At 46.7% G+C, this 72,089-nt stretch overlaps 1 protein-coding gene and 1 non-coding gene across 3 annotated transcripts; one reads left to right on the top strand and one right to left on the bottom strand.

The window, feature by feature from the left end:
• Window positions 1–19,821: 19,821 nt before the first annotated feature.
• On the bottom strand, window positions 19,822–19,894 carry TRNAR-UCU (transfer RNA arginine (anticodon UCU)). Its single transcript has one exon. It is a non-coding gene; the product is annotated as a tRNA-Arg (tRNA).
• Window positions 19,895–21,900: 2,006 nt separating this feature from the next.
• LOC141105589 (RRP12-like protein) lies at window positions 21,901–46,532 on the top strand. 2 transcript variants are annotated; one of them, XR_012235614.1, is made up of 14 exons: window positions 21,901–22,273; window positions 25,290–25,504; window positions 26,680–26,763; window positions 28,507–28,583; window positions 28,667–28,772; window positions 30,695–30,811; window positions 30,944–31,082; window positions 33,935–34,062; window positions 34,285–34,383; window positions 36,081–36,172; window positions 37,999–38,110; window positions 38,531–38,631; window positions 41,069–41,125; window positions 46,353–46,434. XR_012235614.1 is itself a non-coding variant. In XM_073595518.1 (13 exons), the coding sequence occupies exons 2-13, from the start codon at window positions 25,388–25,390 to the stop codon at window positions 46,393–46,395; spliced, it is 1,215 nt and encodes a 404-aa protein (XP_073451619.1). In that variant the 5' UTR covers window positions 21,903–22,273; window positions 25,290–25,387; the 3' UTR covers window positions 46,396–46,532. The 2 variants fall into 2 exon arrangements, 1 of the variants encoding a protein (XP_073451619.1); XM_073595518.1 differs by lacking the exon at window positions 41,069–41,125 and having other exon boundaries at window positions 21,903–22,273; window positions 46,353–46,532.
• Window positions 46,533–72,089: the final 25,557 nt, after the last annotated feature.

Here is a 72,089-nt window from a genome sequence, read left to right as displayed (position 1 = left end):
GTACAGAGGCGGCCGTGTACAGGGGGGGTGGTACAGAGGCGGCTGTGTTTGATGATCAGAGACTGCAGACATAGTACAGGATATGGTCAGAGACTGCAGATATGATAAGGGAGATGATCAGAGACTGCAGACATGATACGGGAGATGGTCAGAGACTGCAGACAAACTATAGGAGATGGTCAGAGACTGCAGACATACTACAGGAGACGGTCAGAGACTGCAGACATGATACAGGAGACGGTCAGAGACTGCAGACATGATACAGGAGACGGTCAGAGACTGCAGACATAGTACAGACAGCACAGTGTTTGCTGGAGATCCAGAGCTCTGTGTCTGGAGATCTGCTCTCTGATCTGCTGGGTGCTGCACTAACAACCGATGAATGAGTTGGGGGTCACTATGTAAAGGAAGGACACCCCTATCCTCCTCTTAGCTCAGCAGCACCCTGAAGGTTGTCACCCAGCTCAGCACCTCTCACTGTGGACTATCACAGCCCAGATACCCTGCTGGACTAAACTTCTCCTCTGAGCTCCTCGCCTGCCTTGCAACTTCTTCCGTTGGATTGTATAAGCAGAATCTGGGAACACCAGAATCCAGAGGAAGCATACGAACCTCAAGAATGTACCTGTAAAACACCCCCCCCCCCCCCCCCCCACACTTCTCATCCAAGGGGATAACTTGAGAGAACTTGGATATTCACATTGGACCAGCAAAGGTGACCTTTTGGAATCGAGCTCCTGGGAGGTCTGCAGGACAGAAGCTAGCGGTCCTGATTGATGTGATTTCACCCAACCTGAGGTCCGATCGCTGAGAGATTACCAGCTTTGTGAAGGAGGACAACCGACATGGAGGGTGATAGCTTAAGCTGTGTGAAATACCTCATGTTCATCTTTAACTTTTTTATATTTTAAAGAGGACTTGATCTGGTGTTTTATCTATCTCATCCTGAGACTGTGGCTGGGTTATAAGCTAAAAGGCGTATTTGATCTCCTGACCAGAGATCAAGGGAGCTGGTAAGAGGCAGTTGTTTTAAAGGTGAAGGACTGTCCTATCTTCAACACTAATTTCTGCGGTGATTTTAAGTGTGATGTCACTTTTGCTTGGGATGAAGATTCATGCCTTATGGGGATCTCCTACAGGGTGATAATCGACACCTGTTTGATGTTTCTGATGGACTCAAAAACTATGTGTGCATTCACTTGCTTTTGATCTTATATTTAGCGCAGTTTCTTTTCTGTTATATAGTACAGGAGATGGTCAGAGACTGCAGACATGATACAGGAGATGGTCAGAGACTGCAGACATGATACAGGAGATGGTCAGAGACTGCAGACATGATACAAGAGATGGTCAGAGACTGCAGACATGATACAGGAGATGGTCAGAGACTGCAGACATGATACAGGAGATGGTCAGAGACTGCAGACATGATACAGGAGATGGTCAGAGACTGCAGACATGATACAGGAGATGGTCAGAGACTGCAGACATGATACAAGAGATGGTCAGAGACTGCAGATATGATACAGGAGATGGTCAGAGACTGCAGACATGATACAGGAGATGGTCAGAGACTGCAGACATGATACAAGAGATGGTCAGAGACTGCAGACATGATACAGGAGATGGTCAGAGACTGCAGACATGATACAGGAGATGGTCAGAGACTGCAGGCATGATACAAGAGATGGTCAGAGACTGCAGACATGATACAGGAGATGGTCAGAGACTGCAGACATAGTACAGGAGATGGTCAGAGACTGCAGACATAGTACAGGAGATGTTTAGGAGACATTACACATGGTTTCCAGGTCATTAGCAGGATGGGGAGATTAGCGCACAGACATTAAAGTGGTTGTAAACCTCAGACTTGAAATATGAAGAAAGCACATCCCTCTATAGTGTGTACTTGTCTCAGTCCAGAGCACTAAGTGTCATTTGTGTCTGCTGCCTCCTTCTCTGCTATCTGCATCAGTCACTTCTGACAAGTTTTCCTGACACCAAGAGATAAAAGTTGACAGGGGAGGGACCTCTAGCACACAGCCTGTGATTGACAGCCAGAGCTCTGTTCAAGTGTGCTGTGTGAAAAGAGGTGCATCCCTTCCCTCCAATCAGTTCTCAGGGCTCTCCTCACTGAGCTCTGCAGAGTGTGATCACTGAATAACCATCACCTCCACACCAGAGCACTCACCGGATAACCATCACCTCCACACCAGAGCACTCACCGGATAACCATCACCTCCACACCAGAGCACTCACCGGCTGGGCAGGAGGTCAGATTGGTAGATGGGCAAGAAGTCAGATTAGTAGCTGGGCAGGAGGTCAGATTGGTAGATGGGCAGGAGGTCAGATTAGTAGCTGGGCAGGAGGTCAGATTGGTAGATGGGCAGGAGGTCAGATTAGTAGCTGGGCAGGAGGTCAGATTGGTAGATGGGCAGGAGGTCAGAGTGGTATCTGGGCAGGAGGTCAGATTGGTAGCTGGGCAGGAGGTCAGATTGGTAGCTGGGCAGGAGGTCAGAGTGGTAGCTGGGCAGGAGGTCAAGTGAGGGCAAGATGCCCCCCCCCCCACTTGGCTCTATGCCCTTGGAGGAGCAGAGCGACAACGGATGACACTTCCACCTCTCGGGCTTAACCAGTTTTTGTCCACACTATAGCCCGAAAGACGGCTACAGCGCGGGCTTAAAATGCCGGGAGGGCGCACATGGGCGTCCTCTCGTGCTGCCCGCACGCCCCGGGGGCGCGGCCTGCGATTGCCGAGCACCCCTGCCCCACGGTGCTCAATGCGAACGCATACGTTACTCATATGTAAAAGGCGATTGAACCACACATGTGAGGTATTGTAGCGAACGTCAGAGCGAGAGCAATAATTCCAGCAATTCAGACCTCCCGTGCAACTCTAAACTGGTAACCTGTAAAGGCGTTTAAAGCGCCACCTATGGAGAATTTTAAGCACCGTCGTTTGCTGTCATTCCACGGGCAGACACAATTGTAAAGTGTGACATGTGAGGTATCTATTTGCTCGGCGTAACATCATCTTTCACATTATACAAAAAAATTGGGGTAACTTTAGTGTTTTATTATTTATTTATTTTTTAATTCATGAAAGTGTGTAAATACCGCGTGACATAAAAAATTGCAACACCCACTATTTTATTCTATAGGGTCTGTGCAAAAAAAAAAAAAAAATGAATATATATAATGTTTGAGGGTTCTAACTAGGGTTGTCCCGATACAATAGTTACTTGTACTCGCACAAATGCTCCCGATGCCCAATCCGATACCTGGGAGAGGCGGCGCAACCGGAAGTTAGCGGACGGAAGTGACGGTCCGTCTTGCCTTTGGCGGTTGAACATCACAACGCCCATCTTGGTACACCCTGCACTCGGCCGCAGGAAGCCAGCAGCGACTGGGAACAGCGATCTATGTCATGTTCCTGTCAGCCCACCCCCCCCTACAGTTAGAACATACCTAGGGAACACATTTAACCCCTAGATCGCCCCCTAGTGTTAACCTCTTTCCTGCCAGTGACATTTACACATTGATCAGTGCATTTTTATAGCTCTGATCGCTGTAATAAGGTCACTGCTCCCCCAAAAAGTGTAATTTGGGGTCAGATTTGTCCACCGCAATGTCGCAGTCCCGCTACAAAATCGCAGATCACCGCCATTACCAGCAAAAACAATAAAAAAATAAATAAAAGTCCCTAAATCTATCCCGTAGTTTGCAGACGCAATAACTTTTGTGCAAACCAATCGATATGCGCCTATTGCGATTTTTTTTTTTTTTTACCAAAAATATCTAGAAAAATACATATCGGAATAAACTGACGAATACATTTGTTTTTTTATATTTTTGTTTTTTGGATAAGTATTATAGCAGAAAGTTAAAAAAAAATGTTTTTTTTTTTCTTTTATTAAAATGTTCTTTTTTTTGTTTGTAGCGCAAAAAAATGAAATAAAACGCAGAGGTGATCAAATGCCACCAAAAGAAATCTCTATTTGTGGGGGGAAAAAAAGGTCGTCAGTTTTGTTTGGGTACAACGTCGCACGACCGCGCAATTGTCAGTTAAAGCGACGCAGTGCCGAATCGCAAAAAAAAAATGGCCTGGTCATTAAAGTGGAACCTTCAGTAATTTTTTCATCTTCTCATCTATTAAATTTTCTGCCCTTCTTCTTCTTTTAACTTTGGATAGTAAAACATTTTTTTTTTCCTGCCAGTAAATCCCTTATACAGCCCACTTCCTGTCTCTTGTCTGGTCATTGGCCTAGCCCAGTGATGGTGAACCTTGGCACCCCCAGAGGTTTTGGAACTACATTTCCCATGATGCTCAACTACAATGCAGAGTGCTGGAGCATCATGGGAAATGTAGTTCCAAAAGTTCCAGTAGTGCCAAGGTTCGCCATCACTGGTCTAGGCTTATGACATCACGCACAGCTCTCTCTCTCTCACTCACTCTGGTGAGAGTTTGCCAGGAAGAGGGGGGGGGGGTGAGTAATAAAAAAGGGGCCAATGAGAGCTGCAGAGCTGGAGGTGTGCCTCTGTGGAAATCCGGGAAGTGAACAGGCAGAAGCTTCAGCTGCCCACAGTTAAAATGGCTGCAGCCAGACTCAGTGGAGGGAGATTTCTGCAGCATATTTGGCAGAATCGCAGTATATATAAAATAATATGCAAAGTGGTTGGAGGGAAGCTTCAGAATGGCAAAGATGTTCTTTATTACAGATTATGTGAGCGGACTGCAGTTCCTCATTAACCACTTGCCGCCCGCCCACCATCAAATGACGGCGAGGCGGTGCGGCTCTCGTTCTGGGTGGACGTCACATGACGGCGCACCCGAACGGCCCGCTCCTGCGCGCCCGCGGGGGCGCGTGGCAATCGCAGTCATGCTGTGTTGCTAGGACACGGCGCGGCACCCGATCTCTTTAATCATGTGATCGGCTGTGTCCAATCACAGCTGGTCACATGTAAAGAAGGAAGTGCCGGTCATCGGCTCTCCTCACCTCGCTCTGACAGAGTGTGTGGTGAGGAGAGCCGATCAGCGGCATCTCCTCGCAGGGGACAGTGAGAGGTGTAATCAGGGCACTGATTACATGAGAGCGCCACCAGTGCCAGCAAGATGTGCCCACCAGTGCCAGAAATTGGTGCCCATTAGTGATGCCAGTCAGTGTTTGCTTTCAGTGTCACCTATCAGTGATGCCCATTAGTTCCACCCATCAATGCCCATAAGTGCTGCCTATCAGTGATGTCCATCAGTGCCACCCATCAATGCCCATTAGTGCTGCCTATCAGTGATGTCCATCAGTGCCACCCATCAATGCCCATCAGTAATGCCCATCAGTGCCACCCATAAATGCCCATTAGTGCCGCCCATCAGTGTCCATCAGTGCCGGCTATCAGTGACGCCCATCAGTGTCACCCATCATGGCCCATTAGTGCCGCCCATCAATGCCCATTAGTGCCGCCCATCAGTGATGCCCAGCAGTGCCACCCGTTTTGCCCAATAGTGCTGCCTATCAGTGATGTCCATCAGTGCCACCCATCAATGCCCATTAGTGCTGCCTATCAGTGATGCCCATCAGTGTCCAACAGTGCCACCTATCAGTGATGCCCATCAGTGCCACCCATCATGGCCCATTAGTGCCGCCCATCAGTGCCACCCATCAATGCCCATTAGTGCCGCCCATCAGTGATGCCCACCAGTGCCGCCTATCAGTGATGCCCACCAGTGCCACCCATTAGTGCCCAATAGTGCTGCCTATCAGTGATGTCCATCAGTGCCACCCATCAATGCCCATTAGTGCTGCCTATCAGTGATGTCCATCAGTGCCACTCATCAATGCCCATTAGTGCTGCCTATCAGCGATGTCCATCAGTGCCACCCATCAATGCCCATTAGTGCTGCCTATCAGTGATGCCCATCAGTGTCCAACAGTGCCACCTATCAGTGATGCCCATCAGTGCCACCCATCATGGCCCATTAGTGCCACCCATCAGTGCCACCCATCAATGCCCATTAGTGCCGCCCATCAATGATGCCCACCAGTGCCACCCATTAGTGCCCAATAGTGCTGCCTATCAGTGATGTCCATCAGTGCCACCCATCAATGCCCATTAGTGCTGCCTATCAGCGATGTCCATCAGTGCCACCCATCAATGCCCATGAGTGCTGCCTATCAGTGATGTCCATCAGTGCCACCCATCGATGCCCATCAGTGCCACCCATAAATGCCCATTAGTGCCGCCCATCAGTGTCCATCAGTGCCGGCTATCAGTGATGCCCATCAGTGTCACCCATCATGGCCCATTAGTGCCGCCCATCAATGCCCATTAGTGCCGCCCATCAGTGCCGCCTATCAGTGATGCCCAGCAGTGCCACCCATTTTGCCCAATAGTGCTGCCTATCAGTGATGTCCATCAGTGCCATCCATCAATGCCCATTAGTGCTGCCTATCAGTGATGTCCATCAGTGCCACTCATCAATGCCCATTAGTGCTGCCTATCAGCGATGTCCATCAGTGCCACCCATCAATGCCCATTAGTGCTGCCTCTCAGTGATGCCCATCAGTGCCACCCATCAATGCCCATTAGTGCTGCCTATCAGTGATGTTCATCAGTGCCACCCATCATGGCCCATTAGTGCCGCCCATCAGTGCCACCCATCAATGCCCATTAGTGCCGCCCATCAGTGATGCCCACCAGTGCCACCCATTAGTGCCCAATAGTGCCGCCCATCAGTACTGATAAGTGTCGCCTATCACTGATGCCCATCAGTGCCACCCATCATGGCCCATTAGTGCCGCCTATCAGTGATGCCCATCAGTGCCACCCATCAATGGTCACCAGTGTCACCCATTAGTGCCGCCCATCAGTGTCCATCAATGCCACCAATCACTGATGCCCATCAGTACCACCCATCAGTGGCCATAAGTGCCGCCCATCAGTGTCGCCTATCCATGCCCGCCAGTCAGTGCTCACCAGTGCCACATATAAGTGTCACCTCATCAGTGCCCATCAGTGAAGGAGAAAAATTACTTAAATTTACAAACTGTATTGACAAAAACTAAGATAGGCCTCTTTCACACAGGGGATCCGTATGTCCGTTTTTCATCCTTCCATTTTCGGATGAAAAACGGACATACATTCATCCCTATGGAGCGTCGGATGTCAGCGGTGACATGTCCGCTGACATCCGACCCCGCTCTGATCCGAAAAGTGTAACGGAGGAAAAACCTACTTTTCCATCTGTTTTCGGATCGGATCGGGTGACGACGGACACCACGGTCCGTCATCATCTGATCCCCCATAGGGGAGAGCGGCGCTCTGACAGGTCCGTAGCTGCACAGCGTGCAGCGATGGACCTGTCATCTTCCTGCTCAGCGGGAATCGGCGGAGCGATCCCCGCTGACCAAGCGGGTGTTCACGGGGCGGATCATCACTGATCCGCCCCGTGAGAAAGAGCCCAAAAACTTTTTTTTTTTTGAACATTTTCATTTTTTTATTTGTTTTTTTTTGTAAAAAAAAAATAAATAAAAACAGTGGTGATTAAATACCACCAAAAAAAGTTCTATTTGTGTGAAGAAAATAATAAAAGAAGTCCTCTGTATGCAGTGTTACAGGACGGCGTAATTGTCATTCAAAGTGTGAGAGCGCTGAAAGCTGAGAATTGGCCGTTCCCTGGGCAGGAAGGGGGTGAGAGTGCCCGGGAGGTAAGGGGTTAATATACATTTTATGATGGAATATCGGGACCGGTGATCTCACAACTCTGATTTCGGGAGGAAGTTGGACGTTTTTTAAAAGGTACTTTTCTTTTTTTTTCAGTCTTTCTGGTCAGACGTGTTCTGACGCTGAATACCGTTGTTACGGCAGAAGTGAGCGGCCACAACTCCGGTATTTTCAGAGACGGCGGGCGCTTCTCTTTACCATAAAAGTGGTCTCTGCCGCAGATTTGCCGCAAGATTACTTTTATCGGGGGGGGGGGGCAGGAGAGGTTCCTCCCCCCCTCCCGCCGCGCTGCGGAGCCGTCAGTACCGGCGGAGACGATCCGATGTTCTATTCTCAGAGGCTGGAAGTGGAGGGAGGGAACGATGGCCCCTCCCACTCAGCTCCATCCCATTGGATGATGGAGGCGACGTCAAACGTCACTTCCGCCCAATGGTCCTAAAGGGGACATTTTTTAATTTTTTTTTTTTTTGCAAAAAAAAAAAAAGACATTTATTATTTTATTGCATTTTAGTGTAAATATGAGATTTGGGGTCTTTTTGACCCCCCGGATCTCACATTAAAGAGGACCTGTCATGATTTCTTTCTATTACAAGAGATAGTTACATAGTTACATAGTTAGTCAGGTTGAAAAAAGACACAAGTCCATCCAGTCCAACCATAAAAAAACAAAAAAAAACAAAAAAACAATATACCCAATACTATACCCACAGTTGATCCAGAGGAAGGCAAAAAACCCCAGCAGAGCATGCTCCAATTTGCTACAGCAGGGGAAAAAATTCCTTCCTGATCCCAGAGAGGCAATTGGATTATCCCTGGATCAACTTTACCTATAAATGTCAGTACCCAGTTATATTATGTACATTTAGGAAAGTATCCAGGCCTTTCTTAAAGCAATCTACTGAGCTGGCCAGAACCACCTCTGGAGGGAGTCTATTCCACATTTTCACAGCTCTTACTGTGAAGAAACCTTTCCGTATTTGGAGATGAAATTTCTTTTCCTCCAGTCGTAAAGCGTGCCCCCTTGTCCTCTGTTTTGACCGTAAAGTGAATAACTCAACACCAAGTTCACTATATGGACCCCTTATATATTTAAACATGTTGATCATATCCCCCCTTATTCTCCTCTTCTCAAGAGTGAACAAATTCAGTTCCTCTAATCTTTCCTCATAGCTGAGCTCCTCCATGCCTCTTATGAGTTTGGTTGCCCTTCTCTGCACTTTCTCCAGTTCCCCGATATCCTTTTTGAGAACTGGTGTCCAAAACTGAACGGCATATTCCAGATGACGTCTTACTAATGATTTGAACAGGGGCAAAATGATGTCTCTCTCTCTGGAGTCCATACCTCTCTTAATACAAGAAAGGACTTTGCTCGCTTTGGAAACCGCAGCTTGGCATTGCATGCTATTATTGAGCTTATGATCTACCAAAACCCCCAGATCCTTCTCCACTACAGATTCCCCCAGTTGTACTCCCCCTAGTATGTATGATGCATGCATATTCTTAGCCCCCAAGTGCAGAACTTTACATTTCTCAACATTAAACTTCATCTGCCACATAGTCGCCCAATTAGACAGAGCATTGAGGTCGGCTTGTAAATTGGAGACATCCTGTAAGGACGTTATTCCACTGCATAGCTTGGTGTCATCTGCAAAGACAGAAATGTTACTTTTGATCCCAGACCCGATATAATTTATAAAGATATTAAAGAGTAAGGGTCCCAGCACTGAACCTTGGGGTACACCACTGATAACCTTAGACCAGTCAGAGTAAGAATCATTAACCACTACTCTCTGAATTCTGTCTTTTAGCCAGTTTTCTATCCGTTTACAAACTGATATTTCCAACCCTGTAGACTTTAGCTTACACATGAGCCGTGTGTGCGGAACTGTATTGAACGCTTTTGCAAAATCCAAATAAACCACGTCCACCGCCACCCCTCTGTCCAAGGTTTTACTTACCTCTTCATAAAAAGAAATCAGGTTTGTCTGACAACTTCTGTCTTTCATGAACCCATGCTGTCTGTTGCTTAAAATGTTTTTTTCCAGCAAGAACTCGTCTATGTGGTCTTTTATTAAACTCTCCAGTATCTTCCCGACTATAGAAGTTAAACTAACAGGTCTATAGTTACTTGGTAAAGACTTTGATCCCTTTTTAAATAGATGTTTACATTCCTTCTAATAGGAATAAAAGTGACACCATTTTTTTTTTTTTTTTAAAGACAGTGTCAAAGTAAAATGCTAAATAAATCAGAAAAAAAAAAGTAATGCGCCCCGTCCCGCCGAGCTCGCGCGCAGAAGCGAACGCATGCGTGAGCAGCGCCCGCGTATGAAAACGGCGTTCAAACCACACATGAGGCATCGCCGCGATCGTTAGAGCGAGAGCGATAATTCTATCCCTGGACCTCCTCTGTAACTCCAAACACGCAACCTGTAGAATTTATGTTAAACGTCGCCCTATGGAGATTTTTAAGCGTCAAAGTTTGTCGCCATTCCGCGAGCGGGGCGCAATGTTGAAGCACGACGTGTTGGGTATCAATTTACTTGGCGTAACATCATCTTTCACAATATAAAAAAAATTGGGCTAACTTTATTGTTGTCTTATTTAATTTTTTTTTAAAAAGTGTATTTTTTTCCCTAAAAAAAAATTTACGCTTGTAAGACCGCTGCGCAAATACGGTGTGACATAAAGTATTGCAACGACCGCCATTTTATTCTCTAGGGTGTCTGAAAAAAGAAATATATATATATATAATGTTTTAGGGTTCTAATTCATTTTCTAGCAAAAAACAAACAGATTTTAACTTGTAATTAACAAAGTCTCAATAAAGAGTCTCGGGGGGTGAAGTGGTGAATTGTGTCGGGTGACCCCCATTGGTCATCGGGGGCAGGAAGCGATAGGAAATCCAGATTTTAGTTGTCACGGAAACGGATGGTGACGATCGATCTTTCAATGGAGAAACCTGTTTTGGTGACAACTGATCGGGGATTTCTTCTCGCCTTCCTGTTGTGTCTCTGGGACAGGAAGTGACTGGAGATATCCCATAAAAAGCACACAGTGCGGGGGGATTACACCAGGGGGAGGCAACCAGTCGCACTCCAGCTGTTGTAGAACTACATTTCCCATGAGGCATTGCAAGGCTGGCAGGTACAATGACTCCCAGAGGCATGATGGGACTTGTAGTTCTGCAAAATCTGGAGGGTCCCCGGGTTGCCTCCCCCCCTGCCCTTCACTATCCGCAGCCAAAAAAAAAAAAAACATTTCCCAATAGAGACTTTATCTGCAGTGTGGTGTGCAGGGAGGTTCGGGGCCTTGGTTCACGTATCCACATCCGGGCATTCCTCCTCCTACGCCTGGCTATACTGTGCGGTATTGCTGGGACCTGTAGCTCCTCCCCCTCCGCTCCTGATTGGTCAGTCCTCCTCCCTTGAGCCATCGGGATCTCCAATCACAGCTGCCTCTTGTTATTATCACACCACTTCCTGGTTTCCATGGAGATGTCACATGACAGTGAAGTCTCCGCCCCCTCACTGTCCCCTTGGCGGCCATCTTTGTTAACGTCGTGCCAGTCTGAGCTTCTAAATCTCTCTCCTCATGATGTATAGTAATATAATGTGATCTCATGGAGTCATCCATAGTGTGTGTACCCCGGAGAGCCACCATGGGGGGGGATATTATATTTCCATCACATCTCTACACAACATTAACACAGATCTCTATGAGGAGAGCGGGGCATGCTGGGAGATGTAGTCCTCCATACACACAGAGCCCCCCTGCTGGCCGAACTGGTCCATCGAGGGGAGGGGCTTCTGCAATCTGCTCCCTGATAGGTCCGATTCATCACATGGATGTCATAGAAGTTTTGTGTTCTGTGGAGAAATGTCCCCCATTGAAAAGAAGAGCGGAATTCAGCTAAAAACATTTATTATACTTTTATTATTATTGGTAATATTCTTCTTCTTATTATTATTACTAACTGCCAATACTCTGCAATGCCCTGCCAATACTCTGCAATGCCCCGACAATACTCTGCAATGCCCTGCCAATACTCTGCAATGCCCTGCCAATACTCTGCAATGCCCTGCTGCCACCTCTATGCAGCTGGTCTGTGGATCGGCTTTTATTGTAAAGTTTTTATCCATTTGCGCTACCTAGAGCTGCTATTTTATACTTATATTTTGTGACCATTAAACGGAGTACACTTAGAGTGTTCCCTTTGCCTTTTTTGGAGCGCTGCACACTATGATTTCATCTGCTTCTGGAGGTTCCCCCTGCTTGATTGGATTTCCTTGCTGGACAGGAGTTCCACTCACTGGGATTGAGGACCGCTCTAACCTGGGAGGTTTGCAACATCCCTGAGGGGGAGGATACATGCGCTTTTGACCTTCTGTGGCAGGGAGGTCCACCATTTCTGGTAAGCGTATTTAGGCTTTTTTGGTGAAGGATACTGTCACTGCACATCAGAAGGACTTCTTTCCCCCTATTTTCACACAAGGGATCCTGCCATTCCTTTTGTCGGGTGATTGGAACCTCCATCTTGATTGGACTTTTCTTTTTTTTCTTTTATTTAGTTTTTTGCGCTGCACTTACCTTGATTTTATGGTATAGGTGACAATATTGTCCAGTGATTGAGGTGCCATTGAAAGTAACGGTATCACAAGCGTGTCCCGTGTTTTGCAGCAAATCGGGAATTGCAGTAATTCCAACCGCAAACCAGAAGGCCTAGGTGTGATCGCAGCCTAAGCGTCTTCTTTCAGTTGCTGGGTTCACCTTCTATAGATTCTGGGGGAACATTTTCTTCCTCAAACATTCCACACATTCGCTTCATTCTTTATTCCACCGCTAATATATTCTCCGCATTGACCTTGTATAGCGCTTTTCTCTCTGAGGACTCCAAGTATTGGAGATGGCGTTGGCCAGGAATCGAACCCGGGTCAGCTGCTGGGAAGGCAGCTATGCTCACCACTGCACCACCAACGCAAAGTAGCATGTCTTTGTAGTGTGGGAGGAAACCGGAGAACCCAGAGGAAACCCACGCAAGCACAGGGAGAACATGCAAACTCCATGCAGATAGTGTCCTGGTCAGAATCTCAAACAAGGACCCCAGTGCTGCAAGGCTAACCCCTAAGCCTCTGTGCTGCCCATATGCCAACTGGAGTGCAGAGGCTGTACCAAATGTGACATCTGTGTGGGTGCTGGTGCACGGCCCCGAACGCACCCAGGGTGCATCCGCGCAACTGCACCCACATGGATGTCCTTTTTGGGGTAAACACAGCCCCCACACAGGGTACAGATTCATACACCTCGTGTGAGTGAGGCCTTGGTCTTCTCCATATAGGACCTCACTGGTGGCAAGAGTTCTCATTTCTCCAGCAGAGAAAGCCTAAAGAAAGCCGGAAAGACTCCTCACGCCTCTGAAGACAAAAAGAGTTCCAACCTCCCTCAAAAACATACCTGCCTTCAACCTCCCCTTATAGCCGGTCCAACACACGCCTCAAAAACATACCGGCCTCCAACCTCCCCTTAGCCGGTCCAACACACACCTCAAAAACATACCGGGCTCCAACCTCCCCTCATAGCCGGTCCAACACACGCCCAAGGGGGGGAGTATGGAAGAAGGAGAGAGGGAGGAAAGGAGGGGGGGAGGTTAGGGGTAAGGAAGGGGTGGGGGGTTCCCCCCAACCCTTACTCCCTTCTTTCTCCAACCTTCTCTCCCCCCCCTTTTCCTCCCAGACAATTGGTTGTTCCTAGAAGACTCAACAAAAAGTAGGAGGAACCCTCCTAGGGACCAGGTTAATCAAAAATATCACATTCTAAAGGGAAAGGTAGAACAAGGGGGAGTATGGAAGAGGGAGAGGGAGGAAAGGAGGGGGGGAGGTTAGGAGTAAGGAAGGGGTGTGGGGGTTCCCCCCAACCCTCACCCCCTTCTTTCTTCAACCTTCCCTTCCCCCCCTTTTCCTCCCTCTCCCTCTTCCATACTCCCCCTTGTTCTACCTTTCCCTTTAGAATGTGATATTTTTGATTAACCTGGTCCCTAGGAGGGTTCCTCTGACTTTTTGTTGAGTCTTTTTCTAGGAACAACCAATTGTCTGGTTTGTCCAGCTACATTGATGGTGATTCAGAAGCTCCAAAAACAAAAATGGAGGCCCGATGAGAGGACCCTCCGGTTACTGGAGTGGCAGCCGCCACCAGTGTAGAAATCTGTGTTTCTGGTGGAGACTCCTTGTGAACGTCACCATGCTGGCATAGCTGCCAACTGTCCCGGATTTCCGGATTTGTGGTGTCCCGGGAAATGCCCCGAAAAATCCGGTTCCCGTTTTCGAAACCGCCGCCGCCGCCGCCGCTAGAGGTCGGCGGCCGGCGGAAACATTGTCCACCGGGGACTCCTGATGTGAGGGGGGGCTCCGCCGGGGACTCCTGATTGTGAGGGGGAGCTCCACCGGGGACTCCTGATGTGAGGGGGGGCTCCGCCGGGGACTCCTGATGTGAGGGGGAGCTCCACCGGGGACACCTGATGTGAGGGGAGCTCCGCCGGGGACTCCTGATTGTGAGGGGGAGCTCCACCGGGGACTCCTGATGTGAGGGGGGGCTCCGCCGGGGACTCCTGATGTGAGGGGGAGCTCCACCGGGGACACCTGATGTGAGGGGGGCTCCGCCGGGGACTCCTGATGTGAGGGGGGGCTCCGCCGGGGACTCCTGATGTGAGGGGGAGCTCCGCCGGGGACTCCTGATGTGAGGGGGAGCTCCGCCGGGGATTCCTGATGTGAGGGGGTGCTCCGCCGGGGACTCCTGATGTGAGGGGGGGTCCGCCGGGGACTCCTGATGTGAGGGGGAGCTCCGCCGGGGACTCCTGATGTGAGGGGGGGCTCCGCCGGGGACTCCTGATGTGAGGGGGGCTCCGCCGGGGACTCCTGGTGTGAGGGGGGGCTCCGCCGGGGACTCCTGGTGTGAGGGGGGGCTCCGCCGGGGACTCCTGGTGTGAGGGGGGGCTCCGCCGGGGACTCCTGGTGTGAGGGGGGGCTCCGCCGGGGACATCTGATGCAAGGACGGACTCTGCTCGCGCGCCGCACTTGTCTATTTTTGCTAGGCCACGCCTGCTGACGAATGCCCCGCCCCCTAATTATTGGACAGCTCCGCCTGCAGCCACAAAAGTGTCCCTCATTTTTTTTTCACAATGTTGGCAACTATATGCTGGTGGTATGTCAAAGTCGCTTTCAAATACTATCTTCTTCACTGGGGGAGTACGTTGTACATCTGCAATAAAAAAATAAGAATCGGATTTAGCACCTACATATATATATATATGTATTTGTATACAACATCAAATTATGGAGAGAAAAGTTCAAAATTCCAGTGCAAGGGACAATAAATAATCCCAGCATGACAGGGACACAGGGATGACTAATGGCCTTTATATAAAAATTTTGGTTGCCTGGCAGTTATGCCGACCCACTAAAATGAAAAAGGGGTCTGATTCTTCACTTTCGGGTGCGGTGGAGTAATCTGCAGTGCTTCTGTTTCTTATTATTAAACACCCGTGATGATGAATGCGGACATATTTAATCAATAGCATCCCCCAGGACACCTACAGTGTCCCATCTGATAACACATAGAGATCATGTACCCATCAGCAAGACCAACATACACATAAGAAGGGTGAAGTGGTGAATCTTCAACTGCCATAATGCTGCACATGTGATCCGTTATGACACCAGCCATTGGATGGTTTGACAGTTTGGTTGAGAGCACAACCAATGTGACAGTTAGCATTCCAGACATGCCAGAAATAGAAATGTTTTTTGAAAGTGTTAAATCGATGGGATTCCTTCCTCTTTAATACAACTAGAAAGCGTTTTATTTATAAATAATGCACAGGCACGAGGATGCAGATTTTTATCTGACAGAGGAAATGTTATAAAGATCAGATTGTGGCTTATCAATCACTTTAATATCCCTTCTGTTCTATAATTCTATGAAAACAAATAATCAATAATTTGATTGATGAGTGTAGGTGACTTATCCAGAGTACTTTTTGTATCTATCACTATCCATAACACTTACCAATCCCAGTATCTCGGTTACAGCCGAAACATCCAACGACGGCTCTGAAACAGCCGCGCACAATCCTCTTCATTTTGGGGGGCTTTTTGGTTGGGGGGGTATCTGCAGGCTGGTCACTGATACCTCCTACCATTGCCCCTCCTTTGCTGGCTTTCTCTTTGGTGTTTTTCAGAGAAAGAAGCCAATTACATTTAAATCGGTTCATTATTAGGAATAAAGAAACTCGCTTTAAATGTATGACAATAGAAATCGCAATGAAATTGAATCGAACGAAATCAAATCCAATAAAATCGCAAGAAATATCTCAGGAGAGATAAGAAGCACGTCTTCACTGGTCTGTGATCTCTGAGCTTCTGAGAGCTCACTGACCTGCGTCTGGCTATATAGAGACTCAGCCGATGACATCATAGGCAGAGAATCAAGGGACCAATCAGATCGCAGAGTGCAGTCAGGTGACCTTTTTTTTTTTTTTTTTGAAAAATAACTGACGATTTTTCTTAAAGGGGCCACGTCCTTATTTGTGAGCTTTGTGAATTCAGCCTGTAGGATCAGTATACGGATCTAATAGGGATATACGGCTCCTGGAAGAACATGTTATTGTGAATGAGATTTAACCCTTACAGTCCCATGGCTGAAATAAAGATCTCTATTCTTATGATAACATTGTGAATGGAGCCTTAGAAATCCTCCATCAAATCTTTTCTTTTATTTTATCATTATTACACACCAATTATTTCTCCATTTTTAACCCTTTCACTGCCAAATCAAATGTTTTCCCTTTCATTTATGAAACCAATTCCCCTCCCCCTTTTGTTTTTAACCCTTGCCCTACAAAATCGTATTTTTTTTTCATTTTTAACCCTTTCTATGAATCTTTTTTTTTTATCAAAACACAGATTTTTGTAAGTTTTATATTTTTTTTAACCCTTTTAGCACCAAACCAACTTCTTTTCTTTTTTTATACCCTCCCCCCATTTTTAACCCTTTTACCGACAAAACCAAAATGTGTTTTTCACATTTCTTGCCCAAATGTAAAATTATCACTAAAGGGAAAACTTGTTTATTGTTAGTGTTGGATGGAGTGGAGAGGGATTAGAACCCCTGTCAGGTTTTTATTGCTGTCTGCGCCCCCTTTAGGGAGATTCATTCTCTTCAACTGCCAAATTCTTTCAGTTTTTAACCCTTTCACCACCAAACTATATTGTTCATTTGTTTCAGCCGTTTAACTGTCAAACCAAGTAACCCCTCCCCCTCCCCCTCCCCCACACACACATTTTAACTGCCACTTTCACTGCCAAATAATTTTTTTTTTCATTTCTCCCCCATATGTTACATTATAAATAAAGGGAAATGTTTTTATTGTTAGTGTTAGATGGAGTGGAGAGGGATTAGAACCCCTGTCAGGTTTTTATTGCTGTCTGCGCCCCCTTTAGGGAGATTTATTCTCTTCAACTGCCAAATCTAATTGTTTTTTCTTTCAGTTTTTAACCCTTTCACCACCAAACTATATTGTTCATTTGTTTCAACCCTTTAGCTGTCAAACCAAGTAACCCCTCCCCCTCCCCTCCCCACACACACATTTTAACCCTTTCACTGCAAATTTTTTTTTTTATTTCTCCCTCATATGTTACATTATAAATAAAGGAGAATGTTTTTATTGTTAGCGTTATGAGGGGGATGTGTCTCATATTACAAAGAGAGAAATGAGAGTGTTTGCTATGAGGATAGTGGGGGGAGGGGGGGGGGTCTTGTAAAGCCCCTGGATTGTTTATTATGGGAGAATACAGAGACTGAATCTACTCGTTGCCTGGCTGTCAGTCTGATGCTTTCTGTCCGTTCTCCATCACTGATTGGGAAGAAGTTCTAAATGAACATGCAGTGATGCAGAAAGCATGGAAGCCAGAGCCAGCCAGGAGTTTAGCATTTTCAGAAGGCGATCAGCAATGGCAGCCTACATATTTCTCTCAGTATGGGGTCCCTTGTAACCATTTGGGGGATTTCTATTGGTCCCCGAAAACATTTATCCCTGGAAAGAGGCTCTGCAATCCAAGATGGCCACTGTGTGTAGAGTAGATGCTCCTCCCCTTATTTATTGCTGTGGGAGAGATTCTGCTCACTTCCTGCCTTTCTGACCCCGGAGGAAGTGAGGGCTAAATCTCCACTATGGAGACCCCAGACAGTGATAAAGATCTAAGCCACTCCCACTCTACTACTGTGACCAATCAGATTCTGGGATTACACCATGGAAACAGAAATACATTTATTATCCATTATGATTATATCCTTTTCCATTGAAATCCACTTCCTCAGATGTATCATATCGATTGAATGGGTTGTCGCCTATCGATCGATTATTCCTATTGGAGGAAATCGATCAGAAAAGAAATTGATCGTTTATCAAAGTGATTATCTCCACCATTGGGGTTTAACCTCTTCACCCCCCCTTCATGACCAGGCCGTTTTCTGTGATACGGCGTTCCTATAAGTGACAATTGCGCGGTCGTGCGACGCTCTACACAAATATCATTCATCTCATTTTTTCCACAAATAGAACTTTCTATTGCTGGGATTTTATCGCCTATAAACAAAAAAAAAACAATATTTTTGACTTTCTGTTATAAAACATCCAATAAAAAAAAGTAAAAAATAAAATTTCTTCCTCTAAAAATGCCAATAATCGTATATTGATCGGTTGTGTCTACAAACTATGGGAGAGATTTATGGAATTTTTATTGTTTTTCATTTTTCTTACTAGTAATGGCGGCGATCAGCGATTGTTAGCGGGACCGTGACATTACAGCGGATAATCTGACACTAAGTGACACTTTTTGGGGACCAGTGACTCCAATACAGTGATCAGTGCTAGAAATATGCACTGTCACTGTACTAATGACAATAAGCAATTTCAGGACAGGAAAGGATCCAATACAACTGTGCAAGACTGAAGGGAGGGCTGGAGTGCTGCTTTAAGTCATGGGGTTCACTAGAGACTCATTTACTGCCCAGCAGCTGTGCAGCCCAATATGTCTGTATGGGAGTGCCAAGCAACTGTGCAGCCCAATATCTCTATGGGAGTGCCAAGCAACTGTGCAGCACAATACTTCTGTATAAGAATACCGAGCAACTGTGCAGTAAAATATCTCTATGGGAGTCCCGAGCAACTGTGCAGCACAATACTTCTGTATGGGAGTGTCGAGCAGCTATGCATCACAATACTTCTGTGTGGGAGTGCTGAGCAACTGTGCATCACAATATCTCTTTATGGGAGTGCCAAGCAACTGTGCAGCACAATACTTCTGTTTAAGAATTCCAAGCAACTGCAGCCCAATAACCCTATGGAAGTGCCGAGCAACTGTGCAGCACAATACTTACTGTATGGGAGTCCAAGCAACTGTGCAGTAAAATTTCTCTATGGGAGTGCCGAGCAACTGTGCAGCACAATGCGTCTGTATAGGAGTACCGAGCAACTGTGCAGGCCAATATCTATGGGAGTGCCGAGCAACTGTGCAGCCCAATATCATCTGTATGGGTGTGCCGAGCAACTGTGCAGCACAATACTTCTGTATGGGAGTGCCGATTAACTGTGCAGCCGAATATCTCTGTATGGGAGTGTCGAGCAACTGTGCAGCCCAATATTTCTTAATGGGAGTGCTGAGCAACTGTGTCTCAAAATATCTCTTATGGGAGTGCCGAGCAACTGTGCAGCACAATATCTCTGTTTTTGGAGTGTCTTTGTATGTATGGATTTCATAGATTGTTACTGACATGTGGGGAACATTTCATGTCAATAGGCCCCTATGGTAGGTTCATAGTGATCTCCGACCAGGACATAGCCAGGAAGGGATCACATGGACCCTATGGTAGGTTCATAGTGATCTCTGAGCAGGACATAGCCAGGAAGGGATCACATGGCTTCTATGGTTACAGAATTTGTTCACACCTGGCTAAATCGTTTGCACAGTACTGTAGAGATAACATTGTATATACAGATATGATGGGAAGGGGGGGTTGACACGTACCAGGTGAGGCAGCCATCTTATGAGATGATGTTGGCCGGGAATCGAACCCGGGTCAGCTGCTTAGAAAGCAGCTATGCTCACCACTGCACCACCAACGCGAGGTAGCATGTCTTTGGAGTGTGGGAGGAAAACGGAGTACTCGGAGGAAACCCACGCAAGCACAGGGAGAACATGCGGACTTCATGCAGACAATGTCCTGGTCAGAATATGAACCAAACACCCCAGTGCTGCAAGGCAGAAGTGCTAACTACTAAGCCTTTGTGCTGCCCGATCTTAAAGCAGAACTTTACCTATATAGAGAAGTTCCACTTTTCCTCCTCTTCCTCCTTTGGCTTTAAATTTCTTAAAAGACCTGGAGATTCAGGTCCATATTGTAGAGTTATGACTCTTTCATATTCTGTCTTGTAGGGGGAGTTTGTATGAACTGTTCTCATTCCACCAACCCTACAGATGAACTGTCCATGCCTCTCCCATGTTCATGGAATTCTTCCTCTTCAATATCCTGTCCTGTAGGGGGAGACTCTATGAACGATTCTCATTCCACCCACCCTAGCCACGAGCGTCCATATTTTCCCTTCATTCTCCTTGGGTTACGATATTCTTAGGTGACCTAGAGAGGCAGATCCTTGTTGTAGAGTGACCTGGAGCTAGAGAGTCCTTCAGCCATTGTAGGCCTCAGTGGTCACTACGCCAATATTGGTCATGAGGAATGGGACAAATACGTGTCCTCTGGTCTGCATAGTGTCTCTACTCCATGGATAAGCTCTCTCTTAGAGGACATGAGCTAGCCATGGGTTTGACCTGAAATGTAGACAGGACAACTCAGTTGAATGTGGAAGCCTGGCTCTTCATAGATGGTGGAGAGTCCATTCCCAGTATGGTGGATTGGGCAACAATGATGCCCTGATAGTCCTTCATCATTGTCTATGATTGTCTGTGGAGCTGCTACCAGCTCCACCTACCGTGCCCAGGTCTGCTGGCCGGTCTCCACTGTTTTACGGGTATCTGAATGGGGACCACTTGAATGGGGCACCAGCAACACTTCTTTGACGCTCACCTAAAAGGTATTTCCTCATTTGCAGCCATATTTGGGATGACACCTACCCTGTTTCCCCGAAAATAAGACCTAGCATGATTGTTGGTGATGGCTGCAATATAAGCCCTACCCCCCAAATAAGCCCTAGTTAAAGTCCTTGTAGGTCTTATTTTCAGGGTAGGGCTTATTTTGGGGGTAGGGCTTATATTGCAGCCATCACTGACAATCACGCTAGGTCTTATTTTCGGGGAAACAGGGTACTTTATATCTGTTACAAGTTTTCATTCACAGAGCAAAACTGAAAAAAAAAAATGTAAGTTTGCTGCTCACCTTCAAAGAGGGAACAATGAAAAAAAAAACATGGCCCCCACAAATCTGATACCAGAACCCCAACCGAGCATGGAGCCTGGCAGGCCAGGGAAGGGGGGGATAAGCATGCACCCCTCTCCACTTCTTGAGCCATACTGGACCACATGTCCTCAACATGGGGAGTGGTAAGTGGGACCCGCCTCCCCCCTGACAAGGCACCTCCCCCCTGACAAGGCACCTCCCCCATGTCAAGGGCATGTGGCCTGGTATGGACAAGGAGAAGAGGGCGGTGCATGCTCATCCCCCCCCCCCCTTTCCTGGCCTGCCAGGATGCATGCTCAGGAGGGGGTCTGGATTTTGGGTGGCCATGTTTTTATTTTTTTAGATTTTTCATTTTTCCCATGGGGTTCCGCCTTTAATGGTGAGCAGCAATTTTCAAGCGTGACGTGTTGGGTATCAATTTACTTGGTGTAACATTATCTTTCACAATATTAAAAAAAAAAAAAAAAAAAATGGGCTAACTTTACTGTTGTCTTATTTTTCAATTAAAAAAAGTGTATTTTTTTTACAAAAAAAGTGCGCTTGTAAGACCGCTGCGCAAATACGATGTGACAGAATGTAGTGCAAAGACCGCCATTTTATTCTCTAGGGTGTTAGAAAAAAAAAAAAATATATATATATATATAATGTTTGGGGGTTCTAAGTAATTTTCTAGCAAAAAAAAAAAACAAACTGTTTTTAACTTGTAAACCAGAAATCTCAGAAAGAGGCTCGGTCCTTAAGTGGTTAATAAAATGTAATAATTATGTATGTTTGATTCGTTTTATTTATTTTAATGTAATATTATAAGCTGAATTCCGCTCTGTAGATTTTCTGGTGACATTTCAGGGACTGCAATGCTCCCCGGTGCCGCCAGAGGCCAGCACTTCCTATAGAGTGCGATCACCACCAAGTGCTTCCTGTGATCACCATAGAGCTCCGCCCGGAAGTGATCGGTGTAAGTCGGGGAAGCTGCGCCCCGGGGTGGCCGGGAAGGTGAAGCGCTGGAAGAAGGGGCACAGCAGCGACTGCAACCCCGAGGAGAGGAGACACCGGGAGGCCGCACGGAGCCGGTTCTTCAGCCGGAGTTCCGGTGAGAGAGGGGGAGGGGAGAGACGATCACTATCATTATTTTGAGCATTATTAATTAAAGTAACAATTACAATGATAATATTGTTCCCTTTCTTTTTATTTATTTTTTATTATTTTTTTTTTCATATCACTACTATGTATTATTTTTTTTCTGCTACAATTATTATTATATTGTTCTTAAAATGAGGATTATTTTCATTTAATATTATAAAAAAAAATATATAAGTAAAAAAAAAATATAAAAAAATCATATATATATATATATATATATATATATATATATATATATAATTTTTTTTTTTCTGAATATTAAATGAATAATCCTCATTTTAAAAAAGAAGTTTACATAAAAAAATTAAACATAGAAAATTACATAGTAGTGATGATATGAGGGAAAAAAAAAACTGACTGGCGACAGTATGTGAAAAATAATTAAAAAAAAAAAAAATATATATATATATATATATATATATATAATATGTGTGTGTGTTATTTTTATTAGGTAATCATAAGGTGAAAAAAAAAAAAATCCTGATGACCTCATAGTAGTAGTACAGTGTTACTATAGATATAAAAAAATAATAAATATATATATAATTTTTCACATACTGTCACCGGTCAGTGTCTCGGATCGCTGCCATATGAGTTATATGACAACGCGGTACTACACTGGTGACAATATATGATAAAAAAAAATTGAGCTTTTTATTAACCACTTCAATATCGGGCACTTACACCCCCTTCCTGCCCAGGCCGTTTGTTGCTGTTTAACCACTTGCTGCCCGCCGACCGTCATATGACAATATCGCAGTCACGATAAAAATCGCAGATAGCCGCCATTACTAGTAAAAAAAAAAAAAATAATAAAAATGCTATAAATTTATCCCCTTATTTTGTAGACGCTATCATTTTTGCGCAAACCAATAAATATACGCTTCTTGTGATATTTTTTACCAAAAATATGTAGAAGAATAGATATCGGCCTAAACTGAGGAAAAAATTTGTTAAAAAAAAAAAATTTGGATATTTATTATAGCAAAAAGTAAAAAATATTGTGTTTTTTTTCAAACTCGTCACTCTTGTTTTGTTTATAGCGCAAGAAATAAAAACCGCAGAGGTGATCAAATACCACCAAAAGAAAGTTCTATTTGTAGGGAAAAAATGATAAAAATTTAATTTGGGTACTGTGTAGCATGACCGCGCAATTGTTATTCAAAGTGTGACAGTGCTGAAAGCTGAAAATTGGCTTGGGAAGGAAGAGGGTGAAAATGCCCGGTATTGAAGTGGTTAAATGACAATTGCGCGGTCATGCTACGCTGTACCCAAATTAAATTTTTATCATTTTTTCCCCACAAATAGAACTTTCTTTTGGTGGTATTTGATCAACTCTGCGGTTTTTTTTTTCTATTTGTTGCTAAACATTAAATAAAAAAAAACCTAAAATTTTGGGGAAAAAAAAAAGTTTTTCTTTTGTTTCTGTTGTAAAATTTTGTAAATAACTAAGCTTCCTCCTTCACTGATGGGCACTGGTAGGTGGCACTGATATGCAGCACTGGGCACTCATGGGTGACACTGAAAGGCTGCACTGGTGGGTACTTATGGGTGGCACTGATGGTATTGATAGGCATCACTGATGGTACTGGCAGGCATTGGGGATGGGCACTGATTGGCAGCTGCCTGGTGGTCTAGGGGGGCATACCTGGTGGACTAGGGTGGTGCCAATCCCTGGTGGTCCTGGGCGGGCATCCGAGGGGGGGCTGCGCTGATAAACAATCAGCACAGACCCCCCCTTTTGTCAGGAGAGCAGCCGATCGGCGTCTGTCAGACGCGAGTGAGGAAAAGCCGATCAACGGCTATTCCTGTTTACATTGTGATTGGACACGGCTGATCACGTGGTAAAGAGCCTACGTTGGAGGCTCTTTACCGAGATCGGTGTAGCGGTGTGTCTGACTGACACACCGCACCAGCGATCGTCACGATGCGCGGTCGTTCTGGGAGGCTGTAGTAAGCCGTTCACTCAGGACGAGAGCCGCGCCATCATTTGGCTGGCGGGAAGTGGTTAAGAAATACAAAGAAAAATAAAAAAAAACAGCAATGCCTCTTTCTAAACACCTTGGACTGTCTACTTTCAACTACTTTAAAAAGGGGTATTTTGGGGGGTATGTGTACTTTCCTGGCGTTTTTTGAGTCTCAACAAAAGAGATCGGCCTTAAGTACATCAGGACTGATCGAACTCTTAAGGTGTCGGCATACCAAGACATTTTCATGTTCCCAACTTTGTGGTGGGCACTCATGTTGGAACAGGAAGGGGCCGTCCCCAAACTGTTCCCACAAAGGTGGGAGCATGAAATTGTCCAAAATGTCTTGGTGTGCTGAGGCCTTAAGAGTTCCCTTCACTGGAACTAAGGGGCCAAACCCAACCCCTGAAAAACAACCCCCCACACCATAATCCCCCCTCCACCAAATGATTTGGACCAGTGCACAAAGCAAGGTCCATAAAGACATGGATGAGCGAGTTTGGGGTGGAGGAACTTGACTGACCTGCACAGAGTCCTGACCTCAACCCGATAGAACACCTTTGGGATGATTTAGAGTGGAGACTGCCAGCCAGGCCTTCTCGTCCAACATCAGTGCCTGACCCCACAAATGTACTTCTGGAAGAATGGTCAAACATTCCCATAGACACCCTCCTAAACCTTGTGGACGGCCTTCCCAGAAGAGTTGAAGCTGTTATAGCTGCAAAGGGCGGAGCCAACTCAATATTGAACCCTACGGACTAAGACTGGGATGCCATTAAAGTTCATGTGTGTGTAAAGGCAGGCGTCCCAATACTTTTGGTAATATAGGGTGTGTATAAATTATATATTTTTTATACCATATTTGCGGTTGGCAAGTGACTTTAAAAGTCCTTCCAATCCGGTGAAAACATCTCCAGGTTTGTGATACCTGTGCTCCACCTTACATGATACCTGTGTCCTCACCTGTCATTGGTTGATGTTCATATTTCTGCTCTCCAGGGAAGAGTGATCTGACGGTAGACGCTGTAAAGCTGCACAATGACCTGCAGTCGGGTTCCCTGTCCATACAGAAGAGGCCGGAGGAAGAGGAGGAGGAAATGGCCGTCACAGAAAGATCCGGGGCCACCTTCCTCAGCGGCCTCTCCGATTGCACCAACATCACCTTCAACAAAGTCCAGAGATTCTGGGAGTCCAACTCGGCCGCTCACAAGGAGGTGGGTGACGACTAGGGTTGTGGACCTTTTGAAGGAGAACTTTTCATCTAATAATCAATAACTGCACATTGTTTTGTAAATACAGAAATATGCATTTGTTTTTTTAGCCTGCAGAGCATTGCACCTATAATCAGTAGATGGCGGGTACAATGTCCGGCTCCTGCAGACTGTCATTACCACTGTCTGCCCCTAGGGGAGGTAATTACTGAAGAGCAGGAAGGTTCAGTGAACTACCAGAGCGCTCATAGTTCATTCAGAACTACAAGCTGCCTGCCTCCCAGGGATGGGACTTGTAGATCATTGAATATGAACATTCTCATTACACACGTTCCTGGATTAGGCTGAGAAGTATCGGGAGACTGGAAGCATCAAAGGGCCATATACATCTCTGCCAACACACCACAGATCACCAAATACCAACCGAGTGTTTTATTGTAAAATAGTCACATCACAATGGAGGAAGAATGATTGACACATCTGTGTGGGCGGTTAGTAGGAAGAATGTTCTTTACATTGGTGATCAGTGAGAAGAATGTCCCTTACATTGGTGATCAGTGGGAAGAATGTTCCTTACATTGGTGATCAGTGGGAAGAATGTTCCTTACATTGGTGATCAGTGAGAAGAATGCTCCTTACATTGGTGATCAGTGGGAAGAATGTTCCTTACATTGGTGATCAGTGAGAAGAATGTCCCTTACATTGGTGATCAGTGGGAAGAATGTTCCTTACATTGGTGATCAGTGGGAAGAATGTTCCTTACATTGGTGATCAGTGAGAAGAATGTTCCTTACATTGGTGATCAGTGAGAAGAATGTTCCATACATTGGTGATCAGTGAGAAGAATGTTCCTTACATTGGTGATCAGTGAGAAGAATGTTCCTTACATTGGTGATCAGTGAGAAGAATGTTCCTTACATTGGTGATCAGTGGGAAGAATGTTCCTTACATTGGTGATCAGTGAGAAGAATGTTCCTTACATTGGTGATCAGTGAGAAGAATGTTCCTTACATTGGTGATCAGTGGGAAGAATGTTCCTTACATTGGTGATCAGTGGAGAAGTCGTTATCTATTGTTTGCTCCAATGTAGCGTTATAACTGTTGCATTCATTTGTGTTCTAGGACTTCTATCACCGATACAAAGTATAGATCTGAGACTTAATTGATTGTCTTTTTAGATCTGTGCGGTTCTGGCTGCAGTAACAGAAGTGATCCGCTCTCAGGGAGGGAAGGAGACAGAAACGGAATACTTTGCTGCTCTGGTGAGTGATTTCTCTGCATGGTTGCCATTGTCTTCATTTTTCTAATGTGCTGCACTATAATGCAATAAAACGGGCGTCTCTAAATGGTGGACCACGGTCCGGGTCCTGACCAAGTCAATGTCCCATCCGGACCCACCGCAGATGCGGCATTTAGGATCATCTTTTTTTCCCCTCAGCCACCGCTAGCTCTGTTGTTTTTGCAGAGCTGACATTGGAAGAGCAAATTCGGCAAAAGCAACTCATGTACTACTGTTTCAAATTGGTGCGGCACCGCAAAGTCGGCGTCGCACCAATTTGACCGGTGCCACCGTCAAATTGCATGCGAAGTCGCTCCCATGTGAACGGGGGCTTAAAGTGGTAGTGAACTCCCATTGGACACTTCTACCTACAGGTAAGCTTATAATAAAGAGTCCTTGTAACTACGGGGAACATCTACTAAATGTGCGCCGTACAGGAGATATTCAATGTCCCTGCAGCCGGTGACGTCACACTGAAGGAGCAGCATACTCGTGCCGTTACCTTCAGAGATCTGTGCCGTGGCCGAGACTCCCGCGCGCATGGAAGGGAGTGATGTCATCGCAGATTGGCCGTTCAAGCAGCCGGAGCCCCGCGAACCCAGAAAGAAGACCGGGTGAAGATGGAAGCTCAGCGATGACAGCGCGCCACTGGAGGGCTTCGTTCTTAGATAACATTTTCATAATGTGCCAGTAGGTGAAGCCTACTAGCACATTATGACATTACCTTGCAGGGAGAAGATTTTTTAAAATTTTTGTTTTAAAGTGGAGTTCCTTCCGCTCGCCCCTTTTAAAAAAAAAAAAATTTAAAGTCAGCAGCACCACGTACTGTAGCTGCTGATTTTTAGGCTACATTGACACCTGAGCATTTCAAAGTTGCGCGTTTTTTACTGCGCATTTTGCCTCGTTTTTGCCGATGTTTTGTTCAGGTCACCAATGTAAAAGGCAGAGAAACACCTGTAATCTGTCCCAAAGAAGCTCATGTTATTTTTTGAGATTAGGGCGTTTTTCAGGCGTTTTTGCTTCAGTTGACAAAACGCTCGGATGTGAACAGGTGCTATTGAAATGAATGGTTGTTGGGTGTTTTTCAGGCGTTTTATGAGCTGAAAACGCTCGGGTGTGAATGCAGCCTTAACATTAGAAAACTTGCCTGTCCTGGAGTCCAGCGATGTCGGCACCTCAGCCGATGGACAGGTGCTGCCACCTTGGTTGCGGGTAAGGGAGCCTGGCAGTGTAGCCTTGCGGGCTTCACCGCCGGGTCCCCTACTGCGCATGCGCTCTGCACTCTCTCACTGGCCCGGCAGAAGGGGGAGGGGGCCGAGCTCTTAACGTAACTTGCCGCAGCCCGGTCACCCAGGAGTGGGGACAGGGTACCTATAATAAAAAAAAAAAAAAAAAAAAGTTACCTGCTCCCCCCTCCCCCCCTGAAAATGTGGCACCGGAGAGAGGGATGGAATTAGGTAAGCAGAAGTTCCACTTTTACAACTTCGTTTTGAGTTTACTACTGTATTGCTATTTAATAAAACTGAAACCTGTGGGAGTTAAGCAGTTCTCGCTCTGAAAATCGTCCTCCAGGTGACACTTTTTTGCTTATGATTTGGTTTTCTCTTCATTTTACTAACTGATAAGGAGATTAAATGCGGAAATCCCTCCATGGTTTGTCTGTACACTGCAGAACATAAAAACAAAAATTTTTATATATTCTTTTTTTTTTTTTTCTCTCCCATAGATGACCACTCTGGAAGCTGTTGAGTCTGCGGAGTCGCTGTCTGCCGTTGCCTACCTGCTGAACCTGGTTCTGAAAAGGTAAGCCTGTCTGTCAACGCCCCCCCCCCAGTGGTTACGGGTCATTGGTCCTTCATCCTCCAGTAACTGATGATGTGTTTTAGGGTTCCGGGTCCTGTGCTGATTAAGAAATTCTCGGACACGTCTAAGGCCTTCATGGATATTATGTCCTCACAGGCCACCAGCGGCAGCACCTCCGCTCTTAGATGGGTAAGTCGTGTTCCTTTTGTATTATCCTGTGTTTTTAGATTTTCATGTTTCTGTAATTTTAGAGAAGCTGGTCCCGTCACAGCGTCGTGCGACGCTGCACCCAAACAAAATTGACGTCCTTTTTTTCCCCACAAATGGAGCTTTCTTTTGGTGGTATTTGATCACCTCTGCGGTTTTTATTTTTTGCGCTATAAACAAAAAATGCAACAATTTTGGGAAAAATTAAAAAAAAACATTTCTTTTTGCTATAATAAATATACCCAAAAAATGTTTTTTTTAAAAAAATCTAATTTCGTCTGTTTAGGCCAATATATATTCTTCGTATTTTTGGTAAATAAAAATCGCAATAAGCGTATATCAATTGGTTTGCGCAAACGTTATAGCATCTACAAAATAGGGGATAGATTTATGGCATTTTAATTATTTTTTTTTTAGCGGTACTGCAACATTGCGGCCGACAAATCGGACACTTTTATCACATTTTTATGGACCATTTACATTTATACAGCGATCAGAGCTATAAAAATGCACTGATTACTGTGTAAATGTCACTGGTAGGGAAGGGGTTAACACTAGGGGGCGATCAAGGGGTTAAATGTGTTCCCTGGTGAGTGTTTCTTACTGTGGGGGGGAGGAGACATATCGCTGTTCCTACTTACTAGGAACAAACAATCTGTCTCCTCTCCCCTGACAGAACAGGGATTTGTACGTTTTACACAAGCAAATCCCCGTTCTGGCTCTCGCGAACGTGGGTTGCCAGCGGCGATCGCGCCCCCGCCGGTTACGCGCATCGGATCCCCTGCCATGCAGCAGGCGCGCGCACACGGTGGCTTTGAAAGGAGAAGACGTTCCCATACGTCCTTTTGATGGAACGTGCCACTGTGGCGCCGTGTATCGGCGTGAGCCGGTCGGTAAGTGGTTAAACTGGTTCTAAAGCCAGCTTTACCTTTAACCGGTTCCCGACCGGCTCCCGCAGATATACTGCGGCAGAATGGCTCCCTTGGGTGAAACCCCGTATGGGTACGTCCTACCCCTTTTGGCCACCAGAGGGGGCGTGCACTGCTGTGGGACCCGATGCGCAGGCACAATCACTGACAGTCACGCGCTATCGCATGCACGAGTGCCAGCACGGGGATTTGTGTGTGTGTATACGCACAAATCAAATCCTTGTGCTGTCAGAGGAGAGGAGCCATATTGTTTGTTCCTAAGTAGGAATATTGATATGTCTCCCCTCCTTGTCACATCCCCACACAGAACACACCGAGGGGAACACACCCCTTCCCTGCCAGTGACATTTACACCGTAATCAGTGCATTTTTAATATAATGTAAATGGTCCCAAAAAACTCAAAAGTGTTTGATCTGTCCGCCGCAATGTCACAGGCCTGCTAAAAATGGCAGATCACCGCCATTTTTCTACAAAAAAAAATAAAATAAATGAAATAATAAATGCCATAAATCTTTCCCATAGTTTGTAGAGGCTATAACTGTTGCCACCAATCAATATACGCTTATTGCGATATTTTTGGTAAAAAAAAAAAAAAAAAAAAAATCCTATGCATTAAGGTGAAAGAACACCTGGCAGTCATCGGGGCCTCTCTCTGCAAAACGAGCTGCACAGTGGAGGCAAGTATAACATGTTTGTAAAGGAGGAGTTGTTTTTTTTTTTTTTTTTTTTTTTTTTCGTTTTTTTTAACTAACAATCACTTTAATTGATACTTTTTGCTTTTTTGCACATGTAGCACCTTGCACTTTCATATATTGTGTTTAGTAGATTCATACATATTTTTAGAGTGTGGGAGCACGGATTGCAGTACAACGGTGATGGCGATGTCTATTTTCATATACTTTTGTATGTCTTTCTGCAATCTCATTATTACATCGTCTTCTTTTTTTTAATTTTTATTTATTTTTTTTTTTCAGATCGTTTCATGTTTGTCAGTGTTGCTTCCGAAACAGGACCTGTCTGCATGGAGTTATCCCTCCACTCTGCAGGTGTACCATGGCTTACTGAGCTTCACTGTCCATGCAAAGCCAAAAGTAAGTTGTAGACCAGGAAAAAAAACAAGAGATCTTTTAGAAAAGGAAGTCTTCAGAGGTCTGTGGGTACTTTTTTAATATGATCTGATCCTCCATGTGTGTGATTTTTTTTTTTTTTTTTTTTTGTCGTAGGTGCGGAAGGCCGCTCAGCTTGGCGTGTGCTCCATCCTGAAAGGCAGCGAGTTCATGTTTACAGACTCCGCCCCCGCTCACCATCCTGCTGCCCAGTCCACCGCTAAATTTTGTGTCCAGGAGATCGAGAAATCGGGAGGTGAGAGTTGTATTTTGTGGGAAGGGACAGAACACTGGGGGAAGGGTAGAGTAAGAGCTGGGTATAGAAGGAAGAGTGCAGAGTCAGTGGGAGGAATAATGCCTCAAAACCTCAACCTCAAATATCAAGACTGAAAATTTTGTTTAAAAATTTGAAGCTGAAATCTTCCAACTTCTACAAATCATGATTGTTCCCAATAGACTGCTGGTGAAATAAAAGTCACCTCTACTCCCGTGTGAGGTCCTGCCCTTCCTGGAAGTATTAGAGTTTTGCTACAATAGACTGAAGCAACTTTCGAAAATGTTGGTGACCTTTACCCACTTCTCGATCACTATACGTATATTAGGGATCAACCGTTTTTCGGTAAGGCCGTTATCAGCATTTTCTGAAAAATCAGTATTGGTCGCAAACTAGACCGATATTGCTTGCACCACCCCGGTACTGCTCTCTAGAGCGGACGGTCGGCTTTATTGTAACAACAACCGATGCAGCTCAGCAGCCGCTCGGCTGTTATTACAAACAGTGGCAGGGGACACCCCCCTCCCGCTACCTTCCGCCGCTCGCCTGGGCTCTCCCGTCCCACCAGGGGGCCCGAGCAATCAGCTGGTCGCCACCGGCTTGCCGAAGACCCGAACAAAGCCAATGCTTCGTTTGGACCTGGTAACCCATGACATCACTTCCCGGATTACTGACCTCTTAAAAGCACCAGTTTTAAAAAATAGAAAGTATTCAGAAACGCTGATCTTGACGTTTTGAATACTTTCAAGTGCAGTGGAGGGGTTTGGGGTCTTCGTGAAGAGAACCTGTCACTGCCTATTGCTGTCACGCGGGATGTTTGCATTCATTGTGACAGCAATAACAGTGATAAAAAATTTTTAAAAAGTGTAAAATTTTTTATTTATTTTTTTTTTAAATGTACAGCATATTGGCAGACCATATCGGCTATCGCCCTGAGAGGTTGCCAAAATTATTGTTATTGTTTCAGCACCGAAAAACAATATCGGTTGATCCCTAGTGTGTGTGTTAAATATATAATAAATTTATATATATATATATATATATATATATATATATATATATATATATATTTTTGTAAAGCTCTGCGTAAACTGTCGGCGCTATATAAATTCTGTATTATACGCATTATATATATATATATATATATGAATTATTAGTATATATGTTGTGGGTTTTGGAGTGGTTTATAGGGCTCATGGCTGAAGCCATCAGCCATAACCCCAGAAGGGGTTAAAAGTGCCCCCTTAGTGCTGCTTTGAAAGTGGCACCTATTTATTTCAATGGGCAAGGGCGGTGGGGGAGCAGTGTGTACTCCGCTCCCGCACCGCCTTAAACATGCTGTTTAAAGAACTTTTTTTTTCTTTCCTGTCCTGCAAGCGCACTGCCCCAGTGTGAACGCACTCGGGCTTTCACACTGGGGCTGCAGAAGAGGCAGTTTACAGGCGCTATATTTAGTGCAAAAACGCCGGTAAAGCGCCTCAGTGGGAAAGTGGTCTGAAGGTCAGACTTCAAAAGTAAATACAATGTTATAACAAAGTTCAAGTGGGAGAAGTTTCTGATGATAGGACGCAGTGGGGAGGAGCTGGGGGCATGCGTTACACAATCACGGGCCGGCTTCCTTTTCGTGCCATCCATTGTGTACAGTGATGGCAGTTGGTCGGCAAGTGGTTAACCATCACCCACCCGTCCTGTAGCAAAATGACAGCCGGGTGGAACATTTGTCGATCCGGATGGACGTCATATGACGTCCTCCAGGATCGTGCCTTGCACGCGTCCGCAAGGCTGCACTGCAGCACGATCTGTCCCTGCCTGTGTTCGATGACTGATCAGTGTACTGGCCCTCTACCGGTACCATGTGATCACTGTGACCAATCCCAGCAGATCACATGCCAATTGTAAACAATGGCTGGCTTCTTTTTTATGCCAACTATTGTGTGCAATTGTGTTGCTAGCTGTGATTGGTCACAATGATCACATGGTACAGACAGGGCCAATCGCAGCCCATCTGTACCATGTGATTAGCTAATCGCAACAAAAGAAACCTAAATGAATCAGTTTCATTCAGTAAAATGCTTGCTTATTGCAATGTAATGCAATGTAAACATAATGTGTGTGTAAAAAAAAAAAAAAAAAAAAAAAAATATTAAAAAAGAAAAAAAAACATCACTTCCCCAGAGTAGTAAAATGTTACTATGGAAATATTTTATTGCTCTAGTCAGAGTGTTAAAAAAATGTTTGTTTTTTTTTGTACTGTCACCAGTCAGTCTATGATCACCCCCACACCAGTTACATAATAACGCTGTACTGGTGACAGTATGTAAAAACAATTGTCGATTTTTTTATTATTTATTTTCTAAAATTTTATGACAAACTTCAAAAAGCCCGCCATGCCTCTTACTAAATACATTGGGACTGTGTCTCTACTTTCCAAAAAAAAAAGGTGTCATTTTGGGGGTATTTGTACTGTCCTAACATTTTTGGGCCTCAAGAAATCAGGATTGATCAATTTTCAGATATAATATCCCATAGTTTGTGGACTCTACAGACTATAAATTACTCTGATTTGCGTTATTTCCGCCAAAGAAATGTAGCAGAATACATTTTGGCCTAAAAATTATGAAGAATGATTGATTGATTATTTGCAAAATTATATAACGGAAACAAAGAAAAACGCGTTTTTTTTTTTTCCAAAATTCAGTGTCTTTTAGTTTAGCAAAAAATATATATAAAAAAAAAAAACAAGGTTAAATACCACCAAAAAGAAAGCTTTATCATTGTGTTGATCAGATAAATGTATAACTTTGTCCCCCTCCCCCCCCCTCTATGGTCTTCAGGCAGTAAAGAAGCCACCACAACGCTACACATGCTGACCCTGCTGAAGGATCTGCTGCCATGTTTCCCTGTCAGTGTGGTCAAGTCTTGCTGTGAGACGTTACTGAAGGTCATGACCTTGAACCATGTGGTGAGTGTTTTGGGGGGGGGGATTGATATCATACCTTTTTACATACCCCCTCACCCAGCTATTTCTGCACTAAAGCCGTCTAGATGGTTTGAATCTCTGCTGGCTCAGCAAAAATGGCCTAGTCATGAAGGGGGGGGGGGGGGGGGTAAATCTTCCAGGGGGCGAGCGGTTACCATGTCTCACTTTACATTTTCTTAAATGTTTCTTCTTTCCCCTCTGCAGATGATCACGGCTTGTGCCATGCAGGCGTTCCATGCCCTCTTCAGCGCTCACTCTAATGCCAATGCTCTGTCCGCCAAGCTCAATGCCCAGATCATCACAGTGAGTATATGTGTTCAGAGAAATCTGATTTCTATAAAAGATTGTATCGGCCCTACTAGAAATTTTCTTCCTGGGTTGCCATAGATACCGGAGTCATCCTGTAATCTCTGCAGAGAACTGTCTTTTTGTGTCTTTATTTGACCACTTGCTGACCGCGCTATAGCTGAATGGCGGTTACAGCCCTGATGGCTAGTTCTGGGAGGCTGTCATATCCCGTGAGCGCCCGCTGACGAGAGGACACTGCTGATCACACATTGAGGTAAAGAGCCAATCAGCGGCTGTTTACCACGTAATCAGCTCTGTCCAATCACAGCTGGTCATGGATGTAAATTGAAGTCGGTTATCGGCACTCCTTATTACATGCTGACAGCGAGAGGAGAGCCGATAACCGGATTCTCTAAAAGGGACATCTACACTGATATGAAGGGCACTGATTATCCGTGTCCTGATTATTAGTGCAGTCCAAATGGTGCCCACCAGTGCAAGCCTCATCAGTGCCCATCATTGCCGCCTATCAGTGCAGCCTCATCAGTGCCCATCATTGCCATCTATCAGTGCCCACCAGTGCCGCCTCATCAGCGCCCATCATTGCCACATATCAGTGCCGCCTCATCAGCGCCCATCATTGCCACATATCAGTGCCGCCTCATCAGTGCCCATCATTGCCACCTATCAGTGCAGCCTCATCAGTGCCCATCATTGCCATCTATCAGTGCCCACCAGTGCAGCCTCATCAGCGCCCATCATTGCCACTCAGTGCCCACCAGTGCCTCCTCATCAGTGCCCATCATTGCCATTTATTAGTGTAGCCTCATCAGCGCCCATCATTGCCACCTATCGGTGCTGCCTTATCAGTGCCCATCAGTGAAGGAGAAAAATTACCTATTTGCAAAATTTTATAACAAACTATGAATGTTTTTTTTTTTTTGTTTTTTATATTTTCGGACTTTCAGCAAAAAATTAAAAGCCCAGTGGTGATTAAATACCACCAAAACAAAGCTCAATTTGTGTGAAAAAAATGCTAAAAATTTCATATGTGTACAGTGTTACATGACCGTGCAATTGTCCAAGGTGTGACAGCGCTGAAACCTGAAAATTGGCTTGGGCAGGGGTGGTCAAAGTGCCCGGTGTTGAAGCGGTTAAAGGGTTAGTTCACCTTTTTATCGAAAAAATGTAAAGGTGAACGAACACTGGACAAGGCACCTATCGGCACCTGTGGTCTGGGGATTTTGAAATCTCCGCTCCTCTCCCTCTTCTGCGTGCAGCACTTCCCGGGATGGACCAGACGGATTCACAATGAATGTTCAGCGTCTTCACAATGAATCGATATCTGGTCCATCCCTGATTCCCAGCACAGAGAAGAGCGGAGATTTCATATCCCTGGACCTCCCCTGAAGGGGTGCTGACAGCTCAGCAACCCTGAAGGTAAGTACAGCGGGGACCGGGGTGGAGGGGAGGTTGTCCAGTGTATTCTTTCTTCCTTCTTCTGCTCTCTCTCTCTCTCTCTCTCTCTCTCTCTCTCTCTCTCTCTCTCTCTCTCTCTCTCTCTCTCTCTCTCTCTCTCTCTCTCTCTCTCTCTCTCTCTCTCTCTCTCTCTCTCTCTCTCTCTCTCTCTCTCTCTCCTCTGTAAACCTTTTTGTCTTCATTAATAAGCATGCTTTATGCTAACTTGATGTATTCTTTGTGTTATGTGACAGGCCCTGTATGACTATCTGCCCAATGAAAACGACCTGCAGCCTTTACTGGCCAGGCTGGCGGTAATGGAGAAAGCTCACATCAACTTATCACGGTAATAACGTTTCCACCTATTACAGCATTTTACACGTGTTTTTTTGTTTTTTTTTACCACACGAAGACCAGGCATTTTCTGGCACTTTTTGTCTACATGTGACAAGCAATTTTTTTTGGGGGTAGATCCCCAAACATTATTATTTTTTTTAAAGTGGAGACTCTAGGGGATAAATTGACAGGTTTTGCAATTTTTTATGTCTTGCGGTATTTGTGCAGCGGTTTTTTCAAATGCAGTTTTTGGAAAATAAATACACTTGTGGTTTTTTTTTTTTTTGGCATTAAAAAAAAAAAAAAAAAAAATACATAACCCAATTTTTTTTGTAAAATATAAAAGATGTCACGCAGAGTAAATAGATACCAAACATGTCGCGCTTTAAAATTGCGCACGCCCGCTCGACGACAAACTACGTAAATTTTACTATCCCTAGGCAACGCTTTAAAAGCTTTTACAGGTTACCAGTTTAGATTTACAGAGGAGGTCTGGTGCTAGAATTACTGCCCATGATCTGATGTTCGCAGCAAAACCTCACGTGTGGGGACGATCGTAGTTTACGTGTGTGTGTGACATGACGCACGCGTTCGCCTTTGCGTGCTAGCATGGGGGGGACGGGGACACTTTAAAAAATATATATTTTTTTTTAATTACACTGTTGCTTTAAAAAAAAAAAAAAATGTTTTTTGATCACTTATTGCTGCCACAAGCCATGTAAACATCCCTTGTGACAGCAATAGGCATGTGACAGGTCCTCTTTATGGGGAGATCTGGGATCTATAAGACCCCCTATCCCCTCCTCTGCACTTGAAAGCATTCAAAACACCAAGATCTGTGTTTGTTTTTTTTAATATATTCGGTTTTCCAAAAAAAATGGCGCCATTAAGATGCTGGTAAACCGGAAGTGAAGTCAGCGTCTCCGGGTTACCATAGTGGAGATCTGATCAAAGCCAATCTCCGGCTTTCTTCGGGGTCTCCCGACTAGCCGGCGGACGTGTCAGCCAGTAGCTCGGGTCTCCTGGTGGGATGGGAGAGCCACTCCGGTGGTTGTTACAAGTGAGCCGATCGTCTCTTGAAAAAAAAAAAAAAGTACCGGGGTGATGCCTGCAGCTGCATATCTTCCCTGTACAAGAGCTTGAAGTCCAACGACGTACCAGGTACATGATTTGGCGGCAACTGGTTAATTTTACCTAAATCCCTGTCATGCCTTTAATTAAATATCTGACACAATGTGACAGTTAACATATATATATGTCATGTGCTGCCTGTCTGTTGAGGGCATTGTATTTCAAAAGACACTATGCCTACTGTGACAGTAAAGGTATTCCCCTCCATAATATTACAGTCACTGCAGAAACAAGTGGTGATTGATCTCCACAGCATGGCTGCCTCAAAACCATCGCAGTGTCCTGCAGGAAAGGCATCCAGACAAATGTGTTTAGTAACCGCATGTGGGCTGATGATGCCAGTGATGTCACCACTCTCTACTGATTTGATAGGCTACATTCTCAGTGATGTCACCTCTCTCTAGTGAATGGATTGGCTGCATTCTCCAGTGATGTCACCTCTCTCTACTGATTTGATAGGCTACATTCTCAGTGATGTCACCTCTCTCTAATGACTGGATAGGCTACATTCTCAGTGATGTCAACCGCTCTCTAGTGAATGGATAGGCTGCATTCTCAGTGATGTCAACCGCTCTCTAGTGAATGGATAGGCTGCATTCTCAGTGATGTCACCGCTCTCTAGTGAATGGATTGGCTGCATTCTCCAGTGATGTCATCAGTTTTATTGTTACATGTTATAACGCTGTGTTTGTTTTGTGTTTGCAGGTTGCAGAGTGACCTGAGTTTGGGTCATCTACCTCGCCTCTCCTCCACCTCCATGAACTGCCTCTTGTCTCCTCATCTGCAGGTTGTGTCTGCAGCTACCGGAACCATGAAGGTAAATGTCCTCCTGACCACAGAGCCGCTATGACCAGCAACATCTGCCTGGCAACACATCTGTATGCTCCTGTTGAGCCTGTGTGTTATGTTATGATTCATTCAGATACATAGTAAAAATAAACAATTTGATGGATCATACATAAGCACATGCAGGTAACATGTCTGATTTGCCTTCTGGGGGATCAGGAAGGGATTTATTTTTTTCCAAGCTGGAGCAAATTAGATAATTGCTTTATTGGGTTTTTATTTTTTATTTTTTTGCCCTATGGGTATAGCATTGTGTATATGGAGGTTTTCTATTTATTTATTCTATTCATTTTTCTGTTGAACCAAATGGATTTTGTCTTTTTTCAATCTATGTACATTCTGGTCTCAATGATGACGCTCAACTTTTTCTGTCTTTTTTTTTGTTCTGCAGTCCGTTCTTACAGAGTGTGTCGGCCCTCATGTAAAAGATATTGGAAGTGTCTCTTCTGCTCCAGTATCAGGACCGGCTGGTCACCTCTATAAAATGTTCATGTGAGTCCTCCTGAACCCCATTATAATTACTGCAACTATGTTGAATATTCTGCCCCAAAGTTTTGCCTGCGCAGATTTACCAGTGTCACATGACCCTTACTGTCCTTTTTTATTTTTTTATTTCTAAAGTGAGTCAATTGCATATTAACCAGTTCCTGCCATGCTATAGCCGGCTCCAGCTCAGGCTTACAATGCTGGGAAGGGCGTACATGGACGTCCTCGGGGCGCGCTCTGTGATCGCTGAGACCTTCGGACTCAGCAGATCACAGATTTGGGGTAAAGGGCCATGTGATCAACTTTCAGCCAATAACAGCTGATCACAGGATTAAACAGAAGCCGGTTATCAGGAAAAGAAGAAAGCCGGTAACCAGCTTCTGTTAAAGGGACATTGGTCCCAACGTTGCCCACCAGAGCTGCCAATCTGTGCCACCTATCAGTGCAGCCTCATCAGCGCACATCAGTGAAGGAGAAATATTACCTGTTTGCAAAATGTTATAACAAACTATAAAAAATTATTTTTTTTTTTTTTTTTTTTGGTTTGTTTAACCAAAAATTAAAAAAAAGCCAAGTGCTGATTAAATACTTCCAAAAGAAAGCTCTATTTGTGTGGAAAAAAAATTATAAAAATGTCATGTGTACAGTGTTACATGACCGCAATTGTCATTCAAAGTGTTACGGCGCTGAAAAATTCTAGTCCTGGGCAAGAGGGGGGGGGGCAGAAGTGCCTGGTAGGCAAGTGGTTAAAGTAGAACTAAAGGCTCTTTTTTTTTGTTTGTTTTGCAATTTCACGAGTGTGCCCAATTTTAAGACTTGACATGTTTGGTATCTGTTTACTCAACGCAACCCAACTTTTTACGTTTTTACCAAAAATTGGGTATGATATTGTGTGTGTTCGCACTAAGGCTCCTTTCACACTTGTGTGTGACTTGTCCTGCGACTTGGGACTGCAAAGTCGCATGACAAGTCGCACCCCATGATTTCCAATGAGTACTGTTCATATCTGCACCGACTTCAAAGTAGTCCCCTGTACTACTTTGGTGCGACTTTGATGCGAGTTGAGGTCCATAGACCTCAAGTTCACACAGGCATACCCTGAAATTGCGGTAAAATGTCACGACTTTGAAGTCGCGGTAGTGTGAAAGGGGCCTCACATCTCCACGTATGGGAGGGGGCGACAATCGCAGTAAAAAAAAAAATGTAAAAATAGAAGCACGGGGACGCCCGTCGCCCCAAAGAAGCTCCTGTATTTCTTTTGGGCGTCCTGCGATTCTGTTTGCGCGTTTTTTTTTTTTTTACCGCGATTGTCACCCGTTGACTCGTGAGAAAGTCGCGCCGCGTTTTGGGGATGCTATTACAAATCAACGGGCAATGCACCGGGAACGCACGGGCGTGCCGCGATTGCGAATTGCGGGTGATTCCGCCCGGAACGCGGCGATGTGAACGCAGCCTAAGATTCATTTTAGTGTGTTTTTTTTTTTTTTTTTTTTCCCCTGAAAATATACATTTTTAAAATAAATGTGCCAATATCCAGCGACATAAAAAAAAATGCAACTACCGCTATTTTATTCTCCAGGGTCTCTGCTTTTAGAAGATTATATACTTTTTGGGGGGTTTACAGTAGTTTCTATCAAAAAAAAATATAGAAAGAAAAAGAAAAGCAGAAAAAAAAAAAAAAAGTAAAGAATGGCCCGGCATAGAAGTGGTTAAGGTGGAGTTTTGCAATCCATGTTCTGCGGTCGATGATGCGACTCTTCCATCTCGGATGGTTCCAGTCTTTCCAGTTCCAGGGCTCCTGATGTCATCCTGCAGCGAGGGATTTTATTGCACAGGGTTGTTATTTCCTCCCGTTATCTCCTGGATTGACGTCAGCGGCCAGTGCTGGTGTGCACATTCTTCCTGCACTGCATCCTGGGAGATGTGATCCCCAGCCAGGGATTTCATTCCCCCGTCACCATGCATACTAATGGGAAATGTTGCCGTCGGGACGGATCAGCCTCTCTCGGATCGAATCCCTCCATCCAATCGTATTGGGGGCTGTGCATGCGCAGGGAAGCTGTCATAACACGTGTAGCTGTTGTGGATTATAATTAGAGAAATCGCACCCGGCGCAGCTCGGCGCTTCCTTGCCTGCGGATCACCGGCGCAACGTTTTTGACGCATGACGAGCCACGGATTTAAAGGGTGACTCTACATTTACTTTTTATAGTGGATCTTCACTTAATCAACATTTTGCTGCTAGCATTAGTAGATGGATATGAAGGTATATTATATTTAATTGTTTTAAAAAAACAATTATTAACATTTTCTTCCATTACTTTCTGGCAAAAATGATGTCATACAGTTTTATTATTTTATTTTTGTTATAATACTAATAATAAAAACTTATTTTTATAATATTTTTTTTTTCAATACTATTTATCAATTTTTTTTATTGAAGATTTTAGAACAAAAAAAACAAGTGATAGAGGTGCAGAAATGCAGAAAATCCAGAGATGTGAGTACATCAGCACAGGCGTGAAACTGAACACAATGTGAAGCCAAAATCTTCTTTTACTTTTTTTTAATTTTTTTTATGGTGACCTTATTTTAAAGTTCACATGCGCTGTGAAGGATGATGGAAAGGAGGGGGAGGGGGTTGGTTATACATCTCTTGCCAATTTGTTTCCGTTTTGCATATGTTCTGGAATTGCTCGGATACTCTTTGTATTGTTTTTTTTTTTTTTTGGTTTGTTGTTGTCTGTGTCCTGTATTGGGGATTTTCTTTCACTTCCTGTCCTGGTGGCCACATCCTCCAATGAGGAATAGCTCAGGTGTTGCGAGGTAAAGCTGCTTTTATGTGGTGCGGACACATAGGGAATACAAAGTACAAGTGGTCATTACAGCTCGGATAATTAGAGTTGCAAGATGCATCCCGGATTATTCAAGCTGTGATGTCACAAAGGACTTTGGGCCCATTGCCACCAGGAACTCTGTGTTTTGCATGTGCGTTTTCATGCATTTGTGGTGCAAGTGCAAAGTCTTCTTCTCCCGTAGGCTTCAGTGCAAAGTCTTCTCCCCCTAGACTTTAGTGCAAAGTCTTCTCCCCGTAGACTTTAGTGCAAAGTCTTCTCCCCGTAGGACTTTAGTGCAAAGTCTTCTCCCCGTAGGACTTTAGTGCAAAGTCTTCTCCCCGTAGGGCTTTAGTGCAAAGTCTTCTCCCCGTAGACTTTAGTGCAAAGTCTTCTCCCGTAGGGCTTTAGTGCAAAGTCTTCTCCCCGTAGACTTTAGTGCAAAGTCGCCAGCCACATTAATTCAATTTTAAAAATTAAAAAAAAAAATATTCAAGCTGTGATGTCACAAAGGACTTTGGGCCCATTGCCACCAGGAACTCTGTGTTTTGCATGTGCGTTTTCATGCATTTGTGGTGCAAGTGCAAAGTCTTCTTCTCCTGTAGGCTTCAGTGCAAAGTCTTCTCCCCCTAGATTTTAGTGCAAAGTCTTCTCCCCATAAGGCTTCAGTGCAGTGTCGCCAGCCACATTAATTCAATTTTAAAAATTAAAAAAAAAAAGCTGTCAGTTTTCAGCCAAGTGCATCCTGAATTTCCTGCAACGGAGTTTTCATTTCGTGGCACCACTAAAATCAGATTTTGAGGGGGGAAAAAAACGAAATCCTATTCCAGTATGTATTCTTGTACTTGTACTCAGACAAGTTCTTGCTATTGTTCTTCTCCTCCTCCATTCCCCAAATTGTGATCTGACTTCCTGTTAGAGGGTGGCTATGTTTTGTTCGTCATCCCACTGTATGTAGGAACATTGCCCCCCTCTTTCCCCCCTCTTGCTCGTTCCTGTGGACTGTGGGGTGTGGACTGTGGGGTGTGGACTGTGGGGTGTGGACTGTGGGGTGAGGGTTGTGGACTGCGGACTGCAGGGTGTGGGTTGTGGACTGTGGGTTGTACATAGAGCAGTGCACATGACCGCAACTTATCTGCCCTCCCTGATCCAAGGAAATGGGGGGGAATTAGAAGTTCTGGAGCTCACGGAGGACATTAAAAGGAGGCAAAAAAAACCCCCAAAACAATATGCTTAAAAATCGATGACGGGACATTGAGTAGAGGACGTGTATGGATTATTTTTGGAGAGTAAGGATGTTTAGTGTCACTGTGCAGTGGGCCTTTGCCAACTTTTACTTTAAAATCGCATCAGCTTACAGCTCTGAATGCTGCCATATAATTATCTTACGTTCATTTGTTCAACAACCATTTTTTGCTTTTTTTCCATTTCCTGGTGAGACACTGGTGATGTAACCCTGGCCTCACAGATGCATCCTGGGAAGGCTTCATCACCAGAGCCAAGGATAAGGTACGCAAAGAATAAAAAGCCTGCAATTCTCTAAGTATTGGTTTGTAGCTCTCCATTAATAAACCTTTCCAAAGATGACTTACCCCCCCCCCCCCCCCTTACATTGATACACAGTGCTTTAGGCAACTAATTGTCATTCAGTTAGGGTTTATGTCTACTTTAAATGTCACATCCCCCCCCACCACCACCACCCAAGCTGCTTAGAAGAAGCCGTGTGTAAGCTCCATGTCGTCAGAGCTTACACATGGATCAGGGCTTTAGGACTTTCCAACCCCCCGCCCCCAATATGACAGCACTGGTGCATTGTGGGAAGGATGGGTTGAGACCCATGCTCCCCGTGCCTAGTAGGTATTCCCGGGTGGAAGAGCAGAGTAAGTTGCGGGGGAGGGGGTGGTCATTAAAGTGATGATTGTATTAGTGCGGTCAGGGCACAGGGTGAATTTAGTGGCGGTTGCGTGACTTCTCTGTATTCGAGAAATAATAATTCTGTTGTCAGAAAGCAGAACTAGTTTCAACAGGGAACTGAAAGTACTTCCACCCACCGAATGATAATAATTAGTACATTGGGCTCATTGACATGCAGGTTACAGATGAAGACCAAACACGATGTTCTCATCCCTCCATTCTAGAGACGTCCCGGATCTGAGCGCCACACACAAGGATTTCCCGACCTCTGACCCCCTAGTGCCCCCCCCCTGTAAGTAGAACAAATCTCTGCAGGAAGGGGAGTCATTATCTATAATTAATGGTGATTGCAGAGTGTGAATAGCGCAGGATTATGGGTGGCGATCACCCTCTGCACCACACCTCCTCTAGTTCTATCTCTGCATGTATTTGATGTGCACAGATGGGGGATGGGTTTCAGTAGCAGATTGGGCAGAGTGCTGTGAGTCATGGGAAAGTTGCCTTGAAGGAGGGGGATGCTTGGGAAAGTCACTGTGAGGGGGGGGGGGGGGTGCCTGGGAGGGTCGCCTTTTAAGGGAGAAATGCCTGGGAAGGTTGCTTCGCAGGGGGGTGTCTGGAAGGGTCGCTTTGCAAGAGAGGGATGCCTGGGAGGGTCGCCTTGGAAAAGGGGGATGCCTGGGAGGGTCCCCTTGCGAGAGGGGGATGCCTGGGAGGGTCCCCTTGCGAGAGGGGGATGCCTGGGAGGGTCCCCTTGCGAGAAAGGGGATGCCTGGGAGGGTCCCCTTGCGAGAAAGGGGATGCCTGGGAGGGTCCCCTTGCGAGAAAGGGGATGCCTGGGAGGGTCCCCTTGCGAGAAAGGGGATGCCTGGTGGGAGGGTCCCCTTGCGAGAAAGGGGATGCCTGGTGGGAGGGTCCCCTTGCGAGAAAGGGGATGCCTGGTGGGAGGGTCCCCTTGCGAGAAAGGGGATGCCTGGTGGGAGGGTCCCCTTGCGAGAAAGGGGATGCCTGGTGGGAGGGTCCCCTTGCGAGAAAGGGGATGCCTGGTGGGAGGGTCCCCTTGCGAGAAAGGGGATGCCTGGTGGGAGGGTCCCCTTGCGAGAAAGGGGATGCCTGGTGGGAGGGTCCCCTTGCGAGAAAGGGGATGCCTGGTGGGAGGGTCCCCTTGCGAGAAAGGGGATGCCTGGTGGGAGGGTCCCCTTGCGCGAAAGGGGATGCCTGGTGGGAGGGTCCCCTTGCGCGAAAGGGGATGCCTGGTGGGAGGGTCAATTTGCGAGAAAGGGGAGGATGCCTGGGAAAGTTTGCTGTGCAGGGGGAGGGGGAATACCTGGGAGGGTAGCCTTGCACGGGGGGATGCCTGGGGGGGTCGCCTTGCAAGGGTGGGTGCCTGGGGGGTTTGCCTTGCAAGAGGGGGATGCCTGGTGGGAGGGTCACTTTGCAAGGGGGGTGGGGCCTGGTAGCGTTGCCTGGCAAGAGGGGGATGCCTGGGAGGGTCAGCTGGTGGGAGGGTCATTTTGCAAGGGGGAGGATGCCTGGGAGGGTCAGCTGGCAAGAGGGAGATGCCTGGTGGGAGGGTCACTTTCGAAGGGAGAGGATGCCTGGGAAGAGTGCATTGCAAGGGGGGGATGCCTGGGAGGGTTGCCTTGCAAGAGGCGGATGCCTGGAAGGGTCGCTTTGCAAGGAGAGTGATGCCTGAGAGTTGCCTTGCAGGGGGCGGGGGGGATGCTTGGGGAAAGTCGCCTCGTAGGGAGGGGGATGCATGGAAGGGAAGCCTTGAAAGAGGTGAACGCCTGGGGGGGTCCCCTTGCAAGAGGGAGATGCCTGGTGGAAGGGTTACTTTGCAAGGGGGAGGATGCCTGGGAAATACGCGCTGCAAGGGGGGGAGGCCTGGAAGGGTTGCCTTGCAAGGGGGGATGCTTGGGAAAGTTGCCTCGCAGGGAGGGGGATGCCTGGGAGGGAAGCCTTGCATGAGGGGATGCCATGGAGGGTCGCTTTGCAAGGGGGAGGTTGCCTGGGAAAGTCGCATTTCAAGAGGTGGATGCCTGGAAGGGTCGCATTGCGTGGGGGGGGGGATACCTGGGAAAGGTCGTCTTGCAAAGGGGGGAGAAGCCTGGGAGGGTGGTCTATGTACGTACAGTACAGGTCCTCCCACTGACCGGTCTCTCTCTCTCGCTCTCTCTCTCTCTCTCTCCTTCCCCTGAAGTCGGAGACTCCGATATTCTGTGACTCTCACACGGCTCTGATACATTCTGCTGGATAAACACCCTCCGCTCACCATCTCCATGCATGGAATCCAATATGGCTTCACTTGCACAGAGGACAGGCTGCAGCTGAACTCGTATATATTTGTGCTCAATAAAAAGAGTACCTGTCACCTTCCATGCTAGCACATAGGGGACTTGTTAGCCCTCTTGTGATGGCAATAAAGTTAAAAAAAAAAACCTGCAAAGGCTTTTAAAACATCGTCTATGGAGAATTTGAGTGGCGTGGATTTTTGTAATTCCGCGGGCATGCCCAGGTTTAAGACTTGACACGTTTTGTTTTCTATTCGCTCGATGCAGCCCAACATTTTATATTTTATCAAAAAATTGGGTATAATGTATTAAATTTTAAGTTTATTGTTTTATTTTTTATTTTTAAATATTATTATTTATTTTATATTTTTTCCTAAAAATAGGTATTTGGTAAATAACTGCACAAATATTGTGCGACATACAAAAATTGCAACTACCACCGTTTTTATTCTTCAGGGTCTCTGCCTTCGGAAAATATATTCTTTTTTTTGTGGGGGGGGGGTTACAGTAATTTCTAGCCAAAAATGCAGATTTTTAGCATATGTGCGAATTTGTAAAGAATTGCCCCGGTAGGTAGGTGGTTAAATTGCGAGCACCAATGACGTGTGATATAAAATCCTGTAGAAGATGTTACGTTGTCTCCGATTGGATCCTCACGGTTCCTGTTGTCTTCTTCTTCTCCTTCTAGTGGTTTCCTGGTGACCTCGTCATGGGCACTCCGGCGTCGGTAGTCAGCTCCCCGGCATGGCAGGCTCCAGAACCGCGGACCCGGAAGAAGGCCTCCGCCAACATCTTCAAAGACATCGACCTCCTGCAGTTGCAGACGCTGTTCCGCGCCGGCGGGGACGAGTGCGCCGAGGAGCGAGCGCAGATCATCTACCACTACGCAGGAGACCGGCACATCGCTGACGCCCTGATGAAGCTGCGAAGGAAGAAACGGAATAAAAGCGTTCATTCTTCATCGAGCAAACTGAGCGCTGATGGGATGGCAGCGCTGTCCGTGCAGAACTTCAGCAAACTCTGGTAAGTCCTGACTTGTTCTAGAAGATTTCTATCTAATCCGTGCCCAGCGAGCGTACGCCTATATATACAGCCTCGTGGAAGGCGGGTCGTCTACTCTGGGGCTGCATATTACATGCCTGTGTTTGCGCCGGGAAGCCCGCTCCATGGCACCCCCTGCAGGATGGAGATGTCCCCAGCAGCTCCAAGTCTTGTACTAATGATTGAGAGCTGGGAGGACCAGCTACTGTTCACACGATCGCTGGGATAGCGTGTGATTGGCTATGATAGTGATCACTAACTAAAATTCTCCCCTGTACCCTTCACTATTCCTCTCACTGACGCCAATGATGGGGCACTATTCCTCCCACTGATACCAATGATGGGGCACTATTCCTCCCACAGGTGCCAATGATGGGGCACGATTCCTCCCACTGATACCAATGATGGGGCACTATTTCTCCCACTGATACCAATGATGGGGCACTATTCCTCTCACTGACACCAATGATGGGGCACTATTCTTCCCACTGATGCCAATAATGGGGCACTATTCCTCTCAATGACACCAATGATGGGGCACTATTCTTCCCACTGATGCCAATGATGGGGCACTATTCCTCCCACTGACACCAATGATGGGGCACTATTCCTCCCACTGATACCAATGATGGGGCACTATTCCTCCCACAGGTGCCAATGATGGGGCACGATTCCTCCCACTGATACCAATGATGGGGCACTATTTCTCCCACTGATACCAATGATGGGGCACTATTCCTCTCACTGACACCAATGATGGGGCACTATTCTTCCCACTGATGCCAATAATGGGGCACTATTCCTCTCAATGACACCAATGATGGGGCACTATTCTTCCCACTGATGCCAATAATGGGGCACTATTCTTCCCACTGATGCCAATGATGGGGCACTATTCCTCCCACTGATGCCAATGATGGGGCACTATTCCTCCCACTGATGCCAATGATGGGACACTATTCCTCCCACTGATGCCAATGATGGGGCACTATTCCTCCCACTGATGCCAATGATGGGGCACTATTCCTCCCACTGATGCCAATGAATGGGACACTATTTCTCCCAGTGACGCCTATGATGGGGCACTATTCCTCCCACTAATACCAATGATGGGGCACTATTCCTCTCACTGACACCAATGATGGGGCACTATTCTTCCCACTGATGCCAATGATGGGGCACTATTCCTCCCACTGATGCCAATGATGGGGCACTATTCCTCCCACTGATGCCAATGAATGGGGCACTATTCCTCCCACTGATGCCAATGATGGGACACTATTCCTCCCACTGATGCCAATGATGGGGCACTATTCCTCCCACTGATGCCAATGATGGGGCACTATTCCTCCCACTGATGCCAATGATGGGGCACTATTCCTCCCACTGATGCCAATGATGGGGCACTATTCCTCCCACTGATGCCAATGAATGGGGCACTATTCTTCCCACTGATGCCAATGATGGGGCACTATTCCTCCCACTGATGCCAATGAATGGGGCACTATTCCTCCCACTGATGCCAATGATGGGACACTATTCCTCCCACTGATGCCAATGATGGGACACTATTCCTCCCACTGATGCCAATGATGGGACACTATTCCTCCCACTGATGCCTATGATGGGGCACTATTCCTCCCACTGATACCAGTGATGGGGCACTATTCCTCCCACTGATACCAATGATGGGGCACTATTCCTCTCACTGACACCAATGATGGGGCACTATTCTTCCCACTGATGCCAATAATGGGGCACTATTCTTCCCACTGATGCCAATGATGGGGCACTATTCCTCCCACTGATACCAATGATGGGGCACTATTCCTCTCACTGACACCAATGATGGGGCACTATTCCTCCCACTGATGCCAATAATGGGGCACTATTCTTCCCACTGATGCCAATGATGGGGCACTATTCCTCCCACTGATGCCAATGATGGGGCACTATTCCTCCCACTGATGCCAATGAATGGGGCACTATTCCTCCCACTGATGCCAATGATGGGGCACTATTCCTCCCACTGATGCCAATGATGGGGCACTATTCCTCCCACTGATGCCAATGATGGGGCACTATTCCTCCCACTGATGCCAATGAATGGGGCACTATTTCTCCCACTGATGCCAATGATGGGGCACTATTCTTCCCACTGATGTCAATGATGGGGTACTATTTCTCCCACCAGATTAGAGAGCAGAGCTGTGGGAGAATGGCACATGTATGGGCTCAATCCCAAGCCATGCTTCCTGCATACATAGATACAGTGAGAACGGCTCGGACCCGCCCCCTCCTTTACACAGGATTTGATTGACAGCAGCAGGAGCCAATGGTTCTTGCTGCTGCCTCTCTGCCCTGTGAGGAGGGAGAAAGAGAGAGACGCTGCTCCTGTACAGGGCTGGATCGGCTTATTTAAGTATAAGGGAGGGGGGGGTGGATTCTGTGGCTCAGGTTTTATACCTATAGAAGGTTGGGGCCCCGGGCCCTATTTATAAATATGTAGTCCTATCTGTTTTGAAAAGGCCTTTTAGGTGAGTGTGTTGGCCACCTCCTGTGCCCACTAGGTGGCAGCCTTGTACTTTTCTATTTATGTAAATGTTATATACTTTTTTTTAATGGTCAAAGACAACAATGTAACTTCTTTTTAAACTGCCAAGTCACACACCTTGGCTTTGAGGGGCCAACATGACCTACGGGTATGCTTAACCTCTTAGCGCCAGGCGCACGCAAATATGCGGCCTCTTGGAGGGTGGGCCTGGGCACCGAGCGGCTGCATATTTGCGTGCAATATTGCAAAAACATCTGTGCCGATGTTTACCAGCAGCTAACGGTAAGCTTTCCGAACATGTGACAGTCAATCATGGCAGTCACATGATCGTAAGCCCCGCCTCCCGGCATCCTAAACCCCTTAAAGTGGCGGGAGGTGCCGGCACCAAGGGGTTAAGTTGTATGTTCTGCTCAACCTCACAGAAGCGAGCGCTGTCAAAGGCTACGCATGCGCTTTTTCTCCCTGTAGCAGCAATGCTGAGATCCACCAATTAGGAGGGTTTTTTTTTTTTGTGAGACTTCAGAGGGGACCAGCATGGCATAGGGGCCAGATGTGGCCCTTTGCTTTCCTTTATCTGGCCCTTGGGGCCCTAGACTTCCCACTGAGTGGGTCACTATTTCTTCTTGATATTAACAATGGTGCACTATTCCTCCCATTATAAACCAATGATGGGCACTGATGGGCATTTTCTACTCCCCACTGACCACAGTCCGGCCCCCCTAAAGTCTGAAGGACAGTAAACTGGCCCTTTTGTTTAGAAAGTTTGGAGTCCCAAGTTTTGGAGGTAGAGGTATGCAACTTAAATTAGACAAGAGATTTCGTCACTAGATTTTACATCTTCTGGGACCCCGTGACTGCATGGGCTTTTGTAATTGGGGGGGGGGGGGGGGGGGGAGGAGAATGTAAGGCCTGAAGAATTTTTCATCAAAGGTGTAAAAAAAAAAAAAAAAAAAAATGCCCTACTGTCAGCCCCCCCCCCCCCCAGCCACCATAAATACTGGACCCCAATCTTGATCCAGCGTGCTCTCTCGCTCTCTCCTTCACTGGATCCAGTGTGAGCCATTGGCCCCTGCTGCTGTCAATCAAATCCAGTGATTGGGGGCGGGGCCACGCTGCACTGTATGGACTCACACAGCGAGGCTTGGGGATCAGGCCTGCACAAGTCCCCCCCCCTCCCATAGGAAGCGGCTTCTTATGAGGGCACTCACTGAATACGAAGAGCCAAGAGTGCCTTCAGGAGACCCCAGAAGAGGAGGATCCGGGCTGCTGTGTGTAAAAACACTACAGAGCAGGTAAGTATGACATGTTTATTTAACCAGTTCAGTCTGGCCTATAGTCAATATATAGTGTGTATGTGTGTGTGTGTGTGTGTGTGTGTGTGTGTGTGTGTGTGTGTGTATGTATATATATACCGTAATATAATATACCGTAATATAATAGTCAAATGATGACCAGACGGGACCGCTTTAGATCTGGGTGAACGTCATGTGATGTCCTCCCCAGAACGCGCCTCACGCACACCCCACGCTGTGGTGCGATCTGTCGCCCTCCATATCCACCGGACACACAGCGGATGACAGATCAGTGTACCGGCCCGCTGCCTGTACCACAGGATTGCTGTGACCAATCGCGGCAGGTCACATGACAGTTGTACACAATGGATGGCTTCTATTCATGCCATTCATTGTGTATTATTGTGTCGATCTCTGTGATTGGTCACATGGTACAGACAAGGCCAATCACAGCTAATCACAAAAGTAAACACTAAATGTATCTTTCGTTCAGTAAAAGTGGTGGTTTTATTACAGTGATATTCACTGTTCTAAGCAATCATAGTGTGCTCTTCCTGTCCCTCCACGCTGTCTCCTGGGAAATGCACAGCTCCCAGGAGAGAGCGGGGACCAGTTACGATGCGCAGTGCGACTTGCGTATGCGCAGTAGGGAACCGGGAAGTGAAACCGCACCGCTTCACTTCCTGATTCCCTCACCTAGGATGGCGGTGGCAGCTGCCGAGAACCGAGCGGGTTCTCGGCGTCGCCTGCCGACATCGCTGGACCCTGGGACAGGTAAGTGGCCATTTATTAAAAGTCAGCAGCTGCAGTATTTTGTAGCTGCTGGCTTTTAATATTTTTTTTTTTTTGGCGGTGTGGGCGGACCCCCGCTTTAAAGTGATATTAAAGGCAAAATTGTTTCTTTTTTAAAATAAACATGTTGTCCTTGCCTGCTCTGTGTAATGGTTTTGCACAGAGCAGCCTCAATCCTCTTCTTTTCAGCGCCGATGCTCCTGGCATTTCTCTCCTGTCGAGTGCCCCCATAGCAAGCAGCTTGCAATGGGGGCGCCCAAGCAGGCGCGCTCCCAAGCCGCTGCTCTGTGTGTTCATTCAGACACAGCCCCACCCCCCCTCTCTCCCCCCATTGGATGTGATTGACAGCTGGGAAAGCCAATGAGGAGGGAGATTCCACTGAGAGCCGATGCTTTTCTGCACATCGCTGGATCGAGAGGGGGCTCAGGTAAATATTGGGGGGGGGGCTGCCGCACACAGAAGGTTTTTTTAATTAAAAAAAACTTTCAGATTTTGGAACCACTTTAATGTTATAATCACTTTAAAGAAGTTTTTTAAGTCTCGAAGTTTTTCACTTTAATGCATTCTAGGTGAAAACCCTTCTGTGCTGCAATCACTTTAAGGAAACTCGTACTGATTGGTTTATGTTGTCCTCTTCTGCCTGTTCATATCTCCGGTATAACTCCTCCTCCTTCTATGATCCCTTTACAGCATCAATGAAAGTGGCCACAGAGGAAGCACGTCTTCTGAGGAGGATTCTGACCGCTCCAATGAAACCGCACCGGTTGAGCCGCCGGTCTCCGGAACGAAGAACCAACCGATGGCTCAAAGAACTAAACACGAGCTGAGGAGGCAGCAGCAGCAGAGGCGGCTCTCCGGGTATCTGCACCAGATAAAGCGATGAAGGACCGAGGATGGGGGGGAGGGAGTTGTTGTATCTGGGTCAGATATGTGAATAGAAATCCAGGACTACATGTGTCTCCCCCTTCTGGACTGGAGGAATACGACATATTTAAAGCACTACAGGGGGGTCATCTGATAGTTTAGGAATGGTTTGGAACTCCTATCGGTGACTTTCCCCCCGTGGTGGTCAAAGACGATGTATGGAGGATGTTCTCACCTTGACTACGCTGCTCATCAACTGCGCCGATGTTCCGGGAGCTCCTCCGCCATCTTGTATTGTTGGTTGGCCACATGAATGGCCGTCTTCATCTGCTCTCCGTGTGACATGAACAAGCGGCATGGGAATAGCACTAATATATGTTTGTTTTAATAAAGCAATTTTCTGACGGCCCTCTTTATGGGGCAATACCTGGGCTTCCTCTACTGTGTGATCACCGTGATTGGCTGTCAAAGGACTCAGGGGCCGGTTAGGTGACCATGAATGGTCGGTGACAGCTCAGTCACGGTGCTTGGGGGGGCATGCAAAAAAAGAGACGCATATATGCGCCAACTTGGCATTAGGACCAACCTCCATGCTGCAGCACATCTGTGCGTTCTCTGAATAAAGTGGGCGGGGATAGAGGGGAAAACGCTATTTTTGTACATAGAGGCCATTGAACATGTTATGGTGTATATAGGAATGATTCGCCCTCAGATGTATTTTGCTGCATTATTTTAAAACGTGTGTTTAATATTTAATTCATCGAAGAATAATAAATAGCAATAATGCCAAAAATTCTGTTTATTGAGATTCTGTTCCCACAGTTTTTCCTGCAGCATCCGGGGGGGGATTACAGAAATTGTTACCTTTTTAGAGCCAATAAGACCTTATTCACATACAGTTTACATTTCAAAATGCATGAAATAGTTTTAACTCCTATGAGCCGACAGTACGCAAATATGTGGCCTCTCGGCGGGTGGGCCTTGGCACTGAGTGGCCGAAAATTTGCGTTCGTTAGGGCTAATACAGCCGTGCCAAGAGTGCGCTCCCGGGCCCTCTAACCACGTGAAATCGCCTTTTTCAGATCGGGAGCTTTCTGTTCATGTGACAGCCAATCACGGCAGTCACATTATCGTAAACCCCGCCCTGCCTCCTAAACCCCCTTAAAGGGCCGGTAGGCACCGGCTCCTAGGAGTTAAATGGTGTTGGGCCTCATTCACACTAGACATGTGCACTGCCGGAAAAAAATGTATTTTTATTTTTTTCAAAAATTTGGAAATCCGAAGGAACGACAATCCGAAAATTCCAAATAATAACTAATAATAACTAACTATTAAATTATAAGTATTGGAATTTCCTTTCCAATTTGGCTCTTAGTGAACGTAACAAATACGGATTCATCCGAAGTTACAAATTATCCGAAATAACAAATGTCGTATCTAATCAAAATCGAACGGAACTAATTAATAATAAATAATAATAAATAGTTTTTATTGTTGCTATTATTATTAATTCATTACGTTCCATTCGTTTTAGATACAGCATTTGTAACTTCGGATACATTCGTATTCGTTACGTTCACTAACAGCCAAATTATTTCAGATTTTTCGAATTTTGGGTTTTCAGATTCTCCTTCTTTTGAATTTTCGGATTTTTATTCTTTTTCAAATTTTCCAAATATTCGGAAAAATTCGGATATTTCCAAATTAACGAATTCGGAAGGAAACAAACTGCACATGTCTAATTCACACCGAGATACCGATCCGTACACCCCTGTGAAGGATCGTCTACACCCACGTGGGGGGATGCACAGGCGTTCTAGGCAGCCTGCTGAAATCAGTAACAGTTGGCCGGCTGCACTGATCTCCATGTGCATCCCGGATTGTGGATCCAATGAAAAGATCGAAGCGCAGACTGCGTTCAGATCCGTTCACATATGTATTCTGCTACATGTGTTTGGTAAAAATAAAATCCCAATAAGTGTATATTGATTGGTTTGCGCAAAAGATATGGCGTCTACAAACTATGGGATATTTTTATGGAATTTTTATAGATTTTTTTTTTTTTACTAGAGATATCAGCGACTTACAGCGGGACTGCGACATTGTGGAGGACAAAACAGACACCTAACTGACACTTTTGACCCTTTTTTTTTTTTTTGACCAGTGGCACCAATACAGTGATCAGTGCTAAAAAAAAAAATTATGCACTGTCACTGTACTAATGGCACTGGCTGGGAAGAGGTTAACATCAGGAGCAATTAAAGGGGTTGTTAAGGCAGGAAGTGCATTCTATGCATTAAGATAGCAAACCACCTGTGTGCAGCAGCCCCCCCCCCCAATACTTTCCTGAGCCCCCCTCTTTCCTATGTCCACAAGTGTCTTACCCATCTGGAACTCTCCTAATTGGCCGAGACACAGCGGAGCCATTGGCTCCCGTGGCTATCAATCAAAATCAGTAAGCCAATCAGGGGAGAGAGGGGGTGGGACCGAGTCGGCGCCCCGTGTCTGAATGGACACAGGGAGCTGTGACTCGGCTTGGGTGCCCCCACAGTGGGGGTACTCCACAGGAGGGAGGGGCCAAGAGCACCGAAGAGGGGCCACGAGAAGAGGCCAATGGCCAACTGCACAGAGGAGGTAAGTATAACATGTTTATTTTTAAAAATAAATAAACAAAACTTTACAATCACTTTAAATGTGTCCCTAGGGCAGTGATGGTGAACCTTGGCACCCCAGATGTTTTGGAACTACATTCCCCATGATGCTCAACTACACTGCAGAGTGCATGAGCATCATGGGAAATGTAGTTCCAAAACATCCGGGGTGCCAAGGTTCACCATCACTACCCTAGGGAGTGCTTACTGTGTGGGGGAGGTGCTTGTACTGTAAGAAGACACAAGTTCTCTGTCTTCGCCTGTCACAGAACGGCGATCTGCCTTGTTTACATAAGCAGACCACCGTTCTGTCTGCCATCGGGAACGATTGGCGGGTCCGCCGGACCCGCTGATTTGATCCTGCTGTGTCCAATCGCAGTGGGAGTAGGTCGCCGGCAGCGCGCGTGCGCGCCCCCAGACTCTGAAACAGACGGGGAAAAAAAATCACGCGCAGGTACGTGAATTTGCGCTAAAAGGCCGCCCTGCCGCAGTATATGAACGCGGGTCGGTCTTTATGCGGTTAAACAGGCAGCCTTGACAGAACACCTGTGCGTCCCGCGTGGGTGAAGACGGCCCCTTCGCACAAATGTACGGATCGGTACGCCCATATGAATGAGGCCTAATGCACACTGCGCTTCGCTTATGTTCAGGTGCATTGAGTTTAACCGCTTGCCGACTCACCGCAGTACATTTACTGCGACAGGTCAGCTTGCAGAGTCACGTACCTGTACATCGCTATGTTCTTCCGGGTACCCCCCCCCCCCACGCATACGTGTGCGGCCCCCGAAGACGGCTGTCATTTGCTGCAGCACAAGAGATTATCGGGTCCCGACCAATGATTTATGGCTTGGACCCTCTGATCGGCTGAGCGAATGACAGAAGAGAGCTATGTGTTGGTAAACAACACAGGGCCCTCTACAGACAGCAGTGATGTGCCCTTTTTTTTTTTGTTTTTCTCCCTGCAAAGCAGGGAGTAAAAACCTGGGACATTGTTTAGTGAAAAACATCCCTAAGTACACACATTACACATTGTTGGGCACACATTTAACCCCTTGATCGTCCCTAGATGTTAAAGCAGAGCTCCACCCAAAAGGGAAAGCGCCGCTTGCAAGGCCAAGCTGCTGCTAACAAAGCAAACAGAATATTGGCATGCATTAAAAAGGGGATTAACTCCAGAGAGGTTGGCTGTGTACCGGGGGGGTACAGAGATTGCTGTGTACCGGGGGGGGTACAGAGATTGCTGTGTACAGGGGGGGTACAGTGGTGGCTGTGTACAGGGGGGTACAGTGGTGGCTGTGTACAGGGGGGGTACAGAGGTGGCTGTGTACAGGGGGGGTACAGAGGTGGCTGTGTACAGGGGGGGTACAGTGGTTTCTGTGTACAGGGGGGGTGGTACAGAGGCGGCCGTGTACAGGGGGGGTGGTACAGAGGCGGCCGTGTACAGGGGGGGTGGTACAGAGGCGGCCGTGTACAGGGGGGGTGGTACAGAGGCGGCCGTGTACAGGGGGGGTGGTACAGAGGCGGCTGTGTTTGATGATCAGAGACTGCAGACATAGTACAGGATATGGTCAGAGACTGCAGATATGATAAGGGAGATGATCAGAGACTGCAGACATGATACGGGAGATGGTCAGAGACTGCAGACAAACTATAGGAGATGGTCAGAGACTGCAGACATACTACAGGAGACGGTCAGAGACTGCAGACATGATACAGGAGACGGTCAGAGACTGCAGACATGATACAGGAGACGGTCAGAGACTGCAGACATAGTACAGACAGCACAGTGTTTGCTGGAGATCCAGAGCTCTGTGTCTGGAGATCTGCTCTCTGATCTGCTGGGTGCTGCACTAACAACCGATGAATGAGTTGGGGGTCACTATGTAAAGGAAGGACACCCCTATCCTCCTCTTAGCTCAGCAGCACCCTGAAGGTTGTCACCCAGCTCAGCACCTCTCACTGTGGACTATCACAGCCCAGATACCCTGCTGGACTAAACTTCTCCTCTGAGCTCCTCGCCTGCCTTGCAACTTCTTCCGTTGGATTGTATAAGCAGAATCTGGGAACACCAGAATCCAGAGGAAGCATACGAACCTCAAGAATGTACCTGTAAAACACCCCCCCCCCCCCCCCCCCCACACTTCTCATCCAAGGGGATAACTTGAGAGAACTTGGATATTCACATTGGACCAGCAAAGGTGACCTTTTGGAATCGAGCTCCTGGGAGGTCTGCAGGACAGAAGCTAGCGGTCCTGATTGATGTGATTTCACCCAACCTGAGGTCCGATCGCTGAGAGATTACCAGCTTTGTGAAGGAGGACAACCGACATGGAGGGTGATAGCTTAAGCTGTGTGAAATACCTCATGTTCATCTTTAACTTTTTTATATTTTAAAGAGGACTTGATCTGGTGTTTTATCTATCTCATCCTGAGACTGTGGCTGGGTTATAAGCTAAAAGGCGTATTTGATCTCCTGACCAGAGATCAAGGGAGCTGGTAAGAGGCAGTTGTTTTAAAGGTGAAGGACTGTCCTATCTTCAACACTAATTTCTGCGGTGATTTTAAGTGTGATGTCACTTTTGCTTGGGATGAAGATTCATGCCTTATGGGGATCTCCTACAGGGTGATAATCGACACCTGTTTGATGTTTCTGATGGACTCAAAAACTATGTGTGCATTCACTTGCTTTTGATCTTATATTTAGCGCAGTTTCTTTTCTGTTATATAGTACAGGAGATGGTCAGAGACTGCAGACATGATACAGGAGATGGTCAGAGACTGCAGACATGATACAGGAGATGGTCAGAGACTGCAGACATGATACAAGAGATGGTCAGAGACTGCAGACATGATACAGGAGATGGTCAGAGACTGCAGACATGATACAGGAGATGGTCAGAGACTGCAGACATGATACAGGAGATGGTCAGAGACTGCAGACATGATACAGGAGATGGTCAGAGACTGCAGACATGATACAAGAGATGGTCAGAGACTGCAGATATGATACAGGAGATGGTCAGAGACTGCAGACATGATACAGGAGATGGTCAGAGACTGCAGACATGATACAAGAGATGGTCAGAGACTGCAGACATGATACAGGAGATGGTCAGAGACTGCAGACATGATACAGGAGATGGTCAGAGACTGCAGGCATGATACAAGAGATGGTCAGAGACTGCAGACATGATACAGGAGATGGTCAGAGACTGCAGACATAGTACAGGAGATGGTCAGAGACTGCAGACATAGTACAGGAGATGTTTAGGAGACATTACACATGGTTTCCAGGTCATTAGCAGGATGGGGAGATTAGCGCACAGACATTAAAGTGGTTGTAAACCTCAGACTTGAAATATGAAGAAAGCACATCCCTCTATAGTGTGTACTTGTCTCAGTCCAGAGCACTAAGTGTCATTTGTGTCTGCTGCCTCCTTCTCTGCTATCTGCATCAGTCACTTCTGACAAGTTTTCCTGACACCAAGAGATAAAAGTTGACAGGGGAGGGACCTCTAGCACACAGCCTGTGATTGACAGCCAGAGCTCTGTTCAAGTGTGCTGTGTGAAAAGAGGTGCGTCCCTTCCCTCCAATCAGTTCTCAGGGCTCTCCTCACTGAGCTCTGCAGAGTGTGATCACTGAATAACCATCACCTCCACACCAGAGCACTCACCGGATAACCATCACCTCCACACCAGAGCACTCACCGGATAACCATCACCTCCACACCAGAGCACTCACCGGCTGGGCAGGAGGTCAGATTGGTAGATGGGCAGGAGGTCAGATTAGTAGCTGGGCAAGAAGTCAGATTAGTAGCTGGGCAGGAGGTCAGATTGGTAGATGGGCAGGAGGTCAGATTAGTAGCTGGGCAGGAGGTCAGATTGGTATCTGGGCAGGAGGTCAGATTGGTAGATGGGCAGGAGGTCAGATTGGTATCTGGGCAGGAGGTCAGATTGGTAGATGGGCAGGAGGTCAGATTGGTAGCTGGGCAGGAGGTCAGATTGGTAGCTGGGCAGGAGGTCAGAGTGGTAGCTGGGCAGGAGGTCAGAGTGGTAGCTGGGCAGGAGGTCAGAGTGGTAGCTGGGCAGGAGGTCAGATTGGTAGCTGGGCAGGAGGTCAGATTGGTAGCTGGGCAGGAGGTCAGAGTGGTAGCTGGGCAGGAGGTCAAGTGAGGGCAAGATGCCCCCCCCCCCACTTGGCTCTATGCCCTTGGAGGAGCAGAGCGACAACGGATGACACTTCCACCTCTCGGGCTTAACCAGTTTTTGTCCACACTATAGCCCGAAAGACGGCTACAGCGCGGGCTTAAAATGCCGGGAGGGCGCACATGGGCGTCCTCTTGTGCTGCCCGCACGCCCCGGGGGCGCGGCCTGCGATTGCCGAGCACCCCTGCCCCACGGTGCTCAATGCGAACGCATACGTTACTCATATGTAAAAGGCGATTGAACCACACATGTGAGGTATTGTAGCGAACGTCAGAGCGAGAGCAATAATTCCAGCAATTCAGACCTTCCGTGCAACTCTAAACTGGTAACCTGTAAAGGCGTTTAAAGCGCCACCTATGGAGAATTTTAAGCACCGTCGTTTGCTGTCATTCCACGGGCAGACACAATTGTAAAGTGTGACATGTGAGGTATCTATTTGCTCGGCGTAACATCATCTTTCACATTATACAAAAAAATTGGGGTAACTTTAGTGTTTTATTATTTATTTATTTTTTAATTCATGAAAGTGTGTAAATACCGCGTGACATAAAAAATTGCAACACCCACTATTTTATTCTATAGGGTCTGTGCAAAAAAAAAAAAAAATGAATATATATAATGTTTGAGGGTTCTAACTAGGGTTGTCCCGATACAATAGTTACTTGTACTCGCACAAATGCTCCCGATGCCCAATCCGATACCTGGGAGAGGCGGTGCAACCGGAAGTTAGCGGACGGAAGTGACGGTCCGTCTTGCCTTTGGCGGTTGAACATCACAACGCCCATCTTGGTACACCCTGCACTCGGCCGCAGGAAGCCAGCAGCGACTGGGAACAGCGATCTATGTCATGTTCCTGTCAGCCCACCCCCCCCTACAGTTAGAACATACCTAGGGAACACATTTAACCCCTAGATCGCCCCCTAGTGTTAACCTCTTTCCTGCCAGTGACATTTACACATTGATCAGTGCATTTTTATAGCTCTGATCGCTGTAATAAGGTCACTGCTCCCCCAAAAAGTGTAATTTGGGGTCAGATTTGTCCACCGCAATGTCGCAGTCCCGCTACAAAATCGCAGATCACCGCCATTACCAGCAAAAACAATAAAAAAATAAATAAAAATCCCTAAATCTATCCCGTAGTTTGCAGACGCAATAACTTTTGTGCAAACCAATCGATATGCGCCTATTGCGATTTTTTTTTTTTTTTACCAAAAATATCTAGAAAAATATATATCGGAATAAACTGACGAATACAATTGTTTTTTTATATTTTTGTTTTTTGGATAAGTATTATAGCAGAAAGTTAAAAAAAAATGTTTTTTTTTTTTTTTTTTTTCTTTTATTAAAATGTTCTTTTTTTTGTTTGTAGCGCAAAAAAATGAAATAAAACGCAGAGGTGATCAAATGCCACCAAAAGAAATCTCTATTTGTGGGGGAAAAAAAAGGTCGTCAGTTTTGTTTGGGTACAACGTCGCACGACCGCGCAATTGTCAGTTAAAGCGATGCAGTGCCGAATCGCAAAAAAAAAATGGCCTGGTCATTAAAGTGGAACCTTCAGTAATTTTTTCATCTTCTCATCTATTAAATTTTCTGCCCTTCTTCTTCTTTTAACTTTGGATAGTAAAACATTTTTTTTTTCCTGCCAGTAAATCCCTTATACAGCCCACTTCCTGTCATCTTTTCATTAGCCTAGCCCAGTGATGGTGAACCTTGGCACCCCCAGAGGTTTTGGAACTACATTTCCCATGATGCTCAACTACAATGCAGAGTGCTGGAGCATCATGGGAAATGTAGTTCCAAAAGTTCCAGTAGTGCCAAGGTTTGCCATCACTGGTCTAGGCTTATGACATCACGCACAGCTCTCTCTCTCTCACTCACTCTGGTGAGAGTTTGCCAGGAAGAGGGGGGGGGGGTGAGTAATAAAAAAGGGGCCAATGAGAGCTGCAGAGCTGGAGGTGTGCCTCTGTGGAAATCCGGGAAGTGAACAGGCAGAAGCTTCAGCTGCCCACAGTTAAAATGGCTGCAGCCAGACTCAGTGGAGGGAGATTTCTGCAGCATATTTGGCAGAATCGCAGTATATATAAAATAATATGCAAAGTGGTTGGAGGGAAGCTTCAGAATGGCAAAGATGTTCTTTATTACAGATTATGTGAGCGGACTGTAGTTCCTCATTAACCACTTGCCGCCCGCCCACCATCAAATGATGGCGAGACGGTGCGGCTCTCGTTCTGGGTGGACGTCACATGACGGCGCACCCGAACGGCCCGCTCCTGCGCGCCCGCGGGGGCGCGTGGCAATCGCAGTCATGCTGTGTTGCTAGGACACGGCGCGGCACCCGATCTCTTTAATCATGTGATCGGCTGTGTCCAATCACAGCTGGTCACATGTAAAGAAGGAAGTGCCGGTCATCGGCTCTCCTCACCTCGCTCTGACAGAGTGTGTGGTGAGGAGAGCCGATCAGCGGCATCTCCTCGCAGGGGACAGTGAGAGGTGTAATCAGGGCACTGATTACATGAGAGCGCCACCAGTGCCAGCAAGATGTGCCCACCAGTGCCAGAAATTGGTGCCCATTAGTGATGCCAGTCAGTGTTTGCTTTCAGTGCCACCTATCAGTGATGCCCATTAGTTCCACCCATCAATGCCCATAAGTGCTGCCTATCAGTGATGTCCATCAGTGCCACCCATCAATGCCCATTAGTGCTGCCTATCAGTGATGTCCATCAGTGCCACCCATCAATGCCCATCAGTAATGCCCATCAGTGCCACCCATAAATGCCCATTAGTGCCGCCCATCAGTGTCCATCAGTGCCGGCTATCAGTGACGCCCATCAGTGTCACCCATCATGGCCCATTAGTGCCGCCCATCAATGCCCATTAGTGCCGCCCATCAGTGATGCCCAGCAGTGCCACCCGTTTTGCCCAATAGTGCTGCCTATCAGTGATGTCCATCAGTGCCACCCATCAATGCCCATTAGTGCTGCCTATCAGTGATGCCCATCAGTGTCCAACAGTGCCACCTATCAGTGATGCCCATCAGTGCCACCCATCATGGCCCATTAGTGCCGCCCATCAGTGATGCCCACCAGTGCCGCCTATCAGTGATGCCCACCAGTGCCACCCATTAGTGCCCAATAGTGCTGCCTATCAGTGATGTCCATCAGTGCCACCCATCAATGCCCATTAGTGCTGCCTATCAGTGATGTCCATCAGTGCCACTCATCAATGCCCATTAGTGCTGCCTATCAGCGATGTCCATCAGTGCCACCCATCAATGCCCATTAGTGCTGCCTATCAGTGATGCCCATCAGTGTCCAACAGTGCCACCTATCAGTGATGCCCATCAGTGCCACCCATCATGGCCCATTAGTGCCACCCATCAGTGCCACCCATCAATGCCCATTAGTGCTGCCCATCAATGATGCCCACCAGTGCCACCCATTAGTGCCCAATAGTGCTGCCTATCAGTGATGTCCATCAGTGCCACCCATCAATGCCCATTAGTGCTGCCTATCAGCGATGTCCATCAGTGCCACCCATCAATGCCCATGAGTGCTGCCTATCAGTGATGTCCATCAGTGCCACCCATCGATGCCCATCAGTGCCACCCATAAATGCCCATTAGTGCCGCCCATCAGTGTCCATCAGTGCCGGCTATCAGTGATGCCCATCAGTGTCACCCATCATGGCCCATTAGTGCCGCCCATCAATGCCCATTAGTGCCGCCCATCAGTGCCGCCTATCAGTGATGCCCAGCAGTGCCACCCATTTTGCCCAATAGTGCTGCCTATCAGTGATGTCCATCAGTGCCATCCATCAATGCCCATTAGTGCTGCCTATCAGTGATGTCCATCAGTGCCACTTATCAATGCCCATTAGTGCTGCCTATCAGCGATGTCCATCAGTGCCACCCATCAATGCCCATTAGTGCTGCCTCTCAGTGATGCCCATCAGTGCCACCCATCAATGCCCATTAGTGCTGCCTATCAGTGATGTTCATCAGTGCCACCCATCATGGCCCATTAGTGCCGCCCATCAGTGCCACCCATCAATGCCCATTAGTGCCGCCCATCAGTGATGCCCACCAGTGCCACCCATTAGTGCCCAATAGTGCCACCCATCAGTACTGATAAGTGTCGCCTATCACTGATGCCCATCAGTGCCACCCATCATGGCCCATTAGTGCCGCCTATCAGTGATGCCCATCAGTGCCACCCATCAATGGTCACCAGTGTCACCCATTAGTGCCGCCCATCAGTGTCCATCAATGCCACCAATCACTGATGCCCATCAGTACCACCCATCAGTGGCCATAAGTGCCGCCCATCAGTGTCGCCTATCCATGCCCGCCAGTCAGTGCTCACCAGTGCCACATATAAGTGTCACCTCATCAGTGCCCATCAGTGAAGGAGAAAAATTACTTAAATTTACAAACTGTATTGACAAAAACTAAGATAGGCCTCTTTCACACAGGGGATCCGTATGTCCGTTTTTCATCCTTCCATTTTCGGATGAAAAACGGACATACATTCATCCCTATGGAGCGTCGGATGTCAGCGGTGACATGTCCGCTGACATCCGACCCCGCTCTGATCTGAAAAGTGTAACGGAGGAAAAACCTACTTTTCCATCCGTTTTCGGATCGGATCGGGTGACGACGGACACCACGGTCCGTCATCATCTGATCCCCCATAGGGGAGAGCGGCGCTCTGACAGGTCCGTCGCTGCACAGCGTGCAGCGATGGACCTGTCATCTTCCTGCTCAGCGGGAATCGGCGGAGCGATCCCCGCTGACCAAGCGGGTGTTCACGGGGCGGATCATCACTGATCCGCCCCGTGAGAAAGAGCCCAAAAACTTTTTTTTTTTTGAACATTTTCATTTTTTTATTTGTTTTTTTTTGTAAAAAAAAAATAAATAAAAACAGTGGTGATTAAATACCACCAAAAAAAGTTCTATTTGTGTGAAGAAAATAATAAAAGAAGTCCTTTGTGTGCAGTGTTACAGGACGGCGTAATTGTCATTCAAAGTGTGAGAGTGCTGAAAGCTGAGAATTGGCCGTTCCCTGGGCAGGAAGGGGGTGAGAGTGCCCGGGAGGTAAGGGGTTAATATACATTTTATGATGGAATATCGGGACCGGTGATCTCACAACTCTGATTTCGGGAGGAAGTTGGACGTTTTTTAAAAGGTACTTTTCTTTTTTTTTCAGTCTTTCTGGTCAGACGTGTTCTGACGCTGAATACCGTTGTTACGGCAGAAGTGAGCGGCCACAACTCCGGTATTTTCAGAGACGGCGGGCGCTTCTCTTTACCATAAAAGTGGTCTCTGCCGCAGATTTGCCGCAAGATTACTTTTATCGGGGGGGGGGGGGGCAGGAGAGGTTCCTCCCCCCCTCCCGCCGCGCTGCGGAGCCGTCAGTACCGGCGGAGACGATCCGATGTTCTATTCTCAGAGGCTGGAAGTGGAGGGAGGGAACGATGGCCCCTCCCACTCAGCTCCATCCCATTGGATGATGGAGGCGACGTCAAACGTCACTTCCGCCCAATGGTCCTAAAGGGGACATTTTTTAATTTTTTTTTTTTTTGCAAAAAAAAAAAAAAGACATTTATTATTTTATTGCATTTTAGTGTAAATATGAGATTTGGGGTCTTTTTGACCCCCCGGATCTCACATTAAAGAGGACCTGTCATGATTTCTTTCTATTACAAGAGATAGTTACATAGTTACATAGTTAGTCAGGTTGAAAAAAGACACAAGTCCATCCAGTCCAACCATAAAAAAACAAAAAAAAACAAAAAAACAATATACCCAATACTATACCCACAGTTGATCCAGAGGAAGGCAAAAAACCCCAGCAGAGCATGCTCCAATTTGCTACAGCAGGGGAAAAAATTCCTTCCTGATCCCAGAGAGGCAATTGGATTATCCCTGGATCAACTTTACCTATAAATGTCAGTACCCAGTTATATTATGTACATTTAGGAAAGTATCCAGGCCTTTCTTAAAGCAATCTACTGAGCTGGCCAGAACCACCTCTGGAGGGAGTCTATTCCACATTTTCACAGCTCTTACTGTGAAGAAACCTTTCCGTATTTGGAGATGAAATCTCTTTTCCTCCAGTCGTAAAGCGTGCCCCCTTGTCCTCTGTGTTGACCGTAAAGTGAATAACTCAACACCAAGTTCACTATATGGACCCCTTATATATTTAAACATGTTGATCATATCCCCCCTTATTCTCCTCTTCTCAAGAGTGAACAAATTCAGTTCCTCTAATCTTTCCTCATAGCTGAGCTCCTCCATGCCTCTTATCAGTTTGGTTGCCCTTCTCTGCACTTTCTCCAGTTCCCCGATATCCTTTTTGAGAACTGGTGTCCAAAACTGAACGGCATATTCCAGATGACGTCTTACTAATGATTTGTACAGGGGGGGCAAAATGATGTCTCTCTCTCTGGAGTCCATACCTCTCCTAATACAAGAAAGAACTTTGCTCGCTTTGGAAACCACAGCTTGGCATTGCATGTTATTATTGAGCTTATGATCTACCAAAACCCCCAGATCCTTCTCCACTACAGATTCCCCCAGTTGTACTCCCCCTAGCATGTATGATGCATGCATATTCTTAGCCCCCAAGTGCAGAACTTTACATTTCTCAACATTAAACTTCATCTGCCACATAGTCGCCCAATTAGACAGAGCATTGAGGTCGGCTTGTAAATTGGAGACATCCTGTAAGGAGGTTATTCCACTGCATAGCTTGGTGTCATCTGCAAAGACAGAAATGTTACTTTTGATCCCAGACCCGATATAATTTATAAAGATATTAAAGAGTAAGGGTCCCAGCACTGAACCTTGGGGTACACCACTGATAACCTTAGACCATTCAGAGTAAGAATCATTAACCACTACTCTCTGAATTCTGTCTTTTAGCCAGTTTTCTATCCGTTTACAAACTGATATTTCCAACCCTGTAGACTTTAGCTTACACATGAGCCGTGTGTGCGGAACTGTATCAAACGCTTTTGCAAAATCCAAGTATACCACGTCCACAGCCACCCCTCTGTCCAAGGTTTTACTTACCTCTTCATAAAAAGAAATCAGGTTTGTCTGACAACTTCTGTCTTTCATGAATCCATGCTGTCTGTTGCTTAAAATGTTTTTTTCCAGCAAGAACTCGTCTATGTGGTCTTTTATTAAACGCTCCAGTATCTTCCCGACTATAGAAGTTAAACTAACAGGTCTATAGTTACTTGGTAAAGACTTTGATCCCTTTTTAAATAGATGTTTACATTCCTTCTAATAGGAATAAAAGTGACACCATTTTTTTTTTTTTTTTAAAGACAGTGTCAAAGTAAAATGCTAAATAAATCAGAAAAAAAAAAAAGTAATGCGCCCCGTCCCGCCGAGCTCGCGCGCAGAAGCGAACGCATGCGTGAGCAGCGCCCGCGTATGAAAACGGCGTTCAAACCACACATGAGGCATCGCCGCGATCGTTAGAGCGAGAGCGATAATTCTATCCCTGGACCTCCTCTGTAACTCCAAACACGCAACCTGTAGAATTTATGTTAAACGTCGCCCTATGGAGATTTTTAAGCGTCAAAGTTTGTCGCCATTCCGCGAGCGGGGCGCAATGTTGAAGCACGACGTGTTGGGTATCAATTTACTTGGCGTAACATCATCTTTCACAATATAAAAAAAATTGGGCTAACTTTATTGTTGTCTTATTTAATTTTTTTTTAAAAAGTGTATTTTTTTCCCTAAAAAAAAATTTACGCTTGTAAGACCGCTGCGCAAATACGGTGTGACATAAAGTATTGCAACGACCGCCATTTTATTCTCTAGGGTGTCTGAAAAAAGAAATATATATATATATAATGTTTTAGGGTTCTAATTCATTTTCTAGCAAAAAACAAACAGATTTTAACTTGTAATTAACAAAGTCTCAATAAAGAGTCTCGGGGGGGTGAAGTGGTGAATTGTGTCGGGTGACCCCCATTGGTCATCGGGGGCAGGAAGCGATTGGAAATCCAGATTTTAGTTGTCACGGAAACGGATGGTGACGATCGATCTTTCAATGGAGAAACCTGTTTTGGTGACAACTGATCGGGGATTTCTTCTCGCCTTCCTGTTGTGTCTCTGGGACAGGAAGTGACTGGAGATATCCCATAAAAAGCACACAGTGCGGGGGGATTACACCAGGGGGAGGCAACCAGTCGCACTCCAGCTGTTGTAGAACTACATTTCCCATGAGGCATTGCAAGGCTGGCAGGTACAATGACTCCCAGAGGCATGATGGGACTTGTAGTTCTGCAAAATCTGGAGGGTCCCCGGGTTGCCTCCCCCCCTGCCCTTCACTATCCGCAGCCAAAAAAAAAAAAAACATTTCCCAATAGAGACTTTATCTGCAGCGTGGTGTGCAGGGAGGTTCGGGGCCTTGGTTCACGTATCCACATCCGGGCATTCCTCCTCCTACGCCTGGCTATACTGTGCGATATTGCTGGGACCTGTAGCTCCTCCCCCTCCGCTCCTGATTGGTCAGTCCTCCTCCCTTGAGCCATCGGGATCTCCAATCACAGCTGCCTCTTGTTATTATCACACCACTTCCTGGTTTCCATGGAGATGTCACATGACAGTGAAGTCTCCGCCCCCTCACTGTCCCCTTGGCGGCCATCTTTGTTAACGTCGTGCCAGTCTGAGCTTCTAAATCTCTCTCCTCATGATGTATAGTAATATAATGTGATCTCATGGAGTCATCCATAGTGTGTGTACCCCGGAGAGCCACCATGGGGGGGGATATTATATTTCCATCACATCTCTACACAACATTAACACAGATCTCTATGAGGAGAGCGGGGCATGCTGGGAGATGTAGTCCTCCATACACACAGAGCCCCCCTGCTGGCCGAACTGGTCCATCGAGGGGAGGGGCTTCTGCAATCTGCTCCCTGATAGGTCCGATTCATCACATGGATGTCATAGAAGTTTTGTGTTCTGTGGAGAAATGTCCCCCATTGAAAAGAAGAGCGGAATTCAGCTAAAAACATTTATTATACTTTTATTATTATTGGTAATATTCTTCTTCTTATTATTATTACTAACTGCCAATACTCTGCAATGCCCTGCCAATACTCTGCCTTACCCCAACAATACTCTGCAATGCCCTGCCAATACTCTGCAATGCCCTGCCAATACTCTGCAATGCCCTGCCAATACTCTGCAATGCCCTGCTGCCACCTCTATGCAGCTGGTCTGTGGATCGGCTTTTATTGTAAAGTTTTTATCCATTTGCGCTACCTAGAGCTGCTATTTTATACTTATATTTTGTGACCATTAAACGGAGTACACTTAGAGTGTTCCCTTTGCCTTTTTTGGAGCGCTGCACACTATGATTTCATCTGCTTCTGGAGGCTATTTGGAGGTTCCCCCTGCTTGATTGGATTTCCTTGCTGGACAGGAGTTCCACTCACTGGGATTGAGGACCGCTCTAACCTGGGAGGTTTGCAACATCCCTGAGGGGGATACATGCGCTTTTGACCTTCTGTGGCAGGGAGGTCCACCATTTCTGGTAAGCGTATTTAGGCTTTTTTGGTGAAGGATACTGTCACTGCACATCAGAAGGACTTCTTTCCCCCTATTTTCACACAAGGGATCCTGCCATTCCTTTTGTCGGGTGATTGGAACTTCCATCTTGATTGGACTTTTCTTTTTTTTCTTTTATTTAGTTTTTTGCGCTGCACTTACCTTGATTTTATTGTATAGGTGACAATATTGTCCTGTGATTGAGGTGCCATTGAAAGTAACGGTATCACAAGCGTGTCCCGTGTTTTGCAGCAAATCGGGAATTGCAGTAATTCCACCCACAAACCTGAAGGCCTAGGTGTGATCGCAGCCTAAGCGTCTTCTTTCAGTTGCTGGGTTCACCTTCTATAGATTCTGGGGGAACATTTTCTTCCTCAAACATTCCACACATTTGCTTCATTCTTTATTCCACCGCTAATATATTCTCCGCATTGACCTTGTATAGCGCTTTTCTCTCTGAGGACTCCAAGTATTGGAGATGGCGTTGGCCGGGAATCGAACCCGGGTCAGCTGCTGGGAAGGCAGCTATGCTCACCACTGCACCACCAACGCAAAGTAGCATGTCTTTGTAGTGTGGGAGGAAACCGGAGAACCCAGAGGAAACCCACGCAAGCACAGGGAGAACATGCAAACTCCATGCAGATAGTGTCCTGGTCAGAATCTCAAACAAGGACCCCAGTGCTGCAAGGCTAACCCCTAAGCCTCTGTGCTGCCCATATGCCAACTGGAGTGCAGAGGCTGTACCAAATGTGACATCTGTGTGGGTGCTGGTGCACGGCCCCGAACGCACCCAGGGTGCATCCGCGCAACTGCACCCACATGGATGTCCTTTTTGGGGTAAACACAGCCCCCACACAGGGTACAGATTCATACACCTCGTGTGAGTGAGGCCTTGGTCTTCTCCATATAGGACCTCACTGGTGGCAAGAGTTCTCATTTCTCCAGCAGAGAAAGCCTAAAGAAAGCCGGAAAGACTCCTCACGCCTCTGAAGACAAAAAGAGTTCCAACCTCCCTCAAAAACATACCTGCCTTCAACCTCCCCTTATAGCCGGTCCAACACACGCCTCAAAAACATACCGGCCTCCAACCTCCCCTTAGCCGGTCCAACACACACCTCAAAAACATACCGGGCTCCAACCTCCCCTCATAGCCGGTCCAACACATGCCCAAGGGGGGGAGTATGGAAGAAGGAGAGAGGGAGGAAAGGAGGGGGGGAGGTTAGGGGTAAGGAAGGGGTGGGGGGTTCCCCCCAACCCTTACTCCCTTCTTTCTCCAACCTTCTCCCCCCCCCCTTTTCCTCCCAGACAATTGGTTGTTCCTAGAAGAAGACTCAACAAAAAGTAGGAGGAACCCTCCTAGGGACCAGGTTAATCAAAAATATCACATTCTAAAGGGAAAGGTAGAACAAGGGGGAGTATGGAAGAGGGAGAGGGAGGAAAGGAGGGGGGGAGGTTAGGAGTAAGGAAGGGGTGTGGGGGTTCCCCCCAACCCTCACCCCCTTCTTTCTTCAACCTTCCCTTCCCCCCCTTTTCCTCCCTCTCCCTCTTCCATACTCCCCCTTGTTCTACCTTTCCCTTTAGAATGTGATATTTTTGATTAACCTGGTCCCTAGGAGGGTTCCTCTGACTTTTTGTTGAGTCTTTTTCTAGGAACAAACAATTGTCTGGTTTGTCCAGCTACATTGATGGTGATTCAGAAGCTCCAAAAACAAAAATGGAGGCCCGATGAGAGGACCCTCCGGTTACTGGAGTGGCAGCCGCCACCAGTGTAGAAATCTGTGTTTCTGGTGGAGACTCCTTGTGAACGTCACCATGCTGGCATAGCTGCCAACTGTCCCGGATTTCCGGATTTGTGGTGTCCCGGGAAATGTCCCGAAAAATCCGGTTCCCGTTTTCGAAACCGCCGCCGCCGCCGCTAGAGGTCGGCGGCCGGCGGAAACATTGTCCACCGGGGACTCCTGATGTGAGGGGGGGCTCCGCCGGGGACTCCTGATTGTGAGGGGGAGCTCCACCGGGGACTCCTGATGTGAGGGGGGGCTCCGCCGGGGACTCCTGATGTGAGGGGGAGCTCCACCGGGGACACCTGATGTGAGGGGAGCTCCGCCGGGGACTCCTGATTGTGAGGGGGAGCTCCACCGGGGACTCCTGATGTGAGGGGGGGCTCCGCCGGGGACTCCTGATGTGAGGGGGGGTCCGCCGGGGACTCCTGATGTGAGGGGGAGCTCCGCCGGGGACTCCTGATGTGAGGGGGGGCTCCGCCGGGGACTCCTGATGTGAGGGGGGCTCCGCCGGGGACTCCTGGTGTGAGGGGGGGCTCCGCCGGGGACTCCTGGTGTGAGGGGGGGCTCCGCCGGGGACTCCTGGTGTGAGGGGGGGCTCCGCCGGGGACTCCTGGTGTGAGGGGGGGCTCCGCCGGGGACTCCTGGTGTGAGGGGGGGCTCCGCCGGGGACATCTGATGCAAGGACGGACTCTGCTCGCGCGCCGCACTTGTCTATTTTTGCTAGGCCACGCCTGCTGACGAATGCCCCGCCCCCTAATTATTGGACAGCTCCGCCTGCAGCCACAAAAGTGTCCCTCATTTTTTTTTCACAATGTTGGCAACTATATGCTGGTGGTATGTCAAAGTCGCTTTCAAATACTATCTTCTTCACTGGGGGAGTACGTTGTACATCTGCAATAAAAAAATAAGAATCGGATTTAGCACCTACATATATATATATATGTATTTGTATACAACATCAAATTATGGAGAGAAAAGTTCAAAATTCCAGTGCAAGGGACAATAAATAATCCCAGCATGACAGGGACACAGGGATGACTAATGGCCTTTATATAAAAATTTTGGTTGCCTGGCAGTTATGCCGACCCACTAAAATGAAAAAGGGGTCTGATTCTTCACTTTCGGGTGCGGTGGAGTAATCTGCAGTGCTTCTGTTTCTTATTATTAAACACCCGTGATGATGAATGCGGACATATTTAATCAATAGCATCCCCCAGGACACCTACAGTGTCCCATCTGATAACACATAGAGATCATGTACCCATCAGCAAGACCAACATACACATAAGAAGGGTGAAGTGGTGAATCTTCAACTGCCATAATGCTGCACATGTGATCCGTTATGACACCAGCCATTGGATGGTTTGACAGTTTGGTTGAGAGCACAACCAATGTGACAGTTAGCATTCCAGACATGCCAGAAATAGAAATGTTTTTTGAAAGTGTTAAATCGATGGGATTCCTTCCTCTTTAATACAACTAGAAAGCGTTTTATTTATAAATAACGCACAGGCACGAGGATGCAGATTTTTATCTGACAGAGGAAATGTTATAAAGATCAGATTGTGGCTTATCAATCACTTTAATATCCCTTCTGTTCTATAATTCTATGAAAACAAATAATCAATAATTTGATTGATGAGTGTAGGTGACTTATCCAGAGTACTTTTTGT

This window comes from Aquarana catesbeiana, linkage group LG08, assembly GCF_042186555.1.
Source record: "Aquarana catesbeiana isolate 2022-GZ linkage group LG08, ASM4218655v1, whole genome shotgun sequence".
NCBI classification, from domain to species: Eukaryota; Metazoa; Chordata; class Amphibia; order Anura; family Ranidae; genus Aquarana; species Aquarana catesbeiana.
This window is presented reverse-complemented; position numbering and strand designations above follow the sequence as displayed.

Bases quoted from the DNA above. Each gene is read 5' to 3' on its own strand.
- LOC141105589 (XM_073595518.1), top strand. From the start codon at position 25,388: ATGGCCGTCACAGAAAGATCCGGGGCCACCTTCCTCAGCGGCCTCTCC. The intron at 26,764-28,506 runs GTGAGTGATTTC...TCTCTCCCATAG, and splicing joins CGGAATACTTTGCTGCTCTG to ATGACCACTCTGGAAGCTGT. The intron at 38,111-38,530 runs GTAAATGTCCTC...TTTGTTCTGCAG, and splicing joins CAGCTACCGGAACCATGAAG to TCCGTTCTTACAGAGTGTGT.